Raw genomic sequence first — 72089 nt, 5'->3', positions numbered from 1 at the left:
GGCTGCACACAAGAGCCATGTTTAACACACGCTTTAACATTGAATCTGACTGTCTGCACTTAGTTTGTGTTTTCTCTGTTGTTTTTTCCTCCATGCTCCCCCTGGGTTGTGAGAATATATAACGCGCACCATTTGACATCGTGGAGCCATGCTGACTGGAACTTGCTGAGGGAGATACCGGGATATGCTGCTGTAGGTAAGATAAATACATGCAAAAAGTCTCCAGGTTAGCCACCACAGGAGGTGGCTGTACAGTACATCACTGGTTTACATATTGAAGAGGAACATGTATAGGACTGATACAATAAACTGTACATACATATATAACTATATCATTGACAGGTAAGGGTAATGGCGGGCTTAACCTTTATTTAAAAGCAGCCACATCTACCCTACCATCACACTGACCCCGTCGGAGCTACTGAAATAAGTCCCAAAGTATTCACGTGACTTTTCATTTGTTGTCGCATAGGTAGACTCATCTCACATTCATTAACACTCTAATATTATTCATTATTTTTATAGCATTGCAAGTGTTTGCTATGGCTTACGTAAAAGTTAATTAGGAAATTAATATGCGTGGCCAAGTAGATTTGCCCATTAATTACCCCAGTGAGGGATGTAGGAGATGGAAAACAAGCAGGCTCAGTATGGAGTTCCAGATTTGCACACCACTGAAACTCTCGAACAGTTTTTCACATACTCTATTAGGAGATCCTTGTCACTGGACGTTTATGCATGATACAATAGTATCCTAAATCATCAATCAAGTTAGTTATTTATCTCTCCAGGTGATGAGAATGGCAAGTATGACATTCACAGTGTCTGTAAAATCCCTATGTGCTGTGTACCGCACGCTATACTGCGCTTTGAATCCCATTGGGAGAAAAGCGCTATATGAAATAAAGTTATTCAGAATACATTTGTTGTCCAACGCTAGAAAAGATGGGCTACACTGTGTAGACCAGGGGTCGGCAACTCCAGTCCTCAAGGGCCACCAACAGGTCAGGTTTCCATGATATCCCTGCTTCAGCACAGGTGACTCAATCAGTGGTTGAATCGAACACTGTGCTGAAGCATGGACTGATTGAGCCATCTGTGCTGAAGCAGGGATATCCTGAAAACCTGACCTGTTGGTAGCCCTCGAGGACTGGAGATGCCCATCCCTGGTGTAGACTAACATATTAATACAAAATTCTAACCCATGTGGCCCAATAAAGGCTATAGATGGACTTGCTTGAAATCCTGCCTTTTACTGTATGCTCTTTTTGCTATTATGTATCAAGATCTTGATATGGAGCAAATTATGCCTTATATTTGAAGTATATTTTCAAAAATAGAGAAGGCTGTGAATACAACCTGATCCCTAACGAGTAGCACACTTGTTGGAGGACACCTGGGCTATTTACAACTTAACATTTAATATTCCTACAATCAATATGTCTACACGTGCAAAATAAAGTTAGCAAATATTACTGTGGTTTAAAAAGTATACCAGGAGGTAAGGTGAGAATGCTGCTGCTTCGCAAAGTAAAACACAACTGAACTCCAATATAACTTGTCATATGGTATCAATTACTGTATATATAAAATTCATATGGTAATGTGGTTCAGTGGGCCTAACTACCAAGTATATAATTATTGTTTGTAGCTGAATGGTTGTTAATTCCCTTTTGTATCTGGGATCTCTTCTCTAAATGTTTATTATACTTAGATTGCTCACACAACATCCATGAAATGTGGCATATATGCATAAAGCAGGGGTAGTGGTCAGTAGCACAGCATACCAAATTACTCACCATCAATTAGATAACAAGTTGAAAGTGCAATGTTGACCAAATATTGCCATTTCTCACATAAGAGTATATACCATTGGAGTTTAGCAGGCTGCCTAGATATAAAGCCATGACTGTCATGGCGCAGCTCCAACATCACTGCACATTTTTACTCCTAATCTACATGGTATATGTATAGATAATAAGTGAGTGTGATTGAAAATTGTCAGCAGTATATATGTATAATACAATGATCAACTTAATTGATAGTGAGTGGTATGTGGGATTAATCCTGTGACAACTGACTCACCCCAGTACTGCAAAGTATTGTATTACTCCACACACAGATGCTGTATGGTATAATAACCAAATGCTTGAGTGGAAGGTATATCTATATGATATGGGATGCAGCTATAAGAAAATACTATCACAGCATTAGGAGTGCAGGCCCGTTGTATTCTGGGCTTGCAACCATAATAATTCTCACAAACATTGCAGTGATGAACACAACAGTGCATTAGGATTTCCTGCTATATCCTGATAGACGGTATACTACACAATGTTCAATATATGGAAGGTATCATTAGCGCAGTTCCCATATTCATGAGGCTAATCTTACTACATAAATAAACCACCATATGCAACCTTGTCTGCCTCCCAATTACACAGATTCTCACTTGTCTATTGAAATAGTCATTTAACTTTGTGAATTGCATGTTATTGAATTGATTAAAAATGGGGGGGAAAAAGTTCCAACTCATTTAAATCATTTTAGGTTACATATGAGTTATCAGAACCAATAGGTTTCTCCTGCTCATCAGAAAATCCACATTCAGTTTCTCCAATACTAATAATTATTGATGCTCAGTTGGTTCTATACAGTGAGCAAATAAGAAGCTGGAATGGAGTAGACTTGGGTTTAAACAGAAAAGGGTATTTCTGTGCTAAATTCTTCAGTGCCATCAAAAACTGCTGATGACAACTTGTAAAGTATAACAATAAAAATGTATAGTTACACAACATATAACTGCTAATGTCTCAATAGCGACCTAATATTGAACGCTCTTTACAGTTAACGCATGGTTTGGCCATGTGTCATTTGCTGACGCCACCCCCAAGTTGGTTCTGAAGATCCATTTGAGAAGTGTACGTTTTCCTTTCTGGCTTTAACATTTCAATATTAGACCTTCTGTGACTCGTATAGAGTAGAATATCAGACGATTAACAATGCTGAAAAGCTCGATCGCTGACATCTCTCTGTGTGACCCACAAGCCTGTGCTGATGAATGTTTAAGCAGTGCACGGATGTGTTTTAGACCAGTGTTAGTGGTTCAGACGCTTAGTGATTCAGCTTCTCAGCATTGGTTTGCAGCATTTCCCCTCAAGCCCCACAGTCTCGTTATGTAAATTTGGGACGTGATAAAAATGGTAATCTGCTGTGTGGCATGATATAGAAGATCAAACTAAGGTTTACTAGTAACATCGACTTCTCTCGGGAGAGGATCGTTCAATTCACAGAAAAAACACTTAGGGCAAAATCTGCAAAGCTCCATTAAATCAGGGCTCATAACGGGACGGTACCTAACACAGGAACAGACGGTATGTTTCCTGACACCCTAAAAGCTAATTATATGAAAAACCAACGTCTGAACCACATCCCATTAGCATAGGCTTAACATCCCTTTATTCTAGCATAACTTTGCATTCTCATACAATAATTACATGACGTTACTCCTTTTCAGGCTCTGCAATAGGAATTTAACTCGAGGGAAATAATGCTATGTTGGTTAAGTCATGTCTAACTGTGGAGATACAACCACCCAGACCCGGTCAAAGCCCTATTTCAGGGTATCGGTGGGAGACACTCCATTTTAACTTGGTAAGTTAACAAAAGGGAAATGAAGTCCTCGTGTTAAACCTGAACAGACTTTAGATACAGTAGGTGGTGCTTCATTTGCATGTTATTATCACTAATGTCCATTATCGTTAATGCTCTGCTCTTTATGGGAGAAAACGACTCAGAATTATGTTATTTTCCTTTGAGGATACACTGTTAGTTTTAATGTAACATTAAGTTAACGCCACAATAAGAGACTGGACAGAGCTTTGTGGCTCTGGGTCTGAAAGTCTCTTTGCTCAGTCAAGGTAAAACAAATAATTCTAATTATTTCTTGCATAGCACTGACAGTGTAAGCAGCAGCTGGACAGAGACTTTGGCCGACACGATCAGACCCTCTCTCGAAGAGTTTACAATCAAATATGTCTCCCTGAGGCACAAGGAGATAAAGCAACTTGCACAAGGTCAGAAAGAGACCCAACACTGGGCTTCGAACGGGCTTAACTCGCATTGCAGACTGTGCTCGCACCAGTAAGCTGGCTCCGGTTTTTCTATGAATTGCCTTTTTTTCTTTTTCATTCTCCGGAAATACATCACTGAAATCTTTCCGTCATTTTCTGTTTTGTGAGATATGGATGTAAAAAATGTTTTGCGGGTTTTCTTTTACATAGCAATAGTGCAAACTTTTTTTTTTTAGCAGAGCTATTTTATATAGCAAAGAGAAACTCCAATTTAGGTTAACTCAGAACTAGGTTGAAAAAAGACCTACAGTACTGCACCGACACACTTTATTCGAGCAAATACCCGGTATGTACCTGGCAGATACCTGGAATGCGCCGCTCCTCACCTCTGACAAGCCCCGTTGCATTTGCCTTCCCAGCCTGGGTTCATGCCTGGTTGATGATTGGCGGCTGATCTGTTAAATGATAATGATTAGGATTTAATAGGCTGCAATGCTTCGCGTGTCTACCAGATGGCATAAATTCATGAATTGTAATGCAGTATATATATATATACTGTGCAGTATTGCAGCCAGCTGGAATAAAATGCTTCAATCCCTGCTTGGAAAATAACTCAATGCACTCGGGCAGAAAACAGTCACAAACCTCAATACACCCGGGTATACCCGAATTCGTGGGACTAGCCAAGCTCGAATAAAGTGTGTCGCCAGTGTATGTCCATCAAGTTCAACTGCTGCTATGTTCCCAATCCGCAGATGGGTGTTGGTGGGGGGTGGATTTGGTCAAAACAAACCGCTGGACTGATTTGGGCTGTTCCACCCATCTCTAGTTGCCAGCACAGTCTGCCCCTAAACTCTTGGTGCAAAACAAATAGTTATCTATGTGGCGCTTAATTATAATCAGTTAAACCATCTGACACCATGTGAGTGTGTTTTACCATATTTTAATATAAAGTCTTTTATTTTCTGATCGCACTATGGTCGGTTCTCTTGCTTTATCTCTGGATTAAGGTGATGACCCATATGGAGAAGTCTGTCACAACGCCATAAAGATACCTTTACACACACTATGCAAGTGAGAAATTTGTGAGTACACAATTCACCAGAATTTGAAGAAAAGAAACACTTTAATTGAAAGCACAGACATATTGCACTATATTTTGTGTTTTGTCTTTCCATATACCTGCGCTCCCCAAAACACCTGGATCTCTACCCTTAAACTCTTAACATCCTTGGATGTATTCTGTCCGGCCTGAAACTTCCAGTAGGACGTTGTCCTCGGTAAACTGACTTTTGTCCACTTCCTTTACATGAGCAATCCTGTTACGAAACTGTGGTCCCTCCCTATCACCATCAGCTGTATATACGGAATAAACACAAGTTTAAGGTGATCTACTCTACCTTTGTGTTCCTTCAACAGTGGACTGCAGCCAGCACCCACAAGGATGGCCACTACTTAGACCTGGTTTTCACTAAGAACTTCTCTCTCTCCGATTTCTCCATTTCCCCTTTTCCTCTCTCTGACCATCATCTCATCTCATTCTCTCTATCTCGCTTCTCCCCTTCTCCACCTCCATCTACACCCCGGTTCTGCAGAAACCTGCGCTCTATTCACTTACCTGACTTTGAGTCCACTTTACGCTCCTCCCTCTCCTCTCTCAGCTCTGCTACAGACCCCGACAACCTGGTCAGGAACTACAACTCTGTCTTGTCCTCCTCTCTTGATCTACTTGCCCCACTTTCTCTCTGCCACACTCGCCCTTCTAACCCTAGATCCTGGCTAAATTCCCACACACGCATGCTGCGTTCCTCCACTCGTTCCTCTGAACGCCTCTGGAGGAAGTCTCACACTCTCGCAGACTTCCTTCACTACAAATTTATGCTATCCTGTTTCAACTCTGCCCTCTCGCAAAAGCTAAACAAGCCTACTTTTCTGCACTAATCAACATGCACAAGTCTAACCCACGCCGACTCTTCTCTGTCTTTGATACTCTACTCAAACCACCCTCAGCTGCCTCTCCTTCCTCCATCTCCGCTCAGGACTTTGCTGACTATTTTAAGGAAAAGGTGGAATCCATACGTCAGAACATCCCCTCTGTTTCTTCTTCCCATCCCACACCTCTTCCTAACTCTCCTCCTGCCTTCCTTGACTCTTTTTCCACTGTCTCAGAGGAGGATGTGTCGCTGTTGATCGCCACTTCTCCCTCTACCACTTGCCCTCTTGACCCCATTCCCTCCCATCTCCTAAAACCTCTTACTCCTACTATAATCCCTATGCTCACACACATTTTTAACTCCTCCCTCTGCTCTGGAACCTTTCCATCCTCCTTCAAACATGCAACAGTCATACCATTACTCAAAGACAGCAAGCTTGACCCTACCTGTCTTTCTAACTATCGACCTGTCTCCCTCCTGCCTTTTGCCTCTAAACTCCTTGAACGTCTTGTATTCTCTCGCTTGCTCCACTTTCTCAACACCTATTCTCTCCTAGACCCTCTACAATCTGGCTTCCGCACTGCTCACTCCACGGAAACAGCCCTCACTAAAATAACTGACGACCTCCATGCTGCCAAAGACAGAGGTCATTACACTCTGCTCATATTACTCGACCTCTCTGCAGCATTTGACACCATGGACCACCCTCTTCTCCTTCACATTCTCCATACTCTTGGTATTCGGAACAAAGCTCTATCCTGGATCACATCCTACCTCTCCCATCGTACTTTCAGTGTCTCTTCTGCTAACACCTCCTCCTCCTCTATTGATCTCTCTGTGGGGGTACCCCAGGGCTCTGTCCTGGGACCTCTTCTCTTTTCTCTGTACACACTCTCTCTAGGTGACCTAATAACATCTTTTGGGTTTAAATATCACCTCTATGCTGACGACACACAAATATACTTTTCAACACCTGACCTTACACCTGCTATACAGACCAAAGTTTCTGAATGTCTCTCTGCTATATCATCCTGGATGGCCCTCCGTCACCTTAAACTCAACATGGCTAAAACAGAGCTCCTCATACTTCCTCCCAAACCTGGCCCTACTACCTCCTTCCACATTACTGTTAGAACTACGATCATCCACCCAGTAGCCCAAGCACGCTGCCTTGGGGTCACACTCGACTCCTCTCTCACATTCGCCCCTCACATTCAAAACATTTCTAAAACTTGTCGCTTTTTCCTCTGCAATATAACAAAGATACGCCCTTTCCTCTGTTGCTCGACTGCTAAAACTCTGACTCAGGCCCTCATTCTCTCCCGTCTTGATTACTGTAACCTCCTGCTGTCTGGCCTTCCTGCCTCTCACCTGTCTCCCCTACAATCTATCCTAAATGCTGCTGCCAGAATCACTCTACTCTTTCCTAGATCTGTCTCAGCATCTCGCCTCCTGAAATCCCTCTCCTGGCTTCCAATCAAATCCCGCATCTCACACTCCGTTCTTCTCCTCACTTTTAAAGCTTTACACTCTTCTGCCCCTCCTTACATCTCAGCCCTAATTTCTCGCTATGCACCATCCCGACTCTTGCGTTCTGCTCAAGGATGTCTTCTTTCTACCCCCTTTTTATCTAAAGCCCTCTCCCGCCTTAAACCTTTTTCACTGACTGCCCCACACCTCTGGAATGCCCTTCCCCTCAGTACCCGACTAGCACCCTCTCTATCCACCTTTAAGACCCACCTTAAGACACACTTGCTTAAAGAAGCATACGAATAGCACTGTGAACATTCTGAACACATGATACATAAAGCTTGGCCCCCTGCAAACGCACTTACCAGAACTCCCTCCTCCTGTCTCTGTACGTTCTCCCTACCTACCAATTAGATTGTAAGCTCCTCGGGGCAGGGACTCCTCTTCCTTAATGTTATGTTTGTCTAAAGCACTTATTCCCATGATCTGTTATTTATATTATCTGTTATTTATTCGATTACCACATGTATTACTACTGTGAAGCGCTATGTACATTAATGGCGCTATATAAATAAAGACATACAATACAATACAACATGACAGTCCTCTTCTGCCTCTAGTCTTACTTTCCTATTTTTATTTTTCTCTTTTCACTTATACCTAGAATAGTTTTCTCTGGGCTATTTTCTCTTTTGCCTGGGCCTTCTTAACCATCAAGCTGGGCAGAAGGATGCTATCTAATGCCCTGGCAGGCCGTTTTCCTGCTCCTGTTCGTGTTTCCTGCCCTTTGTTGGTCTTCCTCGTCGTTCACCTATATCGGGGGTGGGCAACTCCAGTCCTCAAGGGGCACCAACAGCTCAGGTTTTCAGGATATCCCTGCTTCAGCACAGTCTTTGAGCCACCTGTGCCGAAGTAGGGATATCCTTAAAACTTGACCTGCTGGTGGCCCTTGAGGACTGGAGTTGCCCACCTCAGCCCTATATGTTTCAGTAGGTCCCGGTTGTAGGTCTGGGATGAGCGCCCTGCCTAAGTTCTTGCACGTACTCTTGCCCTGACTTTCCCAGTGAGTAGCGCGTTAGAAAAAATGTGAAAGAAATAAATCCTCCTTCCTCCGAGTCTGTGTTTCCTAAAAGCTGTCTTTTTAGCATTTACAATACCTGCCACCTCCGTAGAGAATGACTTTATTTTCCTCGTACTTTTTCTGTACTGCCTGACACAAAGATTTGTTGCTTTTTAGTATTGCATCTTTCACTTTTTCCAACTGCTCCTATAGTCCACTACCTCTACCCTGTGCAACAATATCTTAAATAATTCCCCATCTCTAAAAGTCAGCGCTCTCTTACCTTTTAGCCCTTAAGCATTCCCTCTCTCCCCTTCTCATTCCTTTCCTCTCTGGCCCCATCTTTATCTATCCCTTTTCTTTATCTTTTCTATATTATAAAATAAACAATAATTTGAAGTTAAAAGAATCCAAAGAGATTTATATATAAAAATGTAATTGATATGCAACATACAGAAAATAGTAAAGAAAAATTGTTATGAAGATAATTGTTTTTTTTTGCTAAGATAGATGTATAAATATGGTTCCTTTATCAAAATTGTACAAGTAAGATGTTAATTTATTTATGTAAAAAAATAAAAAAATATTGGAACAAAAAAAAAAAAAAGCCAGCGCTTCTGAAATAAAAACTCTTTATTTTGTGTGGTAGGACTCAGAAGTATTAAGTCCAGCATTGCTCCCTTGTGAGTGAGCTCCCTCACCAATTGCTTGAGAGATATCCCTGCTTCACCTGGCAGATTTAAGTTTCCCATCATTATTGCCTCTCCTTTAATTGCAAGCGTAGTGATGTCCTCTATTAACACCAAATAACATCACATTCCTCCTCTTGTCCTAGAGTCCTGTAGATCAGGGGTATTCAACTCCAGTCCTCATGCCCCCCCCCCCCAACAGGTCAGGTTTTCAGGATATCCCAGCTTCAGCACAGGTGGCTCAATCCTCAAAGACTGAGCCTCTGATTGAGCCACCTGTGCTGAAGATGGGACTGATTGAGCCACCTGTGCTGATGCTGGAATATCCTGAAAACCGGACCTGTTGGAGGGTGTGGGGGGTTTGAGGGCGGGAGTGGAGCACCCCTGCTGTAGATCACTTCCATATGAATGACAACAGTTACATGGGTTACCCAAAGTGCCTCGGTCGTTTCTTCAGTCCCTTGTACTGAAGTAGTCTGTGTTGTTCTTCACATAAAGGGCAGCTTGTCCCTTTCATTCTAACGTCCTGTCACGTGAGATCACTCTCTTTCTCAGGCTGGAGAAAGAGGTCGTTTCTTAAAAGCAATCACACAGTAAAAGCGATATCAAAAATTAAATCCAGTGGGTGTCCGATCGAGCTTAGAAAAATGTGATTAAAAAATGTCAATGAACACAGAAATACTAAAGCGTATAGTAAGACTTACTGCAAAGAGAAAAAAACATTGCTCTGGTTTGGGAATCATGCTTTTTTGTCATATAGCAGAGAGATATAATATAATATATATATATATTATAAGAAAAAACAAATGGTAGCGCTGATTTCTAGAAAAAGGGCAGCGCGGCCTATGATATAACTCTGACCCCCAGGTCAGACAAATGGAATGGAAAGAGTGTTATATCCCTGGCGCTCGGCACTACAACAATCCGTGTAAAAGGATATATACAACCGGATGGAGAGGTATGGCGAATCTTCTGGAGTACTCCTCGTGCAGGTTAATCATAAAAAGGAAAAAATGAGGAGTACAAAGTGATTGTACTCCAAAGAAAATTCACTTAAATGCACACCACCAGTTTAAAATGTAACTTTTAATACTATTATATACTTAAAACATATATTACCGAGAAAAATGTGTAATAAAGAATAGGGGAGCAGCATCTATCTGGACAAAGTCCTTAGGGACTTTGTCATTAGTCTACCTTCATACGTGCAAGACACGAAATATTATTATTCTACCCCTGAAGAAGGAAGCCACGAACAGGGTGGTCCCGTTTTACACTCTGCTGTGTTTTGTACTTTTATCATCGTTGATTTGAACCAGTACAGCAGCCAAACCAGGAACGAATCTGCCGTTGCCATTCACACAGCATTGTCGAGCTGCGCTCTGACGAATCTGCCGCCACAGATGTACAACTGCTACTGCGCATGCGCAGGTGGCCCGTGAGACGGAGTTTTGGAGCTGGAGATCTGTGGTGGTCTGTCCCCACGAGTGCGGGGGAGTGCCCCGCTCGGAGGCTGATGCTGACCTGCAGCGTGAGATCGTTTGGAGCTGACTGGCTGGCATGAGAGGGGATACTCTCTAATTATCCACCGCCCGATACCTTCTTGCTTCTGGTAAGCGGGTATTTCAGCCACAGTTCGAGTGTCTTATGGGACCTATTCATTCTTAAATTATTCTTATCATTTGTGTTATTAATGTGTTTTATTAAATGTAATTTTATTAATCTCAGTCATCTGTTTGTTCTCAGCATCTGTTTGTATTGTGTTCTGGTGTGTTTGTATGTGTTTATACTTGTAATCTGATTACCACACAGTATCACGCTATGTTATTTCATTTATTGCCTTTTTATGATTAACCTGCACGTGGAGTACTCCAGAGGATTCACCATACCTCTCCATCTGGTTGTATATATCCTTTTACACGTATTGTTGTAGTGCTGAGCGCCAGGGATATAACACTCTTTCCATATATATGTATTGTGACAAACGGGCTCCCTTACATGTCGCTGCTGTTGGTCTGGGCCCTTGATGAAATAGTGTTTTAGGGTAAATAAAGAGAACACACAACACAATATTGTAACATTCAGGCTTCTGCCTGCTTTATTCCCTCCCAGCAGGGGACTGCAACTGTAACTGAAATACACTCAGATAGTGCCTGTAAGCTGGGCTGCAACACTTTGAAATACATTTGAGTTACATAGGCGCCGTCTGCCTGTTAGATCCCATCCCAGCAGGGGACTGCAACACTTGCATAGAAATATACCAAAAATAAACCCTGCTCAATCGGAGTACTTACTAGACAGAGATTTTCCTCTCTAGGGTTGGGCAGCTTATCTGCTTTCCAACTATGCGAAATACAGAAAATGTACAAATCGGTTACAGAATTCCTCAAAAGGGTTTTGTTACCTTGTAGGGGGCGCCCTCCCCGAACTGGATGCAGGAAGCAGCGGTGCCCCAGCTTCCCAGCTCTAGGAGAGAAACTGATGTAGCAAACCACACTGCCATAAGTACCTGTTCCTCCAATTAGGAGAGCAGGTGAGGGGAATTAGAACCATTGTGAACTCTGATCTGGATTTCCCATCCACCAGCCTCAGTAACTGTGAAGCCATAGGATGGATTACATTTGCACTCTGGCTGCACTTTCTGATAGGACAGAAAGCTGCCTCATATCCTGGGACTATGTCACGTGTTTGTGTGTGTGTGTGTATAAGTACAAAATAAACAAGTATTAAAATAGAGTTCAATCCAAATGAATGAGTATAGTAATTCCTGCTGTCTTCTTGCTGCTTCTTGAAGGACGGAACCCCTGAGTCTCCACACATTAGTGCCTATATGCATTGTGATAAAAGCCATAGGAGAACAGCAGCATAAAAATATAGCCAAACTTTAATAACATAAACCCCTAAGTACAATAAAAACAATGATGATTGCTCTCAATAGGCATGTCTAAAATGCTTATCTGAATTAGCAGTCCAGCTGGCAGTGATGCTCCGTGGGCTTTGTTGATCCTCTGCAGGCTTGTGGGTTAGAGGTTTTTTAAGGCTTCACTTGCAGTGATTGGAATCCTGCTTGTTGGTGGTCTGCTCCCTTGGCGTCCCACTGCGATGTGTTGGGGGTCCCTCATCCACCGTTGTTGGTTGTCCCACCTCGTTGCTTGGTGCTGGATCCAGTCAGAGTCTGATGATGTCACTGCTTCCATGCCTACGTGAGTAAGCACAGCTGATCCTCTCCCTGTGTCTCTTTAGCTCGATCACTATGCGTTTCGCAGCACTGTAGCTGCTTCGTCAGGAGTGGAGTATGTGGTGAGTATTTTTAATTCTATGAGCTATTACAATTTCTCTAAGTAAGTCAGCAGCCACTTGGGTGTTGTACATGGTAGGCTATATATCTGGCACGTGACATCATACTGGTGACATCATAATGCACATAGCCTGGTGACATGATAATGAGTAACATAACTAAAGTTTACACAGAAAGCAGATGAAGAAAGAAAGATAGAGAGGAAGTAAGGATGCTGAGAAGGAGAGAGAGGCTGAAAGAATAGGGGATACCATAATGTATTAAAGGAAAGTGATGAGGGGAGTGATATTAGGGGGCGGGAGGTGAGAGGAGGGGAAGGATGTGGTTGGTTTCTTAGAATTCCTGGGAAACACAGGGGACTTTCAGCTAGTATATATAATATTTTTATGTACAGTTCTTTCCATAAAAACTTTGTTTTATGCCAATCATGAATTAAGATTCTGCATGTTGGAGATGGCAAAACAACATTTTGGATTTATCGATGTAGTTTAATGCTACTGAAGTGTTGTTGTAGTGCAGGTGTTTTGTTATAAGCTCACTATCTATCTAGCTAATAGCTCTTCTGTGCGAGCACCTCTATATTATGCATCAGGAAATTGCTACTTTGTAAGTCATCACATTTTAATTACTTGATGTTATGCTAAAACTGTCATTTTCATTTGTTCACATTAAGCTGCAAACATCATGTTTTTCTATAAAGGCAAAGTCTAATTGTTTCTTATTGTTGATGCAGTAGGAAATATCTCATTATAATTATGTTCCTTTCATAAAAAGTCAACCTTCTAGTTTAAAAACTTTACAGTGCATAAGAGCAAATATTCGGTAACCAAGTAATGCTAATGGCTTCTATATTGACTCCTTGTATATATCTTGGGACCATTTTAAACAGAGATAACATTATATTGTTGCATATATTAACTCTGTTTTGGTGGCATGGGTCAGATCTGGGTGACAAAATACCCTTTTTGCCGGAAGGGTTCTTGTCTGGGAACCTTACAACCCACTGTCTTCGAGGGTAAAGCACAGTCACAGGACCATCCCGCTCTGGTTTAAGTGCTTTATTTTCTTTGTCACTCCAGCAGGCAAAATCAAGACAAACAAAATAAGCAAAATAAATCCTAGCTCTATCTGAGCATTAACTAGACAGCAATTCTCTAGCGATCTTTGGGTGGCTTTCCCACTTACCAAACAATAAAACACAAATCCTAAACCATGTCTGTTGCAGGCCAGTGCCAGTCTGGAGCATCCAGCTCTCCTAGCTGGTATGAGGGGAGAACTGATCTAGCCTGCCCCCTCTTATACTCTGTTAATTAAGGCCAGGTGATCTGCACCTGGCTTCATTGGCAAAACCTTCCCTGGGCCTTTAACCCTTAGTAGGGATGGGTATAATTTGCAAATGCAGGGCTTATGTATCTCCCATCCCCAACTTCACCACCTTTCCTCTCACAGTGTATAAAGACAGTTCTCAGTCATTGACTGAGCCACCTGTGCTGAAGCAGAGGGGAAGAGGAAGAGAGAATCACAGACAGGTGGTTGGTTACCTCTTGATTTTTATTTATAAATATATTATATATATATATATATATATGGGCACCAATGCTGTACATTATTTTTGTGCCACAGGTATAGAAATGAGTGCATAGCTGGATGACCCCTTTGGAATGGATATATAGACATGAGTTGTACCTTTGCCTTTTAGAAGCTTAGTGTAACTGGATCAACTCATTATTATTTAAACTAATTTGAAAAAATTCTCAGGCACTGCATATTTTATCAAGTACCATCTCTGTTTGCAGTGTTCTTAATATTGCCCAGTGAGTAGAAATGTGCTTATGGTACTTGCATTTCCCTGAGCAAAAGCAAAAGTCTCTTTGATCTCAGATAAGAAACACTGCCAGAAGGAAATGTACTTACATTCTGCGCCCATCACTGTCTCTTAGCATGGACAGAAAGAAGATTTCACTGTCACCATTCAAGAATGCCTTGACATCACATTGTATATTATTACCATGTCATATTATACACTCGTAACATCAAGTTATTTCAATATAAGAAGCGGACTCGTACAGTATTGCTGAGCAAAATAATACAATGTTCCCTTTGTGAATGTATTCAGATTACCAATGGCACTGGCTATATTTTGTATCTACAGTATGTACGTATAATTGTATGTATACAGTGCCAGCCATGTACGCAGCGCTTTACAACATTACAAAGGAGGTACATAATGTACATTAGAAACACGGGGAAGAAGTGCAACAGGTTAATGACAACATAAGGTTAAAGGAGACCCTGCCCCGAAGAGCTTACAGTCTAAGTGTTAATGAATCAAACTACACAAGAAATATCTCAATCTATTTGCAAATCTAAAGGATTTTTAACAAGATTGGTAAGACTTCAAGCTGGATATTGTCTTCTAGGTAAATATTGCACCTGAGTGAAGGGAGATCCCCGAAACATTGTGCGTTTGCAACCTGCAAATGAAACAGTTTATTATGTTATAATGTCTGGAGTCAGACTTTATTAGAACAGTGCGGCAAGAAGGTATCCAGCATCAAGTTTAACCACGTGGCAGACGTGGGATCCCTGCCTGCACCGTACAAAGAAAAAGGACACACAATACAATTATCTATAAGGAGTGCGGTAAGATCCAAAACCTTTATCCTGCCTGTGAACAATATTGGAAAGAGAGAAAGTGTTTTAACCTTCAATCTCTTTGGGGTTTCCTCTACCCGCTTGGCTCATGATAAGAACAGATGTATTTACAACAAAGAAAAGGGAAGCGATTTTGCGGTTTGTCCTATTTTCTTTCCCTCGATCCCCTAGAATGTATGTGGGACATTGCGTGACAATTTATTATTGTATTCTACAGTAGTAAATTGTTACTAAAGCAAGCTGCTGAGATTGAGAAGGGAACGGGGTTAGACAAAGAAAACAACCAGAAATGACGGCTAAAGTGAAATGAAACAGGCCCAGTTTGTCATGATGAGATGAAATCATAGGAGGAGAGATGAGTCCCGTCTTATACCAATGGTGCAGAAAAGGGGAGAATTAATTAAAATGGTTTTATCTCAGGATAGCATTTTCCAAAAGCGCCATAAGCCAACACACAGCACTTTTTAGTCAAGTCAGGGCTTGGCAGCATTTTATCAAGCAGTTAGCTATTAGAGTCAAGCTTAGCTATTTTTATCATGTAGAGTTGCAGCGCTGCTAGGCGTGCTGCTAAAAATGTCCGTTTTGTATTTTTTTTTATCATTTCAAACCTACAGTGAGGAAGAGGTTTGCAGCAGAATGATGGATGGTGCAGATGCAGAAAATGCAATTAATGGGGCTTGCTCAGTTACATATACATATATTACAATTTATTTAAATGACAGGTTTCAGCAAATTACTGGAGTAATATGCACTTTCACACACATACATTGATATACAGCAGGAGATTGTCTTAAAGATGACAGAGGTAATATATGTACAATGCAAATAAAAACTCTTTTTGTTTTTCTTTATCTTCTCCTTAGAACTGAACAGTTGAAAAATGTATTAAACCATAAAACATGGGTTAGAACTATGGAGACAGTCAGAAGTAAACTGTTTGGAATTCACCTCACAGATCTGCAAAAACCAAAGCAAATGATTGAGAGATTAAAATAAAATGATTATCCAGACTGGTGAAGCTTTGGCATATGTTCCACATTAACACACATTCCTATAAAAAGATTTAGATGATTTAGATTTAGTTGTTACTAATCAAGAAGTTTTAGCACCTTAAGATCTTATAAATCTAACACCTTAATTTTGGATGTTTATAATTTTGAAAGCAAAAGACTAAATCATTACAAACAAGCAGTTTTCCTGAATGTTAAGGACCATATGTAAACCCTTTTATAACCAGTTCTGAGACCAGCGTTAATAAACCAGTCGTTTCCTAAGGCGTTGCAGAAGATACCATACTGCAGAGGTGGCCGACTCCAGTCCCCAAGTGCCACCGACAGGTCAGGTTTCAAGGTCGTTGACTGAGCCACTGATTGAGCCACCTGTGCTGAAGCAGGAATATCCTTAAAAACTGACCTGTTGGTGGCCCTTGAGGACTGCAGATTGACCACTCCTGCTATATTGATTGCTTTTTCCTGTCAGTCATGAAAGTAAAATGTTCAGAAATAGATCCTACAGAAGAGAGGAGGAATACTGGAAAAATAAAAAACAATTAGCAGATAAAACATGAATAGGAAAATAGTTTACTCATAACAAGTCTTTTCCAATGTAGGAGTAATAGATGAATGCATTGTAAAAGGACATACAATACAATACAATAAACCATCAATCCCTTCTACAAAGTGTCCGCAACTAAATTCTAAAGGGGAAAAAAGATTAATGATAAAACCACGAACAGACCGAACATTCAGATGAAAAGTAAGTCAGATAGAATATTTTCACTCGGCAGACTGGTTAAACAAGGCCTTTTGGTTTCTGTAGTTCCCAACATCAAGTGAAAAATAATGGCCTCTTGGCCAGGAAATTCATATCCTTAGAAATATTCTCCGTTAATCCCTGCGTGCCATTGCAAGCCAAGGAGCCAGAAACCTTTGACTGGAATTCCAGGTGTATAATCCCGATAGAGAAATAGTTTGTGTTCCCAATATAGAAGATTCCATTTTTTTCTCTCTTAATGCCCCCTCAAAGCGTTCACCTTGCCCCGAAGGCTTTGAGAGCTTCTCACTCCTGCAGTTGGACTCTGTTGACTGAACAATTAGAAGCATGTTTTAAATGTCTAGATCCATAGGTGTTACCAGCTGGTAATCTGTTATCTAGAGAGAGAGATGGATGTTCATCACCCATAAAGTTCAGACACGAGCAGCTTAGGACTCCGGCCGACCAAGGATTTGATCCGTTGTTAAGATTTTCAGAGCTGTTTAAATTTAGTCGGTCTATATTGGCAGAACAGCTTGGTTCAAGTTCCAAAAGTCTGGGTAGTTCTTGGCTTCGGTTAGACTTAAGTTGCACAGAATTCTTTTCCAAAAATAGTTTTTGACTGATAGCCGGCATTACTTTTTCAGAAACCTTCCCAGTGTTCCTACTGAAAGATGTACAGTATGCTGATTGTAGGTAGCTGTTACCGCTCATCTTTGCGCTTTAGTGAGCATGCAGTGTGGGTTGTTTTGAGGCCATCCCGAAAGGAGACAAATCTTGATGGACAATACTCCCAATACTTCCCGTGGCTAGTTAAGGAGGATGGTGACGCACAGTGAACAGCAGAAGTCCCTATATTTCCTTGTATTCGTAGGCCTGTTCAACTAACCATTTGTCAACTTGTGGTGTAGTAAAAACTATCCAAATTATCATATTGTGCATTAATAGTATGTGTTAATAGTAGCTTTGGGTTTTCTTAACAACTTTGCCGCCAGAGGTCCATAGACAGATAGCACTTATGGCCCTATCAGTTGAATTGGCCATAAAGAGTCTTCCAGCACTGAATGGACCATTGACCCTTTGTGTCCCACATTAGGAGCTTAGAATCGGATTTTGCTGACTTCTGTTGAAGAATGTATTCATTTATTCGCCTGTCATCACTAATAACGGGATAAAATGTTTTATAGTGCATGTCCAGAAATGTCAGAGGTTGTGGTATGTCTTCGTCTGACATTTTTATCTGCGTCTTCATTGCTATACAGTCCCAATCAGCATTAAATTGTTGCCTCCAACTCTAGCACTCCGAGGGTTAAAAAAAAAAAAAAAGCACAAAAGTGAATGGTTTATCTTCATGTTCTGATCAAACTTTAGAATTTTATTTGGAAGCTGATTACAAAAGGCTGTGGAATAATTGGCTTTTCACAACGCACAGCACTTTGAGTGTCTTTATAGTGCTCCAGAGTAATACATTACTACAACAGTATAGAGAGCACTGTTTTTTTTTTAATTTAAAGATGAATCAGTGCTCTGAAAGGAAACGGAGAGTGCCTTTTTTTTCCTAGGCAGCGAAGCACCAAGCAACAGATGAATCATTGTAACACGGCACACCAGAAACACATAAGGAAAAATGAAGAATAGTTAAACCCTAATTGTTTTGCATTTCAGGCTGCCTACTTTGTGGGATGTTGACAAGCAGAGAAAAGTGCTCTCTATAAATGACCTGAAAAGAATTCCTTTTACATCTCTTTTGAGCATATTAAATGTTAAGTTGTATTCATATTCCGTGGAACAAAAGGAAGGATGGATGTGATCCTTTTTATTGGCGTACTTGAGTTTTCTTCCCTTCTTGATGATCACCTGTGTGCTTGAAATGTGGTTATATGGAATAGCAGAATATTTGTGTGCAGGGGGTTGGTATACATCTACTTCCTCGACCCACTCCTCTTTAAAACGTTTGTTTTGATTTATGTTTCTGGCGGATGCCATCATGATGCACTCTGCTGTAAACCAACACCTTCTGTTCCTTATTGTCTTCTCCTAATTCTAATATCAAGTCTGTACACTAAAGCAGCAATACAGGTTTCATTTTTAATTTTTCTTTATTATAGGGTTGAAGCAGGGGGTCTCCGGAGAATGAACTGAGTGTCCATTATATATATATATATATATATGCAAATATAGCTGTATGCTCATCTGCATTTCTTAGGGAGGTCTGCAACCCCGCCTTTCCCCATTATCACCCAGCATACAGCACTTCCACTGCAGCAAGGGATTCTGGGAAATGACATGCAAATGAGCACACAGTGTCACTTTTTGCCTCAATAACCATTTTTAACATGGTTCCCTGTAGGCTTAAGCTTGCTGCATGGTCACAGCTTTGAGCACAGCCAGGGTTAAGGTGCATACCCAGAAAACCACCCACAGACAGCTGTTTCGACCTTGATGGGTCTCATCAGTGTGGGGTTGATTTTACTGGGAATGCAAGAGAGGCTATGGGATAAGCTAAACCATAATACTGAGTTAAGTTATGGTGAGTAAAAAAAGTGACAAAAACCCTCCACAGGAAAGCAAATATGCAAATATAGCTGTATGCTCATCTGCATGTCTTAGGCAGGTCTGCAACCCCGCCTTTCCCCATTATCACCCAGCATACAGCACTTCCACTGCAGCAAGGGATTCTGGGAAATGACATGCAAATGAGCACACAGTGTCACTTTTTGCCTCAATAACCATTTTTAACATGGTTCCCTATAGGCTTAAGCTTGCTGCATGGTCACAGCTTTGAGCACAGCCAGGGTTAAGGTGCATACCCAGAAAACCACCCACAGACAGCTGTTTCGACCTTGATGGGTCTCATCAGTGTGGGGTTGATTTTACTGGGAATGCAAGAGAGGCTATGGGATAGCCTCTATATATATATGTTATATATATATTCATAGCGGTGCCAGTATCTCTGTGGCGTATAAATGTCCGTTAGGAAGCTGCACCGGATGACATCACGGCTCCTTATTGTCTCGCATGACACGAGATATTTAAACGCTGCCATTTCGATAGGCATACGGTTCCCTGGTTGCATAGATACTGGTACCCCCTACGGAAGTGAGTATCTCTGGAAGAAGGGGATCCCAGAGCTGAAATGAACACAGTCAAGCTCCGAATACCCCCTGCTTCAATCATGTAATTAAAAAAAAAAACAATACAAAAAAACTAATAAAGGAAACTTGTTTTGCTATTAGCTGCCTTTGGTTCTTTTGGAATTATGTCTTTGCATCAACAAACTACAGTTACCAATGCCACTAAAAGATGCCATACTGCCGGGGAGCACAAACTGGGGGGCGCAAGATTTTCCATTGGCGGGGGGCGGCGGTTGCAGAGGCCTTGCGCTCTTCGCCAAGACATTTAAATTAAATACTGGGGGATTGCATGAGTCTGCAACTCCCCTTACCTTGTCTTCGGCAACGCAGCGTCAAATGATGCTGCGGGGTCACATGACGTCATGTTGCCTCTCAGCGTCATTTGACGCTGAAGACAAGGTAAGGACGGGGTTGCGAGCATCTGGGGACAGCAGGCATGGGGGCGCAGACTGGAAAGTGTGCGCCCCCCTGCCTTATTGCTCACTTTTTATTGTGAGGAAGCTAATCTGACCCCTTTCTCTCCCAGTCTCTTCAATCTTTCCACAATCACTTTCCTTCTCCCAAAAGATACACATCTTCTCTTACCAATAGGAAAAGCACATTCATATATGAGATAAATGAGGTCATAGTGGGTTCTTAAATAATATATGTGGACACTGCCTTGAAGAAGCACATAAGAGAGTAGAAATTCATTCATCCCTCTAAAATGAAATAAAGCTGGTTATAAGACCCAAGGTTAGGAGGAAAGTATACTGAAAAAACGTAGAAGATAAATGGGCAGTCTTTAAAACATTGTTAGAAAAGCACACTTAGTGTATACTCTTGGGTAATAAATATAAAAGAAACAAGTCCAAACCAATGTGGCTAAATAAACAGGTAGGGGAAGAAATGGAAAAGAAGAGGAAGGCGTTTAGATTCTTAAAGTCAGAAAGGACAGAGACATCATATCAGAATTATAAGGAATGTAACAAAAGTGGCAAAAGGGCAATTAAATGAGCAAAAATGGAAAATGAAAAAAGGATTGCAATAGAAAGTAAGTTCAACCCTAAAAACTTATTTAAGTACCTTAATAACAAGATGAGAACCCTTTCCTTATGAGATGGGCAGGGAAATGGGGAGAAGGAGAAAGCTGAGGTATGAAATACATTATTTGCCTCTGTATTTACCTGGGAGGAATCAACTGCAAAAATAGTGAAACAAGAGGAATCCATAACTTCCATATTAACAAACAATTGGTTTACTAAGGAAGAAGTGCATAGGCAGCTTGATAAAATTAAAGTAAATAAAGCACCTGACCCCGATGGGATACATCCAAGGGTTCTTAAGGAGCAAAGTTCAGATATAGCCAAACCATTACATCGAATATTCAAGGACTCCATTTCCACAGGCTCAGTAACACACTTGGCATAAAGCAGACCAGGTGGCTATATTTTAAAAAAGAGCTAGATCACAACCAGGGAAATACAGACCTGTAAGCCTGACATCAATAGGGGAGAAGCTACTTGAAGGCTTAGTATAGGATAATATTCAAGAATACCTAATGGATAACAAAATGATTAGCAATAATCAACATGGATTTATGAAGGATAGATCATGCCAAACTCATCTTATTGGTTTCTTTGAGGTGGTAAGTAGGAATTTAGACAAGGGCAATGATGTTGATATGGTCTACTTAGATTCTGCAAAGGCTTTTGATACAGTGCCACACAGGAGGTTAGTGTACAAAATAAAGCAAACTGGACCCAATAATAATATATGCACCTGAATTGAAAACTGGTTGAAGGATAGAAAACAGAGAGTTGTCATAAATTAAACTTTTTCAGGTTGGACTAAAGTTGTGAGTGGAGTACCTCAAGGATTTGTACTGGGACTCAAGCTTTTAACTTGTTAATGACCTTGAGGTTTGCATAGCGACCAAATTAATAAAGGGGATACAAACTTTGATTTATGAGGAGAGGCTAGCTAAATTACATTTGTTTACATTGGAAAAGAGGCATCTAAGAGGAATATAATAACTACATACAAATATATTCGGGGTCAATACAAGGAGTTTTCAAAAGAACTATTCATCTTAAGGGCAGTCCACACGATAATGGGTCATCCTTTAAGGTTGGAGGAAAGAAGATTTCACCAGCAACAAATGAAAGGGTTCCAGTAAGGGCTGTTACAGTGTGGAATTCATTTCCCACGGAGACTGTGATGGAAGATACAATAGATATCTTCAAAAAAAGTTGGACATCTTTTTAGAAAGGAAAGGTATACAGGGATATAACTAATAAGGAAACATGGGAAGAATGTTGACAAAGGGAGTAATCTGATTGCCAATATTGGAGGCAGGAAGGAATTTATGTTTGCCCTAATGAGACATCATTGGATGATGTTTCAATGGGGTTTTTTATTTGTCTTCCTCTGGATCAAAATACTGTAAGTATGGATATTGGATAAAGTATGTGTTGTCTAAACATAGCAGCAGTTGAACTTGATGGACATACTGTAGGTCTTTTTTCAACCTCATCTACTATGTAACTGTGTAACATAAATTATTGCTTAAACGGGTACAGCTTTTGTTAAACTTTCCACCAAAATACAATCCACCAATGGTACTGGCCCAACGGGATATACAGCAGGGCTGCAACCCTGACTATGGCCTGGCACTGCCTTCCCCACTACAGAATCAGTAAGACAGAGCTTTACCACCCAAGGTACAATCCAATCAGATAAAAAGATAGCATTCCCTCTATGCATATAGCCGTGGGCATAATATGTGTTCACATGATGTTTAAACTGCACAAGAGCTACAATGTTTAACCATCTGTTTGACCATATATGTGGTTAACTACAACGTACATTTACACTGTGAGTGATATTAACGCTCCAACATAAATGTTTATCTAACAAGGATCTAGGCGTTTACCGCAGTGTGCACTGATGTGTTCACACTACACAGCACTGATTGTTACGAGGAAGGCCAGAGATGTTATGAGTGTTACATATTGACACTCACTTATACATTTGGCCACAGGCATTGTACCCCCACAGTGCAGTATGCGTCGAGATTTTCTGTGACAGTAGATCCTTATAATACTCTGTACAGGTCACTTATTAACCATTCAGAGTCTGGTGATTAGCTACACTTATTCAGATGTGCTTCTGCATTTATACGTGATGGCTTTATAGTCCCACTTATACGATATAGTGGGGCTCTATACCCCAGTTCATACCCACTTCATTTTAATTCGCACTTTAGATTATAGGCAAGCCTCAGAGGAAGCATAGGTTCCCTTACCTGCATTACTTTAATTTTGAGGTATCTCCCAAAAAAGATTATTTTAAATAATTCATCAATTCATTACAATACTTGATTCCTCTGGTGATATCAGTGGATGAATCTGTTTAGAGTGCTCTCGTTATAGGGGTTTCTTTTTCTTTTGTTGTGCGTCAGATAAAAAGATAGGCAGCAAAAACACAGTCTCCCCCAGTCTCTGGACTAGATGTTCCCGTGGGATCCCTCTGATGCACCCGCCTCGCGGGGGCGTAGTGAGGCAAACAGGGGGAGGCACTAAAATGTCCAGGAAGCCGATGAGACTGATTACGGAGCTCCTGAGGGTAATAACCCTCTCAAAGACTAGGGAGTAGGAGACACTGGCGTGACGTCACTCCGTCCTGTGTGATGTGCTAATAGACCAAACACCTCAACTCGTTTCACATGTCTAAACGCTTCGTCAGGGGTAGAGACTGTGTTTTTGCTGCCTATCTTTTTATTGTAAGTTTTATCTTTGTTTATTTGGTTGATAAATTGATTTTATGTGGAATTGACTTTGCCTTTCTTTTGCGCTCCTCTTAGTGTGCGAATCTCATCATCCGCAGACCGATGACGCGGGTGAGTTCGTGGTCCTCTCTTTAACCCATATCTAAGGAGTCCAACCCCACACAAACCCCTACTAAAACCTATCCCTTGTGGCCAAAATTAGGGACCTCGACCATCCCAATATTCCCCCTCCCCCCTCCACCCCCATCTGTAATCTTTTGCAAAGGTGTCTGCTGGAGTAAAATTGTAAAGTGCTCTCCTCTGACTCAGCACATCACACGTTATCTGCTCCTGTATATTACATCAAATTGTAAGCTTCTCTGTGATTCTCAGAACAATGTATAAGATTTATGAGGTAGAGAGGTGCATTTCTGCTCCCTTCTGCAGTTTAGGAGTTAATGTTGGTGTGATTCTTTCATTTTATCTAAATTACAGAGAATCTGTACAATAATGAAATGCAAGTCATTTTAGTAAAAACATAGAAACCAAGGTACAAGTATCTCACACTTGTACTGTTACTATGGCAACTGGATTCATTGAAACTCTTAGCAACTGGGATTATTTACGCAATCCTGGCCTAGAATAGGGGTGCGCAAATCCAGTCCTCAAGGGCCACCACCAGGTCAGGGTTTCAGGATATCCCTGCTTCAGCACAGGTGACTCAGTCTTGCACTTGACTCAGTCAGTGACCCTTGAGGACTGGAGTTTTCCATCCCTGGCCTAGAACACTTTCTTATTCACTGAAGCATGATTTTTAGTTCTCAGTGTGAACTCCTCATCGTGTACACAATATATACCTTTCCTTGTCCATCTCCAGACGTTCACCTGGGAAGTTCTCTCTGCTACGCTGCTCGCAGAAGGACATTTTTTATTAGCAAGTAAATAACTGTTGTCTAATATGATTTTTTTTTAGAAAGGGTTTGCGTGTCTGAATCATTTCTCACTCTTAATTATATCTGATATATATTTTTTAATCTCTCACCGGAGGAATATTTGCGAGGTTTGAAAACGAACGTTTTGCATAGAAATGGACTCATGTATATGTCACACATACACACAATATATAGGACACATACCCTCAGTATATGTCACACATACACACAATATATAGGACATATACCCTCAGTATATGTCACACACACACAATATATAGGACATATACCCTCAGTATATGTCACACTCCTCTCTCAACCTTTATGTTCCAGTTATAAACCCACCTTCATTATTTATTAGAAATTTATACATGTATATTTAGGCACTGTACCGTATATAAGTTTTTCTGGATGTGCACTGAGCTTTGTCTGTGTTTTATGTTATGTCTCTGGTTTTAAATATAAATTGCCATGCTCAGTAGCCCTCCTCTGTGACACTCATATGCTTATATATATGTTGTGGGTATTTTGGGGGTTCAATTTGAGCTTGTAGGTGTTCTGTATGTTTTATAATTCTTGTGCAGCTAGTCTTGGCTGTTTTGGAGGGTGGCAACCTCCTATCCAATTGAAGCTCACTCCCTCCCACATTTAAATGGTTAAAAGCTCACTCCATGGCATCTCCAACTATCAGGGGAACTTGCCTGCATGCAGTGTGATTGTGACAAATCTATTACAGAGTGCTTTTCCTGGTAATGTACAGGTTAATAAAAGCTTCAATCAGACTTAGAACTTTTGCAACTCATATTGACAGATTTATTATAAATCATTCTTCCTGGCAATGCACAGGTTATTAAGAATTTATATTAGTGTAGGGACCCTTGAACGTGGTCTGCCGTGAAGTTTGGCTCAAGGGCTTACAACAATTTGGCCAAAATGTTAAACTAAAAGACCATTTTATTTATTAGAAATTTATACATGTATATTTAGGCACTGTACCGTATATAAGTTTTTCTGGATGTGCACTGAGCTTTGTCTGTGTTTTATGTTATGTCTCTGGTTTTAAATATGTCACACATACACACAATATATAGGACACATACCCTCAGTATATGTCACACATACACACAATATATAGGACATATACCCTCAGTATATGTCACACACCTCTCTCAACCTTTATGTTCCAGTTATAAACCCACCTTCATAATAAAGCAGTTTAATTTGATCCTCAAGAATCCTCTCCAAATTCACTCAGCCTGTTTGTCAAGACCTACTGCACAAACCTCTGCCCCTTCTCTCACTGCCCCTGTAAAGGGGCAATCCAAGATGGCCATTTCTTTTTTGTTGCTTTAAAAAAATAAAAATAAATGTAACACATGATTCGAGCATGGGGTCTCTGGAGCTGAAGCCCATTCATTTCAGCACCGGGGACCCCCTGCTTCCAGAGATATTCGCCTACAAAGGGGGCGCTGGTGTCAATGCCTTTTGAAAGCTCCCGCGTCACATGAGCCAATAGGAAGCAGCACCGGATGATGCCACGGCTTCCTATTGGGCCGCAGGGTGTGGGGGAGCTATGAAAAGCGCCCATTATGGGATCCCTGTTAGCTGAACGGCTACCGGCAGCCCGTATGGAGGCAAATATCTCGGGAAGCAGGGGGTCTCCAGAGCTGAAATGAATGGGGTTCAGCTCCAGAGACCCCCTGCTTCAATCCTATGTTAAAAATATATATTTTTTGTAAAACACTTTTCCCGCTGGGAATGCCGCTGTAAGTTCCCGTATGTATTTTCATTGTTAAGTTTGTGTGTTCCTGATGCTAACATGTCTGGGGACTCAGCCCTGTTCTGTACTAAACGTCCTAATATTATATACTAGCTGAGAGACCCGGCGTTGCCCGGGATGTAAATGCGTAATAGGTAGTATTATTTATAAATCGTGGAACAATAGGTGAGTATTTGTTGTAAAGGTTTGGGGGGGGGGAGAAAGGGGAGCGGGGGGGGGGGGGAGAAAGGGGAGCGGGGCGGGGGGGGGAGAAAGGGGAGCGGGGGGGGAGAAAGGGGAGCGGGGGGGGGGGAGAAAGGGGAGCGGGGGGGGGAGAAAGGGGAGCGGGGGGGGGAGAAAGGGGAGCGGGGGGGGGGAGAAAGGGGAGCGGGGGGGGGGGAGAAAGGGGAGCGGGGGGGGGGAGAAAGGGGAGCGGGGGGGAGAAAGGGGAGCGGGGGGGGAGAAAGGGGAGCGGGGGGGGAGAAAGGGGAGCGGGGGGGGGAGAAAGGGGAGCGGGGGGGAGAAAGGGGAGCGGGGGGGGGGAGAAAGGGGAGCGGGCGGGGGGGGAAAGGGGAGCGGGGGGGGGGAAAGGGGAGCGGGGGGGGGGGGAAAGGGGAGCGGGGGGGGGGAAAGGGGAGCAGGGGGGAGAAAGGGGAGCGGGGGGGAGAAAGGGGAGCGGGGGGGGGGAAAGGGGAGCGGGGGGGGGAGGAAAGGGATGCGGGGGGGGGGAAAGGGGAGCGGGGGGGAAAGGGGAGCGGGGGAAAGGGGAGTGGGGGACGGGAAAGGGGAGTGGGGGACGGGGGAAAGGGGAGTGTGGGGGGGGTGGAGAGCAGTGGGCATATGTATTGTCATAATTTATGCATTCCCCCCCCTCCTCCGTGCGTCCGTCCCCCTGCTGGTTCGGCTGGTGGCCCCCCCCCGTTCCCCGTGACTCCCCCCCCGTGATTCCCCCCCCCCCCATTCCCTGTGACTCGCGGTTCGCCCCCCCACCGTTCCCCGTGACTTGCGTTCCCCCACCCCCCCGGCGCCCGCTTGGTCCCCCGATGTGCCGTCCTGCTGAGTGAGGCATGCAGGCGGCGGCAGGAAGCGCCCTGTGTGGGCCTGAGACTCGCGCTCCCCCCCCCCCCCCGGCGTCCGGCTGAGCGGCGGTAGGAAGCGCCCTGTGTGGGCCTGATGAGGCTGAGGCGGCATGCGCAGTGGGCCTGAGGCTGAGGCGGGACGCGCAGTGGGCCTGAGGCTGAGGCGGCATGCGCAGTGGGCCTGAGGCTGAGGCGGGACGCGCAGTGGGCCTGAGGCTGAGGCGGCATGCGCAGTGGGCCTGAGGCTGAGGCGGGACGCGCAGTGGGCCTGAGGCTGAGGCGGGACGCACAGTGACTTACCTGAGCGAGTGGTAGCGCCGGGGAGGTAAGGGAGCGGCTGGGGTAGGAGGGCCGCGCTTCCCGTCCGGAGCCAGTGCAGGGCGGCGCACGTGATGGGGGGGGGGGGGGGGGGCGGACAGAGGGGGTGTGTGTGTGTATAGAGCTGCTGTGTTGTGTGTGTGTGTGTGTGTGTATAGAGCTGCTGTGTTGTGTGTGTGTGTGTGTGTGTGTGTGTATAGAGCTGCTGTGTTGTGTGTGTGTGTGTGTGTATAGAGCTGCTGTGTTGTGTGTGTGTGTGTGTGTGTGTGTATAGAGCTGCTGTGTTGTGTGTGTGTGTGTGTGTATAGAGCTGCTGTGTTGTGTGTGTGTGTGTGTGTGTGGCCCGTCACTCCGCCTCAGGCCAATGAGAGGTGTGCGGGGGCGGGCGGCCCAAGGGACCAATGAGATTTCCCCTAGGGACACCGGACATCCAGGCAGGCAGGCATACAGTGCTTTCACTAATATAGTATAAGATTTTCTGTTAGGCATTGCATCATTAATATACATAGATACTCTTCTAGAAGCCCCATAGTGAAATACAGACGCAGCTATACCCCAGCAGTCGCTTGTGCAAACAATTCCCAAAATGACGTCTTTTTTATCTTCTAAACCAGACTGGAACATGCTACAGTAAAAGATGAAACACCCTGATCTTCATTCATGTTCATACCTTTCCCGTAACTTGTCTTACTTATGACCAGGTTTTATTTCAGATTAGCGAGCTGAATGAATTTCTATCCTCTTTAGATACACTTCTCCAAGGCAGGGATCACATATATTATTGAAGACCCCAGTATGACCTCATTCCCCCGGGAAACGCACGCCATGCTTTCAGGGCACCTAATCTTTCAAACACAGCCATGAAATACTGTATATCAAGATGGTGTTTTGTGTTAATCTCATCAAAAGACGCACATCAGTATTTTAGGTTTCTTTTTTTGACCAACAATAAGTATTGTATTAATAAACGGCCTAATTAATTGTTATTTTGACAGACAGGATTTCTCGGATAAATAGGCTGACAGACTTCATAGGCTTTAACAATGGTATTTCCAGGGAGTTATGTCGCTTTTGTTTTTTCTGTTTCATTGTTCGTCATCTCTGGTTGTAGGTAGGTAATTCTTAAAAAATGATTGATGCAGGGAAATTAGATAATACTCACTACGACACAGTCTAATACTCATTAAAGATTCAGTCCACATGGCACGTTTTAATATGTGCATCCTTTGATTACCTTTATTAAGAACTAATTACCTAAGCTGCCAATTGATTGGTTTTCCCGTGATCGATCAGCATAGATCCTGCTTTCCAGGGTTCACTAAAAGGATGCCTTTCAGTTTCAATCAATCCTTCAGTCTGTATAACTCAGCAGCAACAATGTATCCTTGTATTACTAAGGTAACACTATTTATTGTTACAGTTTGCAGCTCAAACTGCTGGGAGTACTGGTAACAAATGATCACAAACAGGAAAGTGTTGCAAAAATCTTGCACTGCTGGGGAGGTGGGCTAAGCCTGCTATAGAAAGCAAAGGATCCTCAGTATACTAACACTCATTACAAATGGCATTAAGAGTTGAATAATAGAAAAAAAATGTAGTAAATATTCTCTAAATAGATAGACCAGGGGGGATCAACTCCCGTCCTCAAGGCCCACCAACAGGTCAGGCTTTCAGGATATCCCTGCTTCAGCACAGGTGGCTCAATCTGTGGCCCAGTCATTGACTGAGCCACGGATTGCACCATCTGCACTGAAGCAGGGATATCCTGAAAGCCTGACCTGTTGGTGGGCCTTGAGGATGGGAGTTTCCCACCCTTGGCGTATACTAACTTTTCAGTTGAACATAATTACTCACCCTCGCTGCCCTAACTGATCTGAGAAGGGCTAGTAGGCCCTAACACGAAAAATGAGGCAGAATCCACCCAGACACAAGAAATGGACTACAGGCCCTAACTTGGTGGTTGTGATTTTGTTTAAATAATACAGTAAATGAATCGTTCATAGTAATGGTTTCAAATGGTTTCCTTTGAATGAATGCACACATATTAATTAAACCACATGAAAAAAAAAACTATTTAATATATACTTCAGTGTCCCTTACAGTGGAGTACATCCCTAGAAGTCCATCACTTTTACGGTAATAACGATCGAGCCCCGACCTTATTTTTCCTAAAGTTGAATGGGTATCCTCAAAGCTAATGAAATGCAAAATAAATGTCTGTTAGTCTGCTCAGTATAGCCATCTAGTTATATCCTCCCCTGTATGCTTATGTGATTAATAACATGTAACTGTGGGGAATATGCTCGTGGCCCTGAGAAGCGCATGGTGAACTTTCCACTCGGGTATGTACATCCCTGGATTGTGAAAGTCCTGACATGTCCAAACCGTGCGAGAGGCTTTTTTAGAAGCGGTGTTATTCCAGCTCTGCAAACCCAGCGGGCTGACAACATTCGCAAACCTACTGGATTCTAGTCACTCAGTTAACTCAAAAAGGCAAAACAGCCTCAAATAAGTTGCAGATTTTTTTCTCCCACCTCAAGTTTGGCGAGATCGCCTCAATAGATGCAGAATTGCATCTTTACAAGAGACACCGCCTATTTCAGCTCTGCTGAGCATGCATTTAATTAATATGCCTAATTAACTATTCTATAGTAATTTCTGCCCTTCTGCAGTACTGGCTAATTCATGATGTACATTGCTGAAAACATTGTAACCCCTATATCATTATTATTACACACATACATTCATATGAACTACTTGGGTTACATGACATGTCTGATTGTCTCATTAAATGGCGTGTGACCTGATTCAACAGGAGATGGCCCAAATTACCCCCTATTTACTCCCCCAGTAAATGAGCTTAATTTTTATTACAAAATATTAATACATGGGGCATCATGCAGAAGTAATAAACTTAATTGGGAACTGTTTCCCTTTGGTTAATAATGCAATTTTTAGGAGTTTTTCATACTTCTATAGCTAAGAATGTTCTCACAACATGTATTGAGCTATATTATTTGTCCAAATATGGAGCATACCTGTATGTATAGTTACTATATATCGCCGGTTGCATATTAGCTATGAAGAATCTGCTGTACAAACCACATCTTCAAACATCATGAGCAGTTTGTATGCTTCGTTTAAACGTAAGCTAAAATAGTATTGCTACTTCACTTCATATTGTTAACAAGTTATTATTTAATGTTATTGGTGAAGCACTTTCTTTAAACGTAATGCCATCTTTTGGGACCATGGGGATGCAAATAACGAATTACTTCAATGACCTATTTCCTTTTGTTTGTCATGTTGATTTTTTTCTGGCACATTTTAGGACTTAATATGTTTGAGCTTTTTGGAGCATATTTATCGTCTCAAAATACGAAGCACTTTATGTTGTGGAACATTAAAAAACAAAAAAACAAACAACAACGTTTTTTTCTCTAAATATAAAACAAACTCAAATTATTTTTTAGAAATGTTTAAATGTAATTATTTGATTTTCGATATTAGAAGTTATGATAATTCCACTTGAAACCAAAACAATGTACAATCCGTGCAGATTGTTTTTTCTTAAACGCGCAGAATATACATTTTAATCGATGTGATTTGTGATACAGAACACGGCTAGTTGTCAAATGTTATTCCGTTACTTTTGACCCTGTGAAACCACGTGTTGTGACAATGACAAACTTGCAGCTATAAGAATATCCCCAGGGTCTCTATTTCCGCCCTCCTTTCTGCTTTATTCAATTTCTCTCTTTTTCACCATTTTACCCTATAAACCAGGGGTCGCCAACTCCAGTCCTCAAGAGCTACCAACAGGTCAGGTTTTCAGGATATCCCTGCTTCAGCCCAGGTGACTCAGTCAAAGACTGGGCCCATGATTGAGCCACCTGGGCTGAAGCAGGGACTGATTGAGCCACCTGTGCTGAAGCAGGGATATCCTGAAAACCTGACCTGTAGTCAGCCCTTGAGTTACTGGATTTGGCCACCCCTGCTCTATACTCTATTTCCCGCGTCCGACTTTATTTTCTATCATATTGCTACTCTAACTATTTAACTGCCCCAGTCACGAATCTATTACAAGAAATAGAACCGGCTCTCAGGACCAACTTGTGATCCTTTAAATCTGTGCGTGCCGGAGCCTGAAAAGTGTTCCGAAGCTCACTAACAACACGCTCTAAACGTGATGAATCACAATCAACGTGTCTTAAATGTGCAGTAATGACATATGTCCCAGTGTTATTTCGTGAATGACAGTTACGGAAATGGTCAGGTCGTCACGATTGTAACATATCGGGAAACGGATTGACCAAAACAGGTACTATTGTAGCTAAACATATACAGTCTCTACACATAGCAATATAGTGTTCTCTTATCTGTTATTCCAGGGTTTGGAACAGACGTCCCCGTTTCAGCGTGGACTTGTGTCCTTCCTTCCTAGGGGAGCTCAGCCCCCCTAGATCTCAGAGAATCTCTCCTCTGTAAATCCAACGTTAAGGATAGGACATGTCCAGGTCTCTGCACACACAAGTTGTGTGTCTGCTCGAGGACACCATAGCTGGCGCCTGCACTGACAGTGAACAGTCCTGTAGACCGGACGCGGCGAACAGGAGCACACTGCACCGGAGAGCGGGAGGTTGACGTCGGCGTCCCTGAGCAGTTTTTTACATGCGAGTGAATTGTTGTTTCACATTCTTTGCCAAATAAACATATTTTTATTCATCTGTGTGGCGCTGTCTTCCACTACATGCGGCATGAGTGGCCCATCCATCATGTACAGAGGGGAGAAGGAGCATTATTGACTAGCAAGAAGGAGGGAAAGAAAATAAAGATACCTATAGTACTTCCCAGCACCACACAGGCCCGTGTGAGTACATATTGCATTATACTCTTATCACCCCTGTGCTCTTAACCATTGGTTTACTATTGTATGTGTAACCATGTATCTGTCATCATAACTCTGTGCCCAGGACATACATGAAAACGAGAGGTAACTTCTCAATGTATTACTTCCTGGTAAAATATTTTATAAATAAATATATTAATAATCTCTAAAAAGGGATCTTGCGTACATCGTAGGAAAGGGGTTGATTTGTTCGTTAACAAAATCCCTTTTTACCAAAAGTAGGCACACTGTGCAGTTTCAAGGAATTGTTACAGCTCATATAAATCAATAAGGTTTCCAGCGCTAATCGATTCCTAAAGGTAAATACCATTTTTAAGTTGCCTTGTGAACAATTTTATGCAAGTCTTGTTTACTAATACCAGGAAACTCAAGCAATCCACAGGGATTCTGCTAATCAATTCCCTGAAAGTGAATTGACCTGTACAGGCACCAAGCAAGCACTCAAGTCTTGGATTTGTATTGGATTTAATTCAATTAGCACTACCAAAGTAAAATGAGATTTATGTCTATTGATTTCAGATTGGCTGCTTTTATACATACATATGTATGTGCGTGTGTGTGTGCACATGTGTACGTGTGTGCAATGGTACTAGGGGGTAGATAACACCAAACTTTTTATTTACAACCCCAGGGTACTACTGTGTTATTGACAAACTTATGTTTCCACTTTCTTTTTTTGTTTTTTGTAACTTAAAGTTTTTATTTAGTTTGCCCATATTAAACATATAACATAACGTCTAATTTTTTTCCCGAAAACAACAAATAATGTAAAATAATCACAACAAATCAAAATCCCAAAAGGGGGGATAGAAAGGAGGGGGGGGGGGTCAGAGGTTCTCTGTTATCTCTTTGGTCCAGAACATCCATCTTTTGTCATCTCCTTGTATCCATCCAGTGCCTTATCCTCTCCTGTGCGGTCTCAATCTCCTATTTCTGTCACTAGGGTTGCGTTTTACTTTCTTAATCTTCATTGTCTTTGAAACTGTGGGGAGAGTGCATTAATTCCTATCAAAGCAGAAATGTGGCACCGTTCACCCCCGGGATATCCGTTTGAGCCAGCCACGGTAGCCAAACTTTTTGGAATTTAGCGCCAGTGTCATTAACTAAACTGGTTAGTTTTTCCATCTGGCAGACAAACCAAATTCTATTTTCGAATTGTAGTAATAGATGGAATTTCAATTTGCTTTCATAATGCTGCGATCTCGCATCTCGTTGCTGTTGCAAAATGAGCAACTAATTTATTTTCGACCCTGGCTAATCCCCGAGCAGGAGGAGCAATGGGTCCATGGGAATGGTGAGACCCAAGATCCTCTGTAGCCAATCTCTAATCTGCTCCCACAGGGACACAAACTGAGGGCAAGACCACATCATATGTAGCAGATCTGCTCCTTCTCCACATTGTTTAGGGCACAATGGTGAGTAACCCAGAATACATTTTGATAATTTAGTGGGGTGAGGTACCATCTCATTAAGACTTTATATGCCTTCTCCTTTAACGTCGTGCAAATCGAACTCTTTGCCACAGCCAAAAAGATCTCACCCCATTCTTCCTCTTCTAACACCTCTCCCAAGTCTGACTCCATTGGGACATATATTGTAACTTTCGGGAATACACTGTAACTTTCGGGAATAAACCGATCCCGAACAGGTCGCTTCTTTGTACATTTGAGAGGTTAGTCCCCTAGTGTCTGTTTCCAAAATACAGAGCTTTTTGAAATTTGTCAATGCGGGACGGGGCAAAAATTTGTTGTAGAATGCCCTAATCTGGAGGTATCTAAAAAATTCTGAATTGGGGATGTCTTTGTCTGACTTAATTTGTTCAAATGTTTTAATATTGATTCTACCCTCCATTTCTTTGAGTCTTAAAACCCCTTTTTGTTTCCAAATTGAAAAATTCTTACTATTCAGATCCAGAGCAAAGTCAGGTTTGTCCAATAAGGGGGTCATTAAAGAGTGTTTTGGTAGTCAGTGAGCACCCTAAGGTAGAAGTCTCCCAAACTGCTAATGAGCTGGTCATCGAGTAGAACAGTTCTTGCATGGACTTATGGGTCCTTTTGCGTAGCCAAATAAGGGCATGAAGCTCCAGAGGCACACACATATCCCTCTCCACTGCCACCCAACATTCAAGTGCAGAGTCGCCATGCCACTGTGCAATTTGACATAATTGGGCAACTTTGTAGTACGATAACAAGCAAGGTACCGCAAGTTCCCCCGCAAATGTCGGTCTCTGTAGGATCTTCCTCTTCACTCTTGGTCTTTTATAATTCCAAATGAACTTTGTTATTAGGGATTGCATTTAAAGTATATCTTTCCCCACCACCGGTACTGGAAGAGTTTGAAATAGGTACAGGAGGCGGGGAAGTGTGTGCGTGCTCCCCACTCACCTCCACCGCCACAGGCTCCTCCGCGCCGCTCGCTCCCAACTCCTACCACACCGGGTAACCACCATTGCACTAGCGTACGCACATGCGCCAATCCTAAATAGCGCCGATAATGGGCGTGCGTGGCGCACACGCACGCATGCGCGCTCTAGCACAGAAGGTCTGCCTCCTCACTCAGTTCTACTCTCAGCACCTGCACCCTGCCCTACCACAGCCCTCGCCTTGCACACACCTCCACGCTGCAGGGTCCTCATTGGACGCTCTCCCCTACTTATGCTTAGCTGCCCCACTGGCAAATGGGCTGAGCATAGAACCAGTTGGGTTGTACTTACCTCTTCTCTGCCTCCACAGTCTTGCCTTGTCTTCCTGTTCCCCATTCTGTGTACCGACCTGGCTTTCCACGACGATCCGCACCTCTCCAGACCTGACCTCGGCATTCGGACAAACGGCCATTCTACTCTCTCCAAACCTGACCTCGGCAACCGGACAATGACGACTTTACCCTCTCCAAACCTGAACACGGCTAATAGTACCTGCAACGTTCCGCACCATCCATACCTCTCCAACCCCGACCCGGCTACCCTAACCAAATATACAATCCAGACGCGCCCTCATGGCTGTGGGTGACGTTATATCCTTTCCCACCTCAACACCGTGGTCACGCCTTGTTTGTGGTGAGCACAGTGTGACAGTAAGTTCATATTAAAACAATATAACTTGCCTATCCAAGAGATATATTTGGACCAAGTTTGAATGTCTCCTCTCAGGGTTCGGAGTAATTTGGGATAGTTTTCTCTTTAAAGGGTTTTCTAATTACTCATAATTTGAACTCCCAAATATTTAAGTGCACGGGGCTGCCATTTAAAGTTGAAATTTATATCTATAATTCTTTCAATTTCCTTAGGTAAATGTATATTTAGAGCTTCAGATTTTGATTAATTATTTTTGAACCCAGATATCTTATTGAATTTCCCCATAAGACTGAACAAGTTGGGCAGAGAGGTGACGGGTCTTGATAACGTCAAAATAATATCATCCGCCATATAAAGCCACCTTGTGTTCTTGGTCGTTAATTTTAATTCTTGTTATGTCTGGATTCTTCCGAATTTGGGCTGCTAGTTGCTCCATGCTTAATGCGAATAGCAAGGGCGAGAGTGGGCAGCCCTGTCTTGTGCCATTCTTAATTTGGAAATATTGGATGGAAAGCCCTGATGCGTTACTCTTGCCACTGGTTTGGAATACAGTGCCTCGATTGCTTTTAATATTCTACCCCCAAAACCGAACGCTCCAAGCGTAGCATTATGATATGGCTAATCAATCCTGTCAAAAGCTTTTTCGGCATCCAGATTCAACACCATTACTTGGATATTTTTTGTATTAGCTATCTCAATAAGATCAATGATTCGTCTGGTTGTCTGCCGCCTGCCTACCTTTAATAAATCCCACTTGGTCAGGGTGGATAAGTCTAGGCAGGATATGGCTTAGTCTATTAGCCAGCATTTTAGAGTAGATTTTGATATCTGAGTTTATCAACGAGATTGGTTTATAGCTTTTGCAGTTGGTTGGATCCTTATCCTGTTTGTAAATGAATGAAATAGACGCTTGTAGCCCTTCTCTTTCCTCTCTGCTCAACCTAGGAAGATCCAAGTCCGACAAAAAGTCTCTCAGAGCCTGACTCCCCTTTACATTATGTGTGACCTTCTCTACATTATATAGCTTTTCATAGTACTTTTTAAATTCCTCTACTATCAATTTAGGGTTGGATGTCATATTACCCGATTTTAACCGAATTGCCTGTATATTATAATTTGCCTTTTGTTTTTTTTTGTTTTTATAACTTTCATTTTATTAGGTGAAACAGTACATACATGTTAACACAATCCATTGGCTTACAACGATTCACCATATTTCCTTTTTTCTCCTCCAATCAACATACATAACGTGACATGACATACCTGACGGACAAAGGAACCAGGGATAGGGAGGGAGGGGGGGAGGGGGGGTGTTGAGCGACTCCGACGGCTTTTGTTCCGTGTCTTTATAGTTGCCTTTTGTTTTTAATTCAATTAGCTAATAGGGTATCTGACTTGTTCGCTTGCTCCTAACTGTCTTAGATTTATCTAGATCAGGGTCTAGGGTTTTGTTGAAATCACCTGCTAGGATTGTATAGCCTTTGGCTACCTTGTTTAATGTATTGAAAAATGATGTGAAGAAGAACAGGTCATACTCACATGGTGCGTATACATTACCAATGGTTAAGGATTGACCATGTATAGTGCCGACTAGGATCAAGAATCTGCCTTCCTTGTCTTTTTTGGTCTATTCCAATACGAATGGGAACCTGTTGTGGAATAAAATCGCTACACCTCTCTTTTCGACGGTGGCCGAGGAGAGGAAACCGTGTCGAAATTGTTTGTCAAAAACATTTGGAAAGCTGTTGTTGCTAATATGTGTTTCCTGTAGTAATATGATGTCAGCCTTCTTCCGTTTGTAATCTGTTAAAGATAACCGTCTTTTGCTTGGGCTATTAAGGCTCTCATATTACTATGAGAAAATACTTTTTTTGTTTCAAACTATTTTTATTTGTTTTTCAGCTATAATCAGGGTAAACAAATCTGAATGACTAATGTATTATAATGTAACAAGCATTTTTTGTGTCTATAGCAACCATTTATAAAGTCACATCCCCTTCCTCTTCTGAAACAGGCTCTGGCACACCCCTTTCTGAGCCCTGAAGAACTGCCACTCAAATGACTGAACTTTAAAGTAATACGGTTTATATATAATATATACAGTATATTTATATATATATATATATATATATATATATATATATATATATATATATATATATATATATATATATATATATATATATATGGGGCAGAAGTATACATTTGAATCCACTTCTCCTTTTTCTGTGCACTTTAACACAAAGATTGTTAAAGTTGAGAAATACTGAATACATAAATAAAAAATAGAAGTTATAGCAATACAGCAGCTTATTCTGCTAAAGCACCAAGATGTGCGCGGTAGGGGGTAGGACATGTTTTGTTTACATATCCATCAGTAGAAATATAACCGTTAAATGGTACACAATTATTTGTAGATTATGTTTTGTCTCAGAGTAAACAAAAGTCCAGACAAAAGGTAGAAATGACACCTTTACTAGCGAACTAGTGGTTAAAAAAAGGGGACCACAGAAGTCTCCTGTTCACCCAGATTTTTACCCCAAAATGTAGACATGTGCGATCCAGATTCCCAATCTGGTAACCTCTTGGTCTCTATATTAGTATGTCTCACAAGGGCCTGTGTGTTTTCACAATATAGATCATTTTGCCGCACAAACACTGCATCTTCTACAAACACATTACCACTGCACAGAGGACAAGGAGCCCCTGCTGTGTTCAAAATACTTCAAATAGTGCAATGAAAGCCTCTGGCATAACAGTCTTCACAACAAATATTTGTTCTTAACGAAAAAAGGACATTATGATTCTCAATGTGTGTGTCCGTTTGCCATTATAAAGAAGAGAGAAGGAAGGAGAAAGGCTCCGTGGCCACTCACAAATCTGCTAAGAGTCATATTCTGTATGTATGGATTTCATTCCCATGTTTACCTGCATTCACACTAGGGTGGCCAGGCGGCTTCTCCAAAAATACTGGACATAATGATGAAAGGTGCGATGCGGTCGAGACACACACGTGCACGCTCGAGACGCGCACATCATCAAGACACACATGCTCGAGGTGCGCACACGCGCTCGAGAGATGCACGCACTCCACTCCATGCTGTTTCCTCCTCTCCTTGGCCCTCAGGGCTCCTGATACCTCCTTCTGATTGGCTGCTGCTGGGTAATGCAGCCAATCAGGATGGAGGAAACTCCCCCCTAGCAATAGCCCTGCTCGGGGAAATCCCATGGCCCCCCAAGCCGGTCAGGTCACTACATCCAGAGAGGTAATACCGGTATACACATACATGTCTAGTATTACCTCTCACTTTTTACTGGACAGGGTGTCCAAATACAGGACAATCTGGTTCAATACTGGACACCTGGCAACTCTAATTCAGACAGACACTTTCAGATCTTGTTTAGATCATTCCAGTAATTCTGATTGCACATCTTAATCTTTGTTCTAGGCAAACAGATGGGTCCATTCTAGCCTTATGGTGTAAACTTGCCAAACAGCTACTGTTTCATCTAGATCTGTAAGCAAGACCAAGGTGTGGTCTTGGTAAGCATTTATACAGGGGCAAAATGATGCTTCCATATCACATTTTATACATTCAAATATCCTGGTAGTCTTTGAAATATATATGCAAGCTTAAGCTTAAGCCTATAGGGAACCATGTTAAAAATGATTTTTGAAGCAAAAAGTGGCACTGCGTGTTCATTTGCATGTCATTTCCCAGAATCCCTTGCTGCAGTGGAAGTGCTGTATGCTGGGTGATAATGGTGAAAGGTGGGGTTGCAGACCTGCCTAAGACATGCAGATGAGCATACAGTTGTATTTGTATATATATATATATATATATATATATATATATATATATATATATATATATATATATATATGTGTATATATATATATATATATATATATATATATATATATATATATATATATATTCATTCCATTCTCTGCTGCCTATCTTTTAACTTGTTACCAATCCAGGCATAAATATTGGCACCCAGATTTCCTTTATTGTGTGCATTGTATAAAATCTAAATAGATAACACGAACTGCATTGCCTTGATATGTATTACTACTTACTTTTACAAATAAGATTAGTTTGACATTCGCTATCCCTCATGAACATTATTATCCAAAGAGGTGTTCCTGAATATTATTCCTTAAGGGACCTTCAAGAAGTTTCCCCACTACGAATGCCAGACATACAAGTCTGTAATTCCCTGTTTGTGATCTAGGTCCCATTTTAAATGAAGGCACCATGTCTGCTTTATGCAGATACTGAATCTTTGGGAATGGAGGTCTTGAATATTAAATATACAATAATAGACTTGATATGACTGTGCTGAGTTTCATAAGAACAAATCTGAATATAGTACATTGTAAGCTTGTACAAGGCAGCTCATTTGATTTTTACACATTGGTATCTAATTTTCTTAATCAAACATATATGGTTTGCTGAATAAAATAAATATAATACAGAACAAAGATGAAAGACAGGTGTGAATCATTTTACACTATCTTTTCCAGCTACATTTTTCATGAATTAATATTTGAATGATACATTTAATTTAATCAATAGAAATCCTCAGGGAGGAGAAACTATTAATCGCAGAACACTTAAATGTTTCATCATGTAAAATTTCACAGACCAAGTAGAATGATTGGTAAAATGAATGACACAAAATCCAATTAAGCAGTATGATGTTAAATTGTCCGTCTTTATTCACTTCATTACCAGCTAAAATATTGTTTTCCTTTCAATTAATTTTAAGTTTAAGACAAAAATACTGTGGCAAATGCAAAGAAAAATATTTGCAAACTTATTCTCAGTTCACAATATGAACCTGGCATTTCACTATTTGAAGTCATTGTTGTCATAATTAAGCACATGTAATAACTACTTTATTTTATATAGCGCTCTTCTCTAAATGGAGCTCAAAACGTTTCACAATTACAATACAGTGCACGGTAAGCAGCATTGTACTTCGAATTTTCCAGGTATGAATGACTTTACAATCTATGATTTTGGTGCCTGAGGCACAGGGAGATAAGGTGACTTTTCCAAAGTCACAAGGAGCTAACACCGGGGATTGAACCAGGCTCCCCTGCTTCAAACTCAGGGACACTTTTACAAAGTGCCTTTACTCACTGAGCCACTCTTTCAACCTCACTAAGGGCCTCATGCAGTAAGCGTCGATTAAGTGAAATCGGCAAGCTTACCGATTAGTCATGTTAATGGCGATTTTTCCTCTCCGTATGCAGTAAGTGCCGAATACATTCAAAATCAACCCGAAAACAAATCCGCCCACTCTCACGATGATTATCCGATCACACACAGGTGTATCGGCGTGCGTGGCGGGGTGCTGATAGGTTGCCCAATCACAAATCTTGCTGAATCAGGCGAAACAAGCATGTTTTGGATTGCGCGCCATATTTAAAGGCAACGTGTACTGCTAATCATTCTCTGTGTTGTTGGGAGTGAGAGAGAGAGAGACGCACAGAGCTGGCTGATTGAACATTTGCATATTGACGGAGAGACTTGTTGTGTATTGGGTGAGCTTTGTCCATTGTTGTTTTGTTTACATCTTTGTCTTGTTTTATATGTGGAAGTGTTTCGTGTGATTGGCTGTACATTAGTTGTCTGTTTTTTGTGAGTGCTGGAAGTATGCCCGCAAAGCGTGGGAAGAGTGATGCTGGTGGGAGTGGGAGTGCTACTCGTGCGAGTACGCGTCGGAGTGAACGTACTGTTCAGGGGAGTGATGTTGCTGGTGCACCGAGTGGTGTTGCTGGGAGTGGGAGTGCTGGTGCTGGGAGTGGGAGTGCTGTTGCTGGGAGTGGGAGTGCTGTTGCTGGGAGTGCTGTTGCTGTGAGTGGGAGTGCTGTTGCTGTGAGTGGGAGTGCTGTTGCTGGGAGTGGGAGTGTTGTTGCTGGGAGTGGGAATGCTGTTGCTGGGAGTGGGAGTGCTGTTGCTGGGAGTGGGAGTGCTGGTGCTAGGAGTGGGAGTGCTGGTGCTAGGAGTGGGAGTGCTGGTGCTGTGAGTGCTGCTGGTGGCGCAGTTGCTGATGGGGTGTCTGGTGGTGGCGTGCTTGCTGGTGGGCAGCTTTTGGAGGCTCTTCCATTGGAAGAAGGAGAGTCCAGTCAGCACCAGCCAAGCTCTGACCCTAAACCTGCTCGGAAGAAACGTGTGGAGAAGCCACGTAATCCTCGCTTCAATGACCAGGAAAATACAGCTCTTGTCACTGGCACTATGACAGTATATATGGACATTTACTAGGTAAGTGTACCTTTACATTTATTATTCAAATACATGTGATCCTAGGTCATCTGAGTATTGTTCATATGCAAATATGGGTTCAGAATATCTTTCTATGTTAATTAGTCTGGAAACACAGCTTTTTATCATGCCTTACAAGGACAACTAAACACAGGCGGTCAATTTGCCATAACTGCATACAATATGAATGCAACCTTGCTTACATGTATAGGTTTAGTAGTGAATGCTCATGTGCTTCACATATTACACATAAAACAGCATGTTTGCTATCTCTTGGAACAGCTAGCAGTGTAGGAAACTGGTGCTTCTATTATTAATCATTTACCTCATATATTTTATATGTTTTTCAAGGGCGGACAAGTTCAGCAAGCAGAAAAGAAATGTGGGACACAATAGTCATTGGTGTCAATGCGTGTGAGAATCATGTGAGGGACAAGCGGAATTGTCACAAGAGATTTGATGATATTAGGTCCAAATTGAAAAAGAAAATACAACACCAACGCGTGCATGCTACTGGCACTGGAGGTGGGCCCACACCACAACGTCTCATATTAAGTCCATTGGAGGAGCTGCTTCGGGCAAAATTACTTCCCGTCGTCGTGGAAGGCTTACCTGGTGACCGTGATATAGGAATTTACCCCTCACAATTTCCACCAGGTGAGAAATATTACTGTACTAGGCGTGTCGTTGCTTACAGTTATTTTGCATAGTTACACTGCTTTTTATACTGTCTTCACAATATAAGCATACCTGTATCTATATATGTATATGTCTGATTCTGTATATATATATATCTCAAAATAGACATATATGTTGTAGTCCTACTAAAAGCAGTAACTAATATAGCACGTGCCATTGCGTGCTCATTTACATGTGAATTCCCAAAATGCATTGCTGCAGTGGAAGCAATTGATGGTGGGCGAAGATGGGGAACAACAGGGTAGTACACATGTGTAACACATGTTAATCAGAAATTATTACTAGCTACAGGTACAGAACAGAAATATGTAGAATATTATTGTGTATTTTATTTATTTTACTCCGACAAACATGACATTACTGCCTATTTTAAGCATGCATCAAATATATTGCATGCAACGGCCTACAAACATCACTTGCACTAACACATCTATAGTTGTTTATGAAAAGGTCCATTTTTGCTTTAACTCATATACAGACAGCATAATGAGGCACACGTATCATATTTTATGTCATTGTTTTCATAACTTAAAAACTGCACACGACTATTTAGCTCATCTACCATTGTGTTAAAGCAGCTGCAATTAATATCTCATCACAGCATACACTTCAACAGAGGGGGTGGGGTTCAGCACACACACTAATTGCAGCCTCATTTTAGGGTCAACTTAGTTCACACCATTTTCACCTGTTTCAAGTAATTGAAAGGTGTGGCTGATTAGGCTTTTTGGGGAAGGGAATACCGTTCTTACAACCTGACTAGCACAACTGAAGTTAATCACACTCATTTGAAAGCTTCACTTTAGCTACTAAATGCCCCAACAACTCATTACTTATCAAAGCGTACGTCACACATTAGTTCACTCATATCTATAGTTGAACTACTACTATCAACGACACATTATCACACACTGCATGTGTTGTCTTGTTTAGTCACAGCCACATTCATGTGTGCCACATCTTATATTAATGTACCACACATATCCTCTACCAAAAACAACACTTTTTGCAATATGACCACCTTCATGATAACCATTGTGAATGGTCATCTCATGATAGTTATGTACATTATGATACTGATATCACTACACAACATATGATTTTTATGTACAAATTTTATCTATTTATCCTCACGCATTACTGCAGGAACATAGTATGTTTTATGTTAGGGAACTCAAAAGTTCTAAGTACACAGGCATGTACATTGTTATTACAACTATTTATGTTCACTTTCACACACACATTTTGGGTTAAGGAAATGATGCTGTTAGGTACTCATAAATACAGAACATACAATAACTGTTTGTTCAATATTTACACATGTAAATGTAAAACTTATGTTATTGTTATATATAGTTGCCCCTGAAGGACATGTGTCACCTGAGACTGAACAAGTGTCTTCACCTGGGTCAGCCAGCTCAACACACCTAGAAGGTGAGTGTATCAGTTGGTGGCCATATAATATGTGCTCTTCTATATGTTATGTTGTCATGTTCATTATTTGTTTTGCACATCTTCTTTAAATAGGATTACTTAGTGTCAGTGAAAATGAAGTGTAAGGCAACTTGTATTGTGTTAGTGATGTTAACTATCATGTAGGAGTTGTGAGTTTACAGCAAGTTTTCATTCACTCATATTTCATACTGAGTCCAAACATTATTCTTAAGTCAAGGTAGTTTTTAATGTGAGGTTATAAAACGTATGGAAACATGTTAGTTGTTACTTATGACACAGTACAATTACATAGTAACACAGCAGAGATTAACATGCCATTTAATAATGTGTACATTTATTTGTAGAACATGATGAAGAGGATTTTGATGATGATGATGATGATGATGATGATGATGCCGCCGCCGCCGCCATAGACACACAAATACAAGCAAGTGACCATGAAGAGGTTCCAATTGAAACTGTTTTACCGCCAAAACGTCCAGCAAATACCACATATGATGCAATTGTAGCTTCTGAGGGAAAAATTGTGGAAGCAGAAAATCGTCGCCATTCTGACCTGATGACAGTGCTGGAAAGGATGATTGCACTGCAGGAAGAAACAGTTTCACAATTGGCACATCTCCACAGAGTCTTCATTGAAGTGCCTAAACAGTTGCAAAAAATCAACACCTCATTCGAAGCATTAGTTGTTCAGCAAACACAAGCTAATTACTGGAGAATGACTAATGTACCACAATTCAACACCTCCCAGCCAGGATCTGTTCATGCAGGTCAGTTTTCACCACATTCATCTGATATTCATTCACCAGGCCCAAATGTTACCGGTCAAGTAGCAGACATTGCTGTGCAGGTTCCTGATGACATCCTACTGCTGCCATCTGTACAAATTCAGCAGCAGACACCTACAAAGGAGGCGACAAAAACAAAACAAGACACACATGAAACAGACCAACCATCACTTGTGCAGTGTCTACCAACTTGCTCACATGTGTCAGTGGGCAGAAGCCCTGTCCGTGAACAGTCACTACCCAAAAGCCCTGTAGGTGAGTCACTGCCCAAAAGCCCTGTAGGTGAATCGCTGCCCAAAAGCCCTGTAGGTGAATCGCTGCCCAAAAGCCCTGTAGGTGAATCGCTGCCCAAAAGCCCTGTAGGTGAGTCACTGGCCACAAGCCCTGTAGGTGAGTCACTGGCCACAAGCCCTGTAGGTGAACAGTCACTACCCAAAAGCCCTGTAGGTGAGTCACTGCCCAAAAGCCCTGTAGGTGAGTCACTGGCCACAAGCCCTGCCCGTGAAGTGCCAGAGGCCAGTCAAAGTGGCTCTGTTGTACCTAAAGTTGGTGGCAAAAGAAAAAGGAAAATTCAAGAGACAACAAGCAGGCCTGTTACTCGCTCGCAAAAAGAACAAAAAAAATAAATTTTAAAATTCACAAAATATGTCTTTGGCCTTGTTTTGTTGACTTCAGATTATCTAATTACTATTGTATGTATGCTGAAGACTGTGTTGTTTCCAAACTTTCAAGTATGTTCTTGTACACGTGAAGTATTGGAAATGTTAACACTCCTAATTAATGAATAGTGTTATAAATATTGATGTATTAATCGTCTGTTCAGTAATGGTCCACCAGGAGCCAGTTGCTAAGTTTAGAGAAGCTGCCATTGACTTTGCAGCAAAACATTGCATTTGGGTGTGTTAATTGATGTAATCATTGCATGTGCATATTATTTTCATGCAATTATAAAAGCACCTATTTAACTGCAAACATCTTTCTTGTACGTGTACAGCAGGATTTTGTGTTAAATATTACTTACCTTTGGTGGCCATTGTAATGTTGTCCTTTAATCATTTATGTGTTCTTGTTTCAAGAACATCTCTGAATTTATACTAAAATATATGTAGTATGTATTGATATATGCACACACACACACAGACACACACTGTGTGTGTGTGTGTGTGTATATATATAGTACTATCTAAACTGGTATAGATGTATTTACAAAAAACATACACTTCATGCTTCCTTGTGAAAACACACTATTTTAATAATACAGGCCTAATGTTTGACAACTATACTAAGTGTGAGCCTCTAACATTATTGGGTGCAAACAAATGTTTATTACTTAATTCACTCATGTTTATCACCATTTAAATAGGTTTCATACAAGGCCTACTTACTGCCATCAATATGTTGTGTGTACTCCTGCAATATAAAAAAAAAAAAAAAAAAGATACATTATATATATATATATATATATATATATATATATATATATATATATATACATATATACACACACACACACACACACACTATACATATAGTACAATATACACTATATATATATATATATTTTTATGAGAGAGATATATTTATATATATATAGATACACACGTATTTAAACTCATGCAGACAGGTAGTTAACCAGACTTTCAAATACACACAGAAATGTATGTGGGAAAAAAACATTTCATTTTGCAGGTGTGTGTATTTACTGATATGGCTGTCTAAGCACTATTTTCACACAGTGCTCTTTGTTATTTTTCTAGAAAACTCAATGTTACTGAAATAAGTGTAGGAATGTTTTCACAAACGAGATAAAAAAACGATACATGTTTTTCCCACATTCGCCTATCACTAACCACAAAACTTAACCCAATTAAAAGGACACATCCAATTGGCGTTTGAAATAAGGAGTAAAAGTAGTTACTTTTGTTGACCTTGAAAACGAAACACAGGAATTTGTTAGCCATTGAGCAGAATCATTTTGATGAGCAAAGAAGACAGAACTGCACACATCTTTTGTGCTACTCTGACATGGCTGATGAATTCGTTAACAATATGAATCCCCTTTTAGGGTATAAGTACATGGTTTCAGAAGCAATTTTAAACAGTCGCGGACACAAAGCAAGCACCCGCCAAATCTATGATTTGATTCGAGCTAAATATCCTTATTACCAAGACCGTAGGCATGCGCGGAATTTTAATTCCTCAATAAGATTCACTTTATCAACTAATGACTTTTTTGAACGTGTGCAGGATAAGCTAGAACACACCTATGGTTTCTGGAAGATTGCAAAGGAAAAGCATTTTACCCTGAAAGAGGGCACATATATTGTTGTGAAAGGCATATTTATTCCTAATGCCAATAGCAATGGATCCGCTACTACTGTTCCGTGTGAATCGATACCTGCTGCAATATCTGCACCCTCCATTCCTGAAACCCACATTGTACAACAACAAAAGTACTATGATTATGTACCAAGCCTTTCAGCTGAAAATGCATTGGAATGGGAACCAGAAGAAATGAACCTACCTCCCGACCAATTGTTTGAAGAAAGCAGTGGCGATTCCTATGAGCGCTTCATGGAGGAGATGTGTGTCATACTGGATTCAGCGGGTGGGTCAAGCGTGGATGAAAATGCCTTGCATTTCTGGAGCGACCAGTTGCAGCCAGACGAAGAGTTAATTCTAGAAGAATGGTAAATATAACAACCGTTATGCGTTGACTGTGCGTTTAAATGTTTTTTTTTTTTTTTTTTTTTTAACCACCATTTTCCCTTTCAATGCGTGGATACAGCGTAACATTGCAGACTGCATAACATGTAGCGATCACAAAGAAATTGTTGCCGAATACAATATAGTATAACCTGAAAGAGTAGTACACATTGCTGACGGAATAAATATACGTACTTTCCTATCCCTTTAACCATAGTAGCAACATTTTAACATAACTCTAACACATACCTGTTTTGTTATCATGCAACATTTAAAAGCGGGTCCACCACGTATGACGTGGGACCCTTGTCATGGCCCAAGGCGTCCTTAAAAAGGATTACGGATGTAAGTCCCGCCCCCAAGCGACGTGCGCGCCTCAAAGCCTATTGGCTGTCATGTTTTGTTATAGTAACGGTAACTGCAGTGTGTCATGTGTGCGGCTCAGTGTTTGTAGCCGTAAACTGGGCGTTAGCAGAATGTTAATTGAGTGGGAGGAGAGTTAGCGTGCGTTTCACGCTGGTTTAACATGACGTCACACGTATTGCATTTGCGCATTGTGTTATCAGCCGTCCTTTCTGTCCAAACACGTCTGTTTAAAAAGAATACAGATGTACTCGTTTAGAACGAATGTAGTTTCGTATTCATTGTTTTTGAAATAAAGATTTTATGTTTAATGGTATTTTCAAGATGTATTGAACGCACAACGTACGCTTTGTTTTGCGCATGCGCTAACAGTTAGTGCAGCCAAGCGTGAAGTGCGTGCGCACACTAAGATGTGCGCGCACATTTTTCAGTATACAGGCAACGTTCACATCATATACATAGTTATGCCTGCTACAAATTTAAAGAAACATTACATACTGATGTACACTTGTACTTCTAACATATAAGTGAGTGACGTGTGTATGTACACAATCATATAGAGCTGTGTAATGCGTTGTCACGGATACATATATAGTAAGGTGCCATATTTGACCATCATGTGTTTGCTGTATTTCAGAGATGTCGGGGAAGATACAATCGGATCAATGTATGATTTCAGAAGAGTCTACCTTTATATGAGATGATTGTGAGGAGGAGCCACCGACTACTATACTACATATGGAACTAATTTTATATTGCTTGCAGCGCTTATTAACAAACAATTAAAAATGTGATACCCTTATGCCTATATTGCATAAGCACTTAATTAACATAATGATGTTGCAAAATAGTGCCTCATGAATTTTTATTGAGTGTTCTTTAATGACTACTATCATTTTATGGCATGGTGTGTTTTATATATAACAACCATTCCCACTCTGCTAACACATTTGTGAATTATATTGTGTAATGGAACGTATGACTGTCGAAACTATGTAACAATAATAATAATAATAATAATAATAATTATAATATGAGCATGTTCATGTATAGCGCTGCTAGTTGTACACAGCGCTTTACAGACACATTTTTCAGGCTGAGGTCCCTGGCCCGTGGAACTTACAATTTATTTTTTGCCGCCTGATGCACAGGGAGATAAAGTGACTTGCCCAAGGTCACAAGGAGCCGACACCGGGAATTGAACCAGACTCCCCTGCTTCAAAATCTCAGTGCCAGTGTGTGTCTTTACTCACTGAGCCACTCCTTCTCCCAATGTAAAGGACACTTACAACCAACTAGCCATTTCTTGTTAAAAATCTCTTGTTACATGGGTATGTTGATAAAATGGTTTGGGACTGTAGCAAATAATGTTATTGGCCAGATGTTGTGGTCCCCTACAATGCATGATGTTCTGATTATGACATCAACATCATGTAATGAAGTACGTTTCTGTGTATATTTCATTAACCTAACTAACTATAGTTTACTGTGTTTATTAAACGTTCTAAAAATACATAGTATAGTCAATATGATGATATAAGCTACCATAATAAAGCTGGTGTTATCATTTGTCGGTGTTATACATGGATCCTACACAAATTGATACAGACACAAACAGTTGTCTTACAAAGTGTGTCTATGCTAATGTGCACGTGATTGACGTTACAATTGTGACAATACTTGATAATTATCATCATGATAATGATGAAGTGACGTGATTTATATTGCAAAAATATTACCAACATTGTCATATTGGTAAATTATAAATGCTAAATGCCAGTAACATTAGTGACAAATTTGTCTTCTCTGTTAACAGTTTAACACTTGGTACATGTAGGACACACACGTGTGACTTATACATACACATGTCACAAATGTAAATTAATGTTGACTATTAATTCCTAGCATTACAAAACACCAACATTGCTAAATATAAGATGTAGTACGCATTGTTGTGATTGCAGGCATTCATGCATGGAGTTTTATGATCAGTCAATTTCATCCGTGATGAATGATCTCCCGTAAGTAAAGAAATAACTACAGTTATCCCCTTGTCTCCAAACACCTCTATATTACATTAATGGAATTTATAAGGAAACATACATAAAATGTGATGAAATGGGAGTAATCATTTTCTAATACAATGCACATGAAAGCTCAAGAGTAGCTAAATGCATATACATGATACAGAAAGTACATATATGTAACATTTGTGTTTAAACCAATATGTTGGGTTTTGACTTCAAATAATTATAGGAAGATTGATGTAGGCACATCTTATGAGAGATGTCAGCAAATATACATACCATGATCAGTCATACTGGAGATATACCTATAATGCAAAGGAACAATATATAAATTGCAAACATTGACATGCCATCTTCAGTACCGTAAACAACACAGCAAAGTGTGTATTTGGTGTTAAATGTGCAACACCATGTATATTTCATGACATTCAAAATGTAAATCAGCCTGGTGTACACATCATATGGATGTACATGTTACACTGCACCAATAACATTGTATGTAAGCATACTAGAAGCATGAATGAGTATGGGCATAATATGTGTATTGTGTTAGCATAAGGAACAACACAATGCTAAAATATTAGTGCTTTGTTACCCCAGTTGTATTCACATACACACAACTAAAGTACAATTGAAGAGGGATTATATAACCTGTGCAACAATAACATACCGGTGCCACATCCCTTTGTGCACACAGCAGAGAAAAGAAAGGTGTGCAACCCATATTCATCTGTGTCCTACCAGAAGGGTATATAAAAAAACATTATTGTTAAGATAACATAATGTAAGTATAAAAGTAGAACTTGGAACATATATGTTTTTACTTACAAGAAAAAAATGAATTGATGAGATTCTGGCGTGTCTGGCCACCACTGGCTGTTTGTTCATTTTCAGCAGCTACATGGGTGGGATGCTCGTCTACCAAAGGCTCAGCTAGGTCTGATTGTACATTGTGCCTGAGTGCAACATTGTGCAAAATGCAACAGGCAAGGATAATATCAGACACTTTTTGAGGCTTGTATAGAAGAGCCCCACCAGTTCTGTCCAGACACCTAAATCTGGTCTTGAGTAGGCCAAATGTCCTCTCTATAACAGATCTTGTAGATATATGGGCTGCATTGTACCTCTCCTCTGCTTCAGTTTGAGGGTTTAGCACCGGAGTCAAGAGCCACGGCCTAATTCCGTATCCTGAGTCACCTATAATGAATGGAGCACACATAAGCTGACATTAGTGATCAAATTGTACAATGCCAACATTCCTAAATAAAAATGTGTTTTGTGTTATAACATGTAAATGTGTACTCACCCAGCAGCCAACCATGTTCAAAATGTCCCTCTTCGAACGCATGGAAGACTGAAGAGTTCCTCAGGATAGAGGAATCGTGACTGGAACCAGGGAATTTGGGTACCACATGCATTATCCTCATCGTCGCATCACATACCACCTGTACATTGAGTGAATGGTAGTGCTTCCGATTGCGGTACACATGCTCACTCTGACTAGGTGCAATCAAAGCAACATGTGTGCAATCGATTGCACCCAGCACACATGGTATCCCTGCTATATTATAAAAGCCAGTCCTGACTTCCAGCCACTCTGTCGCCTCTGTAGGAAAATGAATATAATTCCTAGCGCGTCTATTGAGTGCATAGAGAAACTGGGTCAAGGCCCGCGAGAATGTAGATTGCGAGACCCCGCCCACTATGCCCACAGTTGTCTGGTATGACGCGGAAGCAAGATAATGTAATGAGCACAGCATTTTAACAAGCCCAGGGACTGCACGACCTCTGGCTGTGAAAAAATCTAAATCTCCCCTTATCTCCTGATAAAGAGCTAAGATTGCTGCTGAACTCAAACGATAGCGACTTACAATCTCCTCCTCACTCATCCCATCTAACAGGGTTCTCTCCCTGTACAGACGCGGACGAGGCACAACTTGTCTCCTCTGTCTTCTCCTCTGATCTCCTGTCCCTCTCCCTGTCTCTGTCGTATCCGCGTGACTGTCCCTGTCACTGTCCCTCGGTGTGTCCCTCCCTTGCCCTATATGATTGTCTTCATCATCAAGCATGTCATAGAAAAGAATGTTCCTCCGTCTCCTAAACAATCTCAACATTTTGAAATGAGTAGCTGTGAATGATCAGGTAATGGGCGTCCTTTAAATAGGTATGTGATGATGTCAGGTGACATAGTAAAATGCAAGGTGTTACATTAACATAATAAAGTACTTCTGTGGCAAGCTGTGTGCAGTTCTTGTTATAAGTATTTGTTGTGTGTATTCTGCAGGGAATGATGATATTTGGCAATGATGTGACGTGAACCTTTGTAGAAACATTGGTTGCAAATAAATAGTTGCATGTGCAATGCATGTAACACTTGTGAACGCAACAGTCAGTCATGTAATTAGGCAAAAAGGCTGAGATTGACGTGGGAAAAGTTTTGTGTAACATGTGTAATTAGGCATGTTATTGTGACATGTTGACAACAATGAATAGTCGTGTGCATATGCATGCATTTGTGTAATGAGGATAGTTGGTATAGAATGAGTTAACAAGGTGTCCCAATGCTGAATTACTGTACATGTGTGTATAAGTTAGGTTGAAGTGCTTGTAATGCTACGGTTACAATGTAAACATGCAATGTGATTGAGCGTCCAATAAGTGACGTCATGAAAATAGGGAGGACCCAAAAGTATATGTAAACATGAGAAGACAGATGTACATGAACGTTTAAAGATGCGTGTCACATTACAAGCATTGTGTAATGTAAAGGAAGATGAATATACTGTGTATGTGTGACATGTGTGACATGTGTAACATCATGTAAATAATTGTCGCTCAGTTCAGTAAAATGTGTGATATGATGTGAGGTTCTCCTTTAAGAGTTGAGTATAGTATTTTCCCTTGGCACATCATCACATGATGAGTAATGTGACCCGCAAATGCTGCAAACATGTAAAAGTATAATGTTATGCAAATAATACACGTCAGCTGTGACACAATGCAGGGAATGCCCCCACACTGTAATGCAAATGACGTTTGTATTGTGAGCAATGAAACGTAAACAGTACTATACTGTTATACGTCCCCGCTCCATTGACTCCATTGATGTACAGAAGTTTTTTTTTTCTAAGTGCCGTTGCGGCAGCCTTAGCGATCGTTCTCCCCTCCAAACTGCCAACTTTAGTTGGCGGGAGAAATTGGCCATAACATCTCAATTTCGTAGTGCCGATCAGGCCCGATAAGCTGTTTTTTTTTGTTGAATCCAGCCGATTTAAAAAAGTGGCGATCAGTGGCGAAAACAGGCTTATCGGCAGCCGACTGGCCATAACAAAATAATCGGCTCCGAAACATGGCGATATCAAGCACTTATCGGCGCTTACTGAATCTCAAACCCAATTTTGGCTATAAAATGGCGATAATTCCCTTATCAACGCTTACTGCATGAGGCCCTAAATGTTTCCAGCTGCCAAACAAGGGCAAAATAATCACTTACGTGTATCGCTAGGGCTATTTAACGCAGATTGAATGCAATTTCCGTGTATGCAAAGAATATGAATATCGCTACCCATATACGAATAAATAATTATTAGGGAATACAGCAGTAATTTAAAAAAGTTCTCCTCAATTTCTTTAAAAAATTTTTAGAACACCAAAATTTTACCTTTACAGTGCCAGGGTGGTCCCGCCGGACCTCGGGCCCTTCTGGTCATGGATTCACTCCTGGAGCAATCACAATGATTGTGATCAGGCCCTAGATGAAGTGAACAGAAGTGCACAGAACACAACTTTCATTTCATTGGGCTGGTAGCCTTATATGACCCTCGGAAATGAGCAGGTGCCCGGTATGTCTTAAGGTTATGTAGATAGACCTTTAGTGCATCTAGGCCAGGGGTGGCCAACTCCAGTTCTCAAGGGCCACAGACAGGTCAGGTTTTCAGGATATCCTTCAAACCCCACTTGTGAGTGGCCCTTGAGGCATGCAGTTGGCCACTCCTGATCTACACCATACACCACATAATGACTGAGCCACCTGTGTTGAAGCAGGGATATCCTGAAAACCTGACCTGTTGGTGGCCCATGAGGACTGCAGTTGGCCTCCCCCTGGCCCAGGCCAATGTGAGGCCGTAAGTTATGGAGATCACAGGCTAAGCAGTGTAATGGCTAGGAAAGAGGTACAATAGGATTGTGTGTAGCTGAAAAACAAAGAGGCAGCTAGATGTAGATTCATCAGACAGTACATGTAACTAATCTATATAAGCATGGAGTGGAAAATGATTCTAAATATAAGAACATCATAAGTAACATTGACTGCACTGAACTGTAACTTTATTTATTTGCTTAAAGGTGCAGTTCTGGGTACTTAGCTTTTTTTTATTTACATCTTTTGTTTTGTTGATGTACCATCATTCTTTAAGGTGATTCCAGCCCCGCCTTCCTTCCTTATTATGATGATGTTGCAATCGTTGGGATATCAACCTCCAAATTCATAGACTTTTGACTAAAGTTAAGATGGGTGCAACTTTCTCCACAGGGGTCAATGGGACGAATCTGTAGTGATTTAATGCTTATTGTATCATTTCTAATAATAAAATAACAGAATGTAGTAGATGTTTTTAAGAGTCCTTCAATGTAATGTGATTTTTATTTTACTTGCTACGTACGGACTGTCACTTTAAATGGCTGGAAATGCTGTAAGGGAATTACATGTCCATCAGCATTGCCTTCCATTAACCCCCAACTGTTGCTGTGTTTGTAGATTTAGTCTCACGCTTGCCGTGTTCAATCACCCAACCATGACCGCTTTAGTGTCCACCTGATGCCCTGACAAACAGCGGGCTGAGCATTTAAGCCCAAATTCCTCTGACTACAAACACAATACCCAGGAAAATCACCTTTCGCTTTATTTAAATTGGATTACAACACAAGCAAAAGGACACCAAGTCCTAAAGCTTTTTACAGTGTCATTACCAGGGTGTTAAGCATTCAGCAGCTGGGTCCACACTGAGCAATCTCACAGGGAGGTTTCCTTTTCGTCTCTAGGTTACTTGCTGCCTCCATGCCATAGAGAAGGAACACACCAGGCTGATTTGATTGAGAAAGGCACATATTGAAATGTTAATTCTACATAAAGTTGAAGGTACATTGGCATAACATGAGGAGACCTTTCCTAGTCGTAGGGTAGTCCCCAAAAACTTGCCAGATACAACACTGGGCATTGCTAAAGCAAATGACCAGGCAGAGGGGAATTTATAACTAAGTGGTGTCAATGTATCAATGGACATGAATGCCCCTTTGCCATGAAATTGGTACATACGGAGACATTTTCATCATGCATTTCTGGGTGTGAATCTATCAATCCATTTTATAATGGTTTTTGTCCATGTGTGCACCAGCTCTCATTTGGGACATGGGTTATCAGACGAGATAAGGAGAAGTTATCCAATATTAAGAGGTTATTAATTTAACCTTCGGTCGCGCCTATTGAAGTCATTAGGAGTTTCTGAGAGATCAGCCCTGATCAGCAGTATCATAATTTAATGAATAACCCCCATAGTGTATTATAATGGGATATGCCAAATTATGTGCCTGGGACGGCCAATATTTTTCCTGCCCCTCTCCCCCCAAGTGAAGTGTAAGACAACTTAATGAGCCATAAAGTGCCCTATGCCTTGGCACTAACCTCGTCTTTTGGCCTTCTACTGTGGACTGCAGCCAGCACCCACAAGGATGGCCACTACCTAGACCAGGTTTTCACTAAAAACATCTCTCTCTGATTTCTCCATTTCCTCTCTCTGACCATCACCTCACCTAATTTTCTCTCTCTCACGTCTCACTTCTCCCCCGAGTGCTTCCCCACAACAATTAAACTAATTGCTGGAAGAGAGTGCAGGACCTCTGTAACCCTCTAACCTTCTCCTGCGCGATGTCTTACTGCAGGGTCCCTGATCATGGCGCCGCAATGTCAAATGGCGTCATGTTGCCATGACAACAGGACGTTACATGACGCCGTGATGCCATGTGGAGTCACGTTGCCATAACAACGTCACCATAGCAATGGCGTCATGCCGTCACTGTTATGGCAACGCAACGCCATTTGACGTAGCGGCGCCATGATGAGGGTGCAGGAAGAGATGGCGAGGGAGACGGTACGAGGCCCCGGACCACATGTCCGGCACCGAGCCCCGCAATATTCCAAGCCAGCTGTGCGTCTACGTCATGGCAGAGCGAGTGTCACATCTTCCAAAATAAAACTCAGGCGAAAGTGGATTATTTTTCTTTATAAAGAGACCACTATGACTTCATAATGTAAACCATCCACTTTATCCTCTACCATTCAGGTAGAAAATGCAGTTATTTTTTTATACTGGTTTGTCTATCTAGGTTCACATTAACGTGCTGACAAAACCTTGTACATTTTTACATTTTGAAGTAGCAAAGTACCATGCACATGCATTAGTAATCTCCTGCTTGAAGTACGAGAATTCCTTGCTAGACGGGTTTCTAAAGCAGCACTAAAATCACTCCATTTAATCCAAAATTCAGAAACATGTTTAATTGATCAAACTCTAAGGTTTTGGCGTGTTCGTCTGCTACTATTTCAGATGCAGTGATTACAGTAAGCTTCTGACCTTCAAGACTAAAATATTAACTGGGATGTCAACATTTTGTAACATTTCCAAAGCTGTTGACGTATAAACAGAAACTCTACCCAAACCAACTAACTGTTTCTCTAAAAGTGTTCTTAAACCTGCAAAGACCTAGTGCAAACAATAAAACAGTGTGGTGCTGTAACTGTGGAGTTGTGTTAGTAGTGGGTGTGTGTTATAGATTGTGACTCTTTCATTGTCCTTTCCAACGTTTTTTCACGTATTTTATTTTTTATTTCTCAAAAGTTCGCATTGCTCAGAATTTCACCAGTTTTGCATGAATTTAGCGGAAATAGCAGCACATTACGGTATATAAAGGGTCAAATATGGTTTACGAACATACTGATTTTTGCTAAATCGTTTTTTAAAAAAAAGTAGGTAATTTTAACCTCAAACAAATTAAATGTTTCCCATCTCTAGTGTTTGTGCTCATACATAGAGACGTTTACCTAATATATCTGAGTGATACCATATCAGTTTGGTGTGTTTGTGTCACACACATACATATTAAAGTGAATGCCACATTGGATCACAATGACATTGCCCACCTTTGCAGCACAGGTTTAGAAAAACTTGTTAAAATTAAAAAGCAAAACAGAATAGTCCGTGATATCATCCTCATTACATTTATTTGATAAAATAATCCACTTTAAATATGCATTCGCTGCTGGGAACAAGAGCAACTAATGGCAGTACTTTGATTAAGTAGTTAAATCTGGGTTATTTAGCCCTACTTTAACAAAATAAAAAAACCAATAAGTATGCCAACTAATATAATGTTTCAAAATGAGTTTGTAAACATGTGAATCATGGGAGGAGTTTGACTTCCTTTACTTTACCCATTGTGCCGGGTGTCGCAGGGTGTCACTGTGTATCGGGTGTCACCGTGGGTTGGGTGTCACCGTGGGTCGGGTGTCACCGTGGATCGGGTGTTACCCTTTCTCAGCGGGCAATGTGTCCTTTCCTTCTCCTGCTTAGTATTCTAACAAGGAGGTAATGTAACAGCTGGAATATGGGTAGTAGTTATATTGCTTTAAGGATGATTACATTTGTTTAAGAAGAAAATGACATCATTTACAAACTGTTTTGTGAGCCAGGTTGGACTGCCCCAAAATTGGCGCACGTAACATTATTATATAGATGTTGTCTGGTGCAGGTATTTTTTAGCGTGAGTTGTGTTTATATCGTTTTTATATATAGTGTGCGACATATCTTAATGATGAGTAATAGCATCACAGTTTTCCTTTTTTGATGTTATTTATAAAAATTAAGTGCTTCTTGGAGATTTCAACATTTACTAATGTAACTGGACACCCGTTTCTATGAGCAAGATTACATTGCTGAACAAGAAATAACCTCCAGTGTCTGGCGCAAAGAGAAAATAAAGAAATAGAATGAACTTACACTCACCCTGTCTTCTATAATTCAGCTAGCGGTGCTGTGATCCTGCATCTATACAGCTAGGTGCATACAGTAGAGCTGGAAAAGAACATACTAGATCAGCACTCAAAAAATAAATCAGAGAAAATGATAGACTTACGTTGTCCTTTTGGTCTCACCAAGTTTCTTCAAAACGCACCAATACAGAAAAAATATATCAGCACACACAGGGAAAGGAAAAGGTAGCAGGCACACACTGTTATATGTGCACAATAAAGCAACTTTTCAAGGCCTCCTGGCCCTTTCGTCAGGCTTGTTCCTGTCCTTGTGTGTGCTGATTATTTCTCTATTGCTGCGGGTTTTTTTATACATTAAAGAAGAAACTTGGTGAGACCGAAAGGAAAGCGTGGAAAGGAAAGTGTATCATCTTCTTTTGGTTTGCAAAGAAAAAAATAAAACATAGTGCAATCCAATGTGAAAATAATGTGACCCCTTACTCCAATGTAATGATCTCACAAGATGATTTCTTTGTAGAAGTGTGGTATTGTGGCAACAATCAACTCCTGGAAACTCCTCTTTCTTCTCTGTTACTCCTCACTCTCATCCTCTCACTCTCACTCTCCTCCTTATGTGAACTCAAAGGAAGAAAAGCACAAATGGTATAACACTGTTTTAATGTTTTTAAAACGTATAGAAGATGTGTGCTATACACTCACAATATAATGGCTACAAACCAGCATTGGAGGGAACAGCAGAGAAGAAAACAGAGCGACTTGTGTAGTCTCACTTCCGAGGGCCTGGGTTGGGAATACTTCTGCCACACGTGACTTGGTCCTCTTGTCTTGCGGGACTTCGGCCTGGCTCCCTTGCTCGTCTCCAAACACCCTACGTGTTTCGCCGAGGCTTCATCAAGGGTGATGAAAAGCTGCTGCTGCTGCTACCCCTTATATACTCTTGTGCTTCCAATCAATGCTGAATACATAATTATATAAAGAGACAGTCCAAATATAAATACACAAAACAAATTCTTCTATGATCTAACTATAGTGGCATAATGCAGCTTTAAAAGTATAATTGCATACAGTGGAGTGAGAATCATATATATATATATATATATATATATATATATATATATATATATATATATATATATATATATATATATATATATATATATATTATATATATTATATATATATATAATGTTTCTCACAATATAGAATGATTCTATTGAAGACTTTACCGTGCACCCCAAAACTGGAACAACCTACCAGAGACTCTCACATCCAGCACCAGTTTAAGTTCTTTCAAATCTAAGGCTGTCACACATTTTAATTTGGTCTGTAACTGTTTCATACGTCTATAATATATATTTTTTTAACTGTGCATGCAATGTCTTGTATATAATGTATACCCTGCTCATTTATGTAACTGTACTTGTAACCATGTATTATTTGTCTTAACTCTGTGCCCAGGACATACTTGAAAACGAGAGGTAACTCTCAATGTATTACTGCCTGGTAAAACATTTTATAAATAAATAAATAAAATAAATAAGAAGAGAGACAAGAAACATACAATTGCATTGTGTTTTTACGCCCTTGTTGCAACAATACATTGTAAGTAAAATGACACACTGTAATGGCTCACAAAAAACAGCGGAGAACAATACTATGACCCTGTAAGAAATAATCCCCCAGATTCCATAATATGCATACGTACTTAAGCGGATAAAGTAAAACTGATGTTTTAATTGTATCTATTTTGATAGCAGCAGAAAATTGATTGCAACCAAATAGACCCATCATTCTAATCAAGAAAGGAAAGCAAGTCTATATCATTGTTTAATCCTTGAGGAACCAGACTTTTTAAATTATATATCCAATACGTCTCTTTTTGTGACATTGGTTTCATTCTATCGCCCCCTCTTCGATTCTGATGAACCATATCTACTATACCCATGAAAATTTGGTCTTTGCGAGTTATGTTGTTGGAACTTTGTGAAATGATTGGAGACACTATGGGGTAGATCTACAGAACGGACGTCATTTTCCGTCTTATGAGGGTATCCTCAAAGCTAAGGAGATGCAAAAATAACTTCTGTTAGTAATAGTAGCAGCGCTATTTATGGGGGACGTACATGTTTCCGGGACACGTTCCCCAATAATCTGCACATGCGGATTGGTAAAAAGTCTTATTAGCGCACGCCATTTTGGGATTTTAGCATGACCTATCAGGACGCCAATGAACATGTTTCAAATTCAAATAAATACACATTAGAAACTGACAAACTCGGCTATTTCAGCTGGACTGCTGTACTGCTGACATGGCTGAGCAGGTTTCAACCTCAACTGCTGCTTCTGATGCTTGGAGGATCCGCAGCCAGAACGCTACAGATGAGAAGCTGGAAATACTTATACATCGAATGGTGGTTAAGTTCTCCAAATGATTAGGTTCACTCTGCCCCAGGACCAGCACCGCTGAGAAGCAGCGGAAACTGCACAAGTCGCTCTTTTCTGCTCTGTTGTTCTCTCCAATGCTGGTTTTTAGTCATTATATTGCGAGTGCATAGCACACATCTTTTGTACGCATTAAAACAGTATTATACTGCTGGCACATTTTCTTCCTTTGAGTTCACATGAGAGAGGAGTAACGGGGGAGAAACAGGAGGAGTGCCCATGAGTTTCTTTCCACAATACCACGCGTAGACAAAGAAATCATCCTGTGAGTTCATTACACTGGAGTGAGGGAGGACATATTATTTTCCAATTGGATCGCACTGTTTCATTTCCACTTTATGCCGTTGGTTATTTCTTTTGCTACATTGGATTTTCTACTCTTGGGCATGAGAATATCACAACCTCAGGCTTCAGGGAACGTGTTAGAGTTTGTGTGTTAATTGTGGAGTATTCATCACATTGTGGATTGTTTTTTTATGAATGTGTCACTTATTTATTGTAAGCGCAGTTCGGAATTTGTGGGAAGCGCAGTTCGGAATTTGTGGGAAGCGCAGTTCGGGAATTTGTGGAAAGCGCAGTTTGGAATTTGTGGGAAGCGCAGTTCGGGAATTTGTGGGAAGCGCAGTTTGGAATTTGTGGGAAGCGCAGTTTGGAATTTGTGGGAAGCGCAGTTTGGAATTTGTGGGAAGCGCAGTTCGGAATTTGTGGGAAGCGCAGTTCGGAATTTGTGGGAAGCGCAGTTTGGAATTTGTGGGAAGCGCAGTTCGGGATTTGTGGGAAGCGCAGTTCGGAATTTGTGGGAAGCGCAGTTTGGAATTTGTGGGAAGCGCAGTTCGGAATTCTGTCTCACAAGATGACATTGCGGAATCTGTGTGACTGAAGACCCCGTGGCATATTAACTAAGCAGTGCTATGGCATAAGAGTGAGCGGGCCAGAAGGTGTCCTATTGCAGGGGCGCTCAACTCCAGTCTTCAAGACCCCCCTCCCCCCCACCAACAGGTCAAGTTTTTTAAGGATATCCCAGCTTCAACACAGGTGGCTCAATCAGTGGCTCAGTCTTACACTGAGCCACTGATTGAGCCACCTGTGCTGAAGCTGGGATATCCTTAAAACCCGACCTGTTGTGGGGGAGGGAGGGTCTTCATGACATGAGTAGAGCACCCCTGTCTTATAGCATAACATTTCAAAGTAAATATGGCCTTGTCGCAGTGTAGAGGAAACAATGAAGGTACGTCTGAGTACGGTTTTTATTCATCTAGAAAACAAATCAGCTTTGTATCAGCATATAAAGGGTTAAATCATATAGTCTCTTAGTTGGGCGATTTCGTGGGGGTCCTTACTGCCTTCTGATCAGGGAGTGATGTGGGCTTTGGGACCCATGTTGGCACATCCTAATATGGTTCATAAGTGACAACAATCACAAATCGTTCAAACTGCTTACATTTCAGGTTCCAGGTGATGACCAGTGGTCCCTGTGTGAGTGGTCTCCTCCTCAGGAGCCTATTCTATAAACTTCGATAACTAACTCATCAAGCTTTTTGAGCAGTTCCCGAACGATTGGGCAAGGTTATTATTCAGAAAGCTCTGATGACCCGCCAAACTCGTTTGGGAAGTGCATCTCCCCGAGTGGTAGCGCTCATGCTCAAACACACTGAGCGAGTGCTGAAAAACAGCTCCAACTGGCGTTTTTGATTAACTCACCCTATTCTAGTACCTCCGATGAGATCACCGAGGCTCTCGGCTAGCGAGCTCCTTGCAAATTTCATCTCACCACCCCAAGTGGTGAGATGGGATTTGCAAATAGGACTTAGAATGTATTTTTTATTTTTATTGCATTGGATTGAAGCTGGGAGTCTCCGGAGCTGATACACATTAATACCAGCTCCGGAGACCCCCTGCTTCCATCCTATGTAATAGAAATACATTTACAGGCAGCTTCATTACCTTAGCAGGTAACCGCTAAGGTAATGAAGGGGTTAAACACCATTGCCCAGTTTATTGGGGTTAGCGGGGGTGGGTGAAAGTGGTTTTTGGCCCATGGTGGGGGTTTATGAATACCGGGAGGGTAGCGGGAGGAGTTAACCCCTTCATTACTTTAGCGTTTACTACCGCTAAGATAATGAAGGGGTTAACCACTCCCGCTGCACATCCGGTAGGCATAGACACCCACCATGGGCCAAATATCACCTTCACCCACCCCCACTAACCCCAATAAACATTAAAACCAAATACTAGCCAATACACTCATTGATTGCCAGTGTAGCTTCCTATACCCTCAATGAAAGCAAAGATAATCCTAATGGCAATGAATGGGCACCCCCCACTCCCAACACATACTGTACAGTAATGGGCAAAATTACTATTATCCAGACCTGGATAATAGCTCATTTGCCCATTAACAAGAAAGCATTATCCAGCCAGCATTAAGTAAATTAAAGTTGCACTTAACCATGCCAGGATGAAGGCTGTCCTCGTCTTTCTCCTCATCTTCCACCCCGTCCTCTGTGGCAGCAACATAACAATAAAAAAACAAACTAATGGCCACTAACCCCTTAATCACCTTAGCGGTTAGTAACCGCTATAGTAATTAAGGGGCTAACCACTCTCCCCCGCTACCCACCCAGGATGCCTAACCACCCTCCCCGGGGCAACTATCCCCACCCTCTACCCATTGATTGGAATAGTGGTACACCATGCCCATATAATAGGGGCATGATTTGCCACTATGGCAGGCAATGGGCAACCTAAAAAAAAAACAAGCACCAAAAATACACAACAAGTAAAAAACCAAGCGCCAATAATACACAACATCGAGTGTCGAGTGGTTTAGATTCAACGGCAGCTGGAATTCCCTATAGCATTTATACGGAACTGGCGAATGCTCACATATTTAATAAACTCAACAGATTTTAAAAACTACTTAACATAACGGTTGTCCAACTTTGAGGAGGATAGCAAACTTCTTATAGATGTGTACTGGGAAACGTCAAAAGCAGTGTTATGGGGGACACATAATTGCATATACATCCAAAAAAGCAAAAATGCTTAACACTAAGGTTAAAGTATTACATCTTCTAAAAGAGGCACAAAAATTACAAATTGAGTAGAGAATTAAAAAATGTACCTAGAAATCAAGCAAATTTATGAAATTCTGCTATCAGAAATGCCACAATTGTAATTACTCTACCCCCAAAATATATATTTTTAGATGAGGCAATAAATCAGGCAGATTATTGGCAAATCAAACAACAATAGAAACAACAAAATTAGTCGTCAGATTTCAGCAATTTCCACAAAAGAAGGGATAAGGACAGTTGACTCCAAAAAATATATATAAAACGTTCCAAAAATATGATACGAATCTTTATGCAGAGGAACTAGGTAATATAAACTGGAAGAAACTGTTCTAAAGTACAGTAGACTTATCTTTCTCAAACTCAATTGACAGGAAAAGGAAAATTATGAAACAAATCGATGACAACATTAGAAATACAAGGGACAATAAAGAGACGAAAAAACAACAAATTCCCAGGTCTTGATGGCATTAATGTAGAATAGAGCAAAATCCTAAACCCAGCTATAGCGTAATTCCTCTCAAAATGTTATAATGATATATATTAACTACTCAAGAAGCTAGTAGGGACTCCAAGCTAAGAAAATCAACATTCTTTTCAAATCTGGCAGACCCAGAACTAGCAGCAAATTAAAGAGCCATTTCCCTCTTCCAACAAGATTTTAAAATTCCCAAGGAAGCTAAATGCAAATAGAATTAAAACGGTTCTTCCAAAACTAATCAATCCATAACAAACAGGCGTTGTACCTGGCAAACAATTAGTACGGAGTATTACAACCACGATAGCAACTATTATAGCAACAAACAGATTGGAGAGTAACATAACAAAAACATAAACCAAGCATATACCGTAGTAGTACATTTAGACACAGAAAAAGCACTCGACACGATTACATGACCATATCTAATTAAAATACTTAACACACAAGATTTTGGAGAAGGGTCCTTATCCATAATACTTATCAGTTAGATTGTAAGCTCTCCGGGCAGGGATTTCCTTTCCTGTTCTGTTGTCTGATTTTGTTTGTTCTTATTTTATTATAATTGCCTGTATTATCTTTTTGTAAAGCACTGAGTACATTTTGGGTGCTATATAATAAAGATATACATACAATTAAAACAATATATAAATCACCTTAAGTATTTGTTACAGCAAACCGTCTACATTTTAAGACGTTTACATTACAGAGAGGGATGAGACAAGGATGCCCATTGTCACCACTATTATTTGATTTAGCATGAGAACCTCTTTTGAGGCACTTAAAGGATATGAAAGATTTTGAGGGACTAAAAATGACAAGATGGAACTTAGATTTGCAGCATTTGCGGATGGCATGCTAGTTATATCAAAGCCACACAGGGTAATCCCCCTTAAAAAAATACAAAAATTCAGTAAAATATCAGGCTTTAAAATAAAATAAAACTTTGAGAAATCTGATGCAATGCCCCTTACCAAAGTAGCTAAGAAGCGGTGAAAAGAGAAATTTACTTTCAAGTAGACAAAGGGACCAATCAAGTTTTTGGGAATATACATTCCCAACAACATCACCCTATACTCACTAAATATAGAACCAATAATTAGCAAGATTTTACAAGACTTACTCAGATGACATCATTTAAATATATAATTTAGTGAAAGATGCCATTTTATAAACATGACAATATTCCTTAAGATCCTATACATTTTCCAAATGCTCGCACTGATTTTCCGAGATTGGAATGGGAAAAGGCTAAATAAAGCATTCCAAATCCTCTTTATCTGGAAGTAGGAAAAATCTATAATTGGCTTAATTAAGCTGCAACAAACCAAAGCTAATGGTGGGATCCATTTCCCTACATTAAAAACGTACACTACCGAGGCACTTGTACAATATGCGAAAGACTGGATAAATTATACAAATAATTTACATTGACTTACCTAGAACAACAATTACTTCCTGATGTGTTTGGCATATCTCTTAGGCTGAGTCCATGGTGACTCAGCCCGTGCGGAGGTTAGCGCGCCGTCCGGGGGCATGTCAGGGGGTGGGCCAGTGACATCACGGAGCTGGTTCGCCCTCATTGGGCAAACCGCTCACGTGACCGGCCCAGCGCTCCCATGAGCGCGAAAATGTAAAATTTTCATAAGACACACGCTTCCGCACGCTTGCGGAAGTGTGCGCGAGCCCCTGCTAAAGCCGCTCTCACTGCGGCTGCAGGGGCTCAGTGCCGAGCAGCAGCGCGCCTCAGCATGGGTCAGCGCCTAAGCATTTAGGCGCTGACCATGCCCGAGGCCTTACACCTCGTCCCCAGTGAACACGATGGCGTGTGTGGTGCAAACAAAGAGACGGCCCTCTATGAGGCTGGCCTCAGTCAGTGCGTGTGCGCACATGCACAAAGCGCAATGCCGTGGCCACATTTTCTAAAGACAAGAAATTTGTCTTTTTGACAAGGCGGCCGAGCGATGGCTACATAATGGCGGAGGTTCAGCCAATGAGGGCGAACTAGCCGTGTGATGTCATGGCCAAGCCACCACCCCCCCATCGTGAGCAATCAGAAGTCCACTGATCACTGAAGAAACGGGTGGACGCGCCGCCAGGCGCTCCAACGTGCGCGCACTGACTGGGGCCATAGCCTTGGATGTCACCCTAAGAAACCCTGGGAGAAGAAAAGGGAAATCCTACTATTTAGTACATGCAAAGCGTGGTTTATATTGCATAAAAATGGATATATCTCTACATTTGCCTTTTGTGAAAAACACACGGTTTTAGCGAGGTTAGGCAGATTACCCGTTCATATACTCGGGTTCAAGAAGTATTCAGAGTTTCAATGACATTATACACATGTTACCAATTAGATTGTAAGCTCTTCGGAGCAGGGACTCCTTTTCCTAAATGTTACTTTTATGTCTGAAGCACTTATTCCCATGATCTGTTATTTGCATTATATGTTATTTATATGATTGTCACTTTATAACAAAACCTTTTGCAATAAAAACCATAAAACAAAAAGGACAGTCAGATTGTTTCCAATTGGGCTCATTTTTTAAGATAAATTTGGTTCTGTTTTTTTGCTCCAATTTTGTCCTAGTTTTGCAATCAGGAGATTTTTGATAAATAGGCAGCATCTGTAATTAAAATAGGGAACTTACTTGGCTTATGTATTCATTCTAAAGAGCCAACAAATAGCGCTCATAATGACACAAAAAAAGACGACCTAATTTTCTCTGTGAAAATCACTTAGCAAAAATTCACAGGAACTTACATCGATATAATATTCTAAAGATCAACGCTTAAAGGAGCAATTCAAGCAATATTCTACGTGTTTAAAAAAAAAAATTAATACTACAGAACGGATTTAATAATACTTTCTACCTTTTTTTTAAATTCCATTTTAATTACACTTTGAATGAGTTTTAATTTACTGATAATCCTTTGATTTCTATAGAAGGGTTTAAACACTTTCTCAGCAGTGCAAGATCTTTGCAACACTTTCCTGTTTGTTATCATTTGTTGCCAATATTCCCAGCAGTCTGAGCTGTAAACTGTAACAATAGATACTATTACTTTAGTACTATAAAACTACATTGTAGCTGCTGAGTTACACTGACTGAAGGATTGATTTGAAACTGAAAGTTCAGTGAACTCTGGGCAGCACTATCTTTGCTAATCGATCGGCAGCTTAGCAAATTCTTTTTCAATAAAGGTAATCAAAGGCTGCATATATTAAAAGAAAAAATATATTTTAAATATATATATATTTTTAGCTGCTTGTATTGCCTCTTTAAGCATCCAATGTGACGAGCCACGTATCCTGGAAAGTATCCAGTGATTTTGTTTACAATTTCTGCTTGCAGGCGTATTTATTTTTAATTTTGTCTAGCCACCCAACGCCAGAGACAAGTGGCTTAAGCCAGCTCCAAACAATTACTTTTGGGCCTTGTAATGCAAGAAATAATGATTACCCTTCTGGGTGATACATACTGTACAATCTGTGCATGAAAGTTTCAGAGATGGCGTGGGTTAGAGATTGTCTTGTATTTGTCCAAGATCTGCTCATTGTTTTCCAAATCTGTTATTTCGTCTGTCCGTTGGTTCAGGTTTTGTTGCAAGACATCTGTTTGATTTTTAATTAGTTGAACATTGATTGTAATAAGTGGCGGGTCCTGAGGTTTCTCAGTGTGTGTGTAACTCACTTGTCTAGTTTCTCATCTCTAAATCCCAGGAGGCGTTTGTTAGTAGAGATTACCAGTGATGTACGTAGCATGCAATGTATACAAACATTTCTGTTTCTAAGATGTTTGAATATCTGATCTGGGATCATTGAAAATGGTGTAAATGTGACTCATTCCTATTCTCCTAGAAATTAAAAGGAAGCTTAGTGAAAATTCCTCATTGACCTAAATAGTAGGTAAATTAGAAAGATATTCTTGTTAACATTAACATATTTATTGTGTATTTCGAGCTGTAGTACTATTACTTAGCTATATATTTTCTGTTTTGTCGAGCCGTGATGTCAGTGGCCTAAATCATTATTTTGGGTGGCAGCAGGCTGCCTGTAGTTTTAGACCATTGTTATTCTGTTATAGTTCATATTTGTAAATTGGCTGTTGATTAAGCATTGTGGAAATGCTAAATTGTCATTTCTTTCACCATGTTTCTCTGCATTTGTTTTCCCAAACACGATATTAAAAAGTGTATTGACCAAAGTGAAATAATTTTCATTATATTTTATCTTCTTCTATCACTTCTGACTTTGGAAATTAATTCAGAGTCAGATCTAAGCTGAAAATTCAGACTTTTAGCTCAGGGGTGCTCAACCCCGAATCCTCAAGCCGCCCCCTCCACCTGTGCTGAAGCTGGGATATCCTGAAAATCTCACCCGCTGGTGGTGGGGGCCTGAGGACTGGAGTTGAGCCCCCCTGTTTTATCCCAAGTTATTCTATTACGCAAACTATTTCTGAAAATAATGCTGTTGCTGGTCAATTAAAGTCACCTGTAAATTTGCGTACTATTCCGAAACAATAAAGAGCCCGGGGGAGATATCTGTCTATTTTGTGCTGATAAGAAGGACTTTTTTTTGCAGTTGCTTACATCCTTCCTTCCACTAATATTAGTAATTACGCCCTGTCTATTGTAGTTATGGCGGTTTAATGCCTGTAAACTTGTCTCATTTCCAGGACACTCTGTCATTACACTGACCCAATGTTGTTCTTACTTGTTGTGCTGGCGAGTCCTTCACTGTCCATACCCTACGTCTGGTCAAGGGATTCCACCCCAAACCTGGTTTTGCTATTTCTGTTACAATGCGTAATGGGTCTGATTCCTGGATATGCCAAAACATGAAAGAGACTATGTATACAGAAAAGTTATTTGGAAATGAATTAAAGTGCATTGTATTAAAAAAAAAATCTTCACCTAAAATCATTAGCAGCAGACGTTGCGATGTCATTATTCACGTCCCTACATCTGGCGCACATGTTCTTTTTCTTTGTATGGTGTGTGTTACGTTCATACTTATGAGTGCATTAAGAATTGTCTGTGTATTTGTCCTTTACTCCAACAAAAACTTGATGGACAATGTTGACGCATATATGGAGCACATAAGTTGCGCATACATGAAGTATAATGATACATATCAATACAGATAAACATACATATATACATATAATTTACATATGTGCACCACAGACAACAGCCAAACTCTGCGTCATTTTTCATTTGTATAAGTTGAAGTTGACACACCGCGTGCAACACACACATTGTTTTTATACATTGGAGCACGGAAACGCACAGAAACACACTAACTTGCTATGCTTACGGGGTCTAGGTATTAAGAAAGTGGTCTGCGTTAACGCATTCATGTAAAACAAGTCATTTTTTGAGGGGGTCTGAAATGCGATATATTTATTCCGAGTATTTCTACTGTTGTAAACTTTTCGCGCCCCGGAAGAAGTCGCAGGAAGCGACGAAACATGCAGCATGTCTGGTCTCTGCCGATAGCATCTACATAAGACTTACCTGTAGATACACCAAGCACTGCTTAATATATTTTTTGTGCTGTTCACTCAGCCTTAATCCGAGGATATGCATCTCTGACGTGATACACCCATTTAAAGAGGTGTCGGCACTGCCACAGGGCAGTGCTCTCTGCAGCTGAGGTACACACTACCATACCAATACTGCTATACAAACACCTGTCCCGCTTTTGGGCGGGAGAATATCTGCGCTCCTGGACATGGTACACTGCTGAGCCGCCAACCCCACTCCTAAAAGTGGCATGTTGCCAACTACCGAGCACTGAGGCTCACCACACCTACTGATTAGTTTTTCAGCGTTTACAGCACTGCCATTCACTATCTAAACAGTGATCTGTCTAACGACACTCACCAAGAGGCGCTGCTATACAAACACTTGTCCCGCTTCTGGGCGGTAAAATATCTGCGCCCTTGGACGCGGTACACAGCTGAGCCGCCAACCCACTCCAAAAAGTGGCTTGTTGCCAACCACCGAGCGCCGCGGCTCACCACACCTACTGATAAGCTTTCCAGCGTGTACAGCACTGCCACTCACTATCCTAACAGTGATCTGCCCAACAACACTCACCAAGGGGCGCTGCAAGTGGCACGGGGACAGTCTCTACTCTGTCTATACACCGTGAACCACTGTCCAGGCACCGATACAGATCGGGTCTTGACACATGCGCAACGTGACACTGACTCTATACTATAATATACTATAAGAGCCTTTTAGAAATAGTATGCCAGGTGAAAGACTGACTACACTGCTGTACTTACCAGACCACCAATAACTTGGACACACAGCTATACAACTCTACAGGTGACCTCTAGCCAAACACTACACCCCTGAACACAGCGGCCAACCACGGGCCGAGCTTAGACGTACATGATTTTAACTGTACCTTGTCTAGCAACACTCACCAAGGGGCACTCCGCAAGGGGATAGGCAACCAGTCTCGATCCGGCCTGCACACTGCTATTCACTGAACAGATAGCGACACCAACGGCGTTTCGCGCATGCGCAATGGGATCCTGACTCTCAGACTCCAGAGCCACTAGGGAGGGTATGCCAAGTACAAGACAGTACACCTCGCTGTACTAACTACAAAAACTTTGGCTATATCAGAGAGTCAGTATAGGTCATGCCCTAGGCTGATACAGCGCACCCCATTAGTGCAATACGGATACCCCTACACACCTAACATCTGCAGTGTCAACTAGCGTGTCAGTACCTTTAGGGACACTCGCAGTACAAGACAACCAGTACGTCCTCACCATCCACGCTCTCCATTTATCAGAGCCACTACTATCTGAACAATCTATCAAGAGATGCATTCAGATAAAGTCACTAACATTTGCTACACTCTGAGCAACAACCATTCCACTAGTAACTAGGACCTTATTTGGTAACTAATATCTATAGTTTGGTTTGCAGTAGATCATTAGACCACTGAGTGTCTATTTGTAACACAGTATATCAGTGGATACAAACAACATATACTTTTTTTATTACATTTTTATTACACTTTCACGAATAAATATCACGAATAAATAAAATTAATTTATTATACACACATGTTTTCACCCCTGGCCACTTTATTCTATAAAGGTCAGCAGTGCGCCTAATAAAAGGGATTCTTTGTGTGCCTTCCTTGACACATCTCCATATCTGCATTTACCCACTCCCTAGGCAGCACGCATCCACCATCAAGGGGTTTGAGCGAGGTCCCTCTCGGTTTTCTATTAGTAAACTTTTTCGCGCCCTGCGCTAGTATTCTGCGCTAAAAACCCACTTATGCCAGCTGGAAGGTGACAGAAAACCAACGCAGAAAACCGCCAAGAAAAGTAATACAAGTCTCACATTCCTGAATATATAGACCGGGCCAATGTGGGAATGTAACCCCGCCCATACATAGAGAGATCGGGTTTTATGTCGAAATCACTCATAGCGATGCTGAAATGGGCACCAATACAAATGTTGGAACTTCTGTAGAATTAGGTTGGTTTGCATTGATTTTGGTGCAGCTTTTGTTCTATTGTATCAGGAGTGAGATGAGTACAGTATGTAGGAACCCAGCTATGTCACGTTTACTGTATGTCCCCAAAACACACTGAGCCAATCTGCTCTTCTTCAGCACCTGATTATTAAAGGCTGTTACTGTGGGAGTAATTTGTTCAGTCAGACTCTGGTAGTATTCTGCCTCTAACCCATCTGTACTTGATGCATTGCCTATGTCAACTCGTATGTATGTCATTGCTGGTTTAGAAATAGGTGCAATTAACCCCTTTGCTGCACTGCATTGCACAACCTGTGTTGCACGCCTTTCTAGCAG

At 41.1% G+C, this 72089-nt stretch overlaps 1 protein-coding gene across 1 annotated transcript; it reads left to right on the top strand.

Moving 5' to 3' along the window:
* The first annotated feature begins 35680 nt into the window (after positions 1–35680).
* On the top strand, positions 35681–61561 carry LOC142503307 (uncharacterized). The gene is made up of 4 exons (XM_075615456.1): positions 35681–35720; positions 44217–44294; positions 44660–45305; positions 61189–61561. Exons 1-4 carry the CDS (start codon positions 35681–35683, stop codon positions 61559–61561), a joined length of 1137 nt encoding a protein of 378 aa, XP_075471571.1.
* Positions 61562–72089: the final 10528 nt, after the last annotated feature.

Source organism: Ascaphus truei, chromosome 10 (assembly GCF_040206685.1).
Source record: "Ascaphus truei isolate aAscTru1 chromosome 10, aAscTru1.hap1, whole genome shotgun sequence".
In the NCBI taxonomy this organism is placed as follows: Eukaryota; Metazoa; Chordata; class Amphibia; order Anura; family Ascaphidae; genus Ascaphus; species Ascaphus truei.
Note: the sequence above shows the minus strand (reverse complement) of the source record. Positions and strands in the feature narration are given on the sequence as shown.

Coding starts and splice junctions, on each gene's coding strand:
- LOC142503307 (XM_075615456.1), top strand. CDS start 35,681: ATGACGACTTTACCCTCTCCAAACCTGAACACGGCTAATA. Junction 35,721..44,216: donor AAACCTGAACACGGCTAATA/GTACCTGCAACG, acceptor TGTTATATATAG/TTGCCCCTGAAGGACATGTG. Junction 45,306..61,188: donor CTACCAACTTGCTCACATGT/GTCAGTGGGCAG, acceptor ATTTATTGTAAG/CGCAGTTCGGAATTTGTGGG.